The sequence below is a fragment of the Lathyrus oleraceus genome, chromosome 5 (genome assembly GCF_024323335.1).
Source record: "Lathyrus oleraceus cultivar Zhongwan6 chromosome 5, CAAS_Psat_ZW6_1.0, whole genome shotgun sequence".
NCBI classification, from domain to species: domain Eukaryota; kingdom Viridiplantae; phylum Streptophyta; class Magnoliopsida; order Fabales; family Fabaceae; genus Lathyrus; species Lathyrus oleraceus.
In genome coordinates, this window is record NC_066583.1 from 431,480,995 (window position 1) to 431,553,083 (window position 72,089).

Below are 72,089 nucleotides of genomic sequence, written 5' to 3' on the forward strand. Positions count from 1 at the left end.
GAACCCTTGTGCAGAAGCATTCATGGCGGTTGCATTTTCGTTTTCTCTCTCTCTCTCTCTCTCTATCTCTCTCTGTCACTCACTCAAAGCCTTCATTCATAGCAGCTAGCACTGAGATTGAAGGAAATCGTTCGTATGGACTGAGTAGAGGCGTTGTCGTCGTTCAACGTTCGTGATCGCTCCGTAGATCTACATCAAAGGTTTCAATCGTCACAAGAGGTAAATATTCTATCACTGATCATTCCCATTCGTAAGGATCACTAAAAGAGAAAATTTTAATTTCCGTTGCGTTTTGGATCGCCAATCTCCTTCATGCACTCCCTAGCAACAACACCAAAATTTGTTGCTTGAAAACGTGTTACATGCGAGTATACATGTTTGTTATAAAGTAGCAAGTGATAAAAATTAAGGATATTTTATCCACAGGGAGTGGAAGTAACTTAGGTTGGTTTTTCAAGTAACTACCTTTCGAAATTAAGCATGAGCAATATTGAAAAGAATAGTTGATTGTCACAAGTTCAACTTTATTTAAATCAATATCTTAATAGTGCAAAGAGAGTATTATGAATTTATCAAGAGAGTGTAAGCTGAGCTATCATCCATTAATATGTATGAAGTAATTATGTGTATATGATATGAAGTTTCATGATAGGAAAGTTCAATGAGTGATCTAAGAGTGTATTTCTACAACATCAAAAACATGCATAATAGGGAAAGGGAATAAATCTCTAAGTATCACTTATAACCCTAAGATAGGTATGTTTATCTCTTGAAATTACTTTATAGTTGTAGTTTATTATATCTAAGCAAACTAAATGAGTGAATATCTCTATCCTACTCATTCAACTACTTTTATTATGAAATTAACTTGTTGTTGGATCTCCCACAACAACAAGCTTTTATCCTCTTCTAAGTTGATAATTCAAAAAATTAGATTTAAACATGTTAATACATAATAAAACAAGGCACTATGATCACACCATTTTAACATAAAAACTACATAAAATTAATTTCTCATTTCTCAACAAACAAATGGTTTAGCTTATAATGAGCTAAATACAACTTACAAAGTTTGTTTTAAAAGTAAACATTCTTAAATAAAAGATGAAAAAGAAATAGCAACCAAAGAGTAACATGAAGCCTCCTTGTAATGGATAATCAATAAATGGTGACTTTAGTCGTGCTAGGCTTGAGTAGTTAGCACTATAAATGGTGAGAAAAGAATCTCTATTTTCTCCCCACTCTTCCTTGCACTATTATTTTCTATGATTTTCTCTAAGGTGCTAAATTTGTTTCTCAATCTTCAACAAGGTCTATGTACAAGCCTTTAGCTAGGGTTTCTTTTCCTTTGTCTTAGATCATTGGCCCTTTAAGAATATCATCAAGCTCAATATCAATTTCAGCAAATTCTCTTCTTTCCTTCAGTTTTGTTTGCAAGAAATCAGGCACATGGACAATTATGGGGAACAAGTGTAGTGTAATAATCTACAGTGGCAGGGGTGCAGGCGGCGTTGTACTTTTCTACATGGTGTGCTCCTCAATGTATATAGTATTGTACATTATTTTGTCTTTTAGCGCCATGGGTCTTATCCATTTAGCTCAAGGAAATTCCACTAACACACAAACAAATATTCATTTCCAATATATCTACTTTTCAATGCATGCCCTATGGATCCAGATGATTGCTTCATTTCATTCCTTAGTTGAGTTCAGATTTGTTCCACCTTGAACTCCTAGGTTTTGTTCCCGACTGTCTTCCAACTCACCGTCTCTTTTGGGCGTTTGACCCATGCATCAAAGGTTTTGCATTCTGCAAACCTATTATTAAAATTGGTGGAAAATGGTTATACGGAAAATACAAGGGTACTTTGCTTATGGCGGTTGCACAAGATGGCAAAACAATGTCTTTCCCATTGCCATTGCTCTGGTTGAAGGTGAAACTGCTGGTGGTTAGGGTTTCTTTCTTCAACATCTCAGAACACATGTGGCTCCATAAGCCAATCTCTGTTTGATTTCTGATAGACATGCTGCCATTGAGACTGCTTACAATAACCATGACAACGGATGACATGATCCTCCTTCTACCCATGTCTATTGCATTAGACATATCACACAAAACTTCATGTGTGCAATAAAAGATAAGAACCTTCACAAGAAAGTGGTGAATGTTGGGTATGCTCTAACTCAGCCATCATTTCAATATTACCGTGATGAAATTAGATTGTCTAATGAAGATGCAGGAAGATGGCTGAATAACATACCAGTAGAGCAGTGGACAAGGGCATTTGACAGAGATTGTTAATGGGGCCACATGACAACAGACTTTGTGGAATGCATGACCGACGTATTCAAAGGCATTATAAATCTGTCAATAACCGCCTTGGTCAGATCAACCTATTATAGGTTGGCTTCTACCTTCGCAACGAGAGGTGAAAGATGGAGTGCGGTGTTAATGTTTGGGCAAATATTCAGTGACTATTGCATTAAAGTGATGAAAGAGGAAAGCATCAAAGCTAGCACACACGCGGTAACAGTCTTTGACCGTCATAGACAAAATTTCAGCGTGCAGGAAATAATGGACCATAATGAGGGGAGACCAAATTTAGCCTATGATGTCAAACTAAACAGAAGTTGGTGCGACTGTGGAAAATTTCAGGCCTTCCGCATTCCTTGCTCCCATGTCATTGCAGCATGCGCACATACTCACCAGGATGCTTACAACCATCTATCTGATGTTTACAAGGCCATCACTGTCATGAATGTCTATAACAAAAGCTTCTCGGTGCTACGAATGGAGGAATACTGACCTCCATATGAAGGTGACATAGTTTGGCACAATGACGAGATGCGTAGAAAGAAAAAAGGACGGCCAAACACCACACGTATCAGGACAAAAATGGATACCACAGATAAAATGATAAGACTATGTAGTATCTATCGTAAACCAGGACACAATAAGAACAACTGTCCTAATCGAGGAGCATCATCTGAGTCATAATCTTTTTGTAACATTGTATTTTTGTAGCCTTCAATTTTTATATATCATTAAGTTTTTATTACAACGAGGTTCACAACAAACATCACTATAATATAAGCAAACTGAAAGCAGAATATTTCTAACTGATTACAACAATCAAAGTGATGTCATCTTGTCCAAACATCATTTCCCTAGCATCATTATCAATTTTCGTTTGCACCCAACCAAAGATATTGTCGAGTCTCTCAATACTTCTAATTTTTCCCCCTTCTGGTATTTCCCCATCTAAGCAATGAACCAGCTCCCTCTTCAGTTGATCGAAAGTAGTGATGTTCCAGAAGAGCATTAACATCGGAGGTTTGTATCTCGAATAAATCACCTTTCCATAACGGCGAAGAACACCAAACATGTTTGCAAAATGATGAAATGAGATGTGGAAAAATTATTCACACAACACCTCTATTTATAATAAAATAAATTGCACTTTGCACTGAGGCGCCAGACCAATTGGCGCTTCCTCTCAAAATTAACACATGGGTTCCAATTAAATTGGCTTCACCAGGTGCCCTAGCCAATCCAATTGGCGGCTCCTCTCTAATTTTAAGAGGAGGCGCCAATTGGATCGGCACCTCCTCCTAAAAGTGGGGTTGTTTGAGATTTTTTTTGAAATCAGGGTTATTTTGGGATTTTATTTTAAAATCAGGGGTATATGGGTAAAAAATTCACTTTTAGTAGGTTAAAATCTCAAACCCTCTTAAAAAAGAAAAAATGAAGTTTATAGCTAACTTCCAACTAAACAACAAACTATGGAGTGAAGCGGTGAGTCTTCCTTTCAAACGGTGGATATAAGCGGTTAGTCTCCTTTCCACAAGAATCTTGGAGTGGTTAGTCTTCAAGCTTCAAACAAACTTTGGGAGATTTTAATACCAGGATGAGCTCTCAAACCTAAACCTTCGTTTTATACCGGGCTAACCAATAACCTATGAGATTTTACCACCGGGCTGATCTCGAACCGAAACAAGATTTTAATATTGGGATAAGTTTTAACCTAATCATGGTTTTATCACGAGCTAACCAATAACCTATGAGATTTTATCGTGGGCTAATCTCGAACCTAAACAAGAGACTTGATCACACAAATCTCAAACCTAAGCTTTTTTACAGGTTTAGCTTAAAACCCAAGCAAACAATCTCTCAATGAACATAATGTTCAACCAAGGTATAAACAAAAGTTCCTTGGTGAAATTACAAATCTACCCTTCTAGAATTACAACTTTATCACTTGCAAAAAGACTTTCTCGATAATCACTTTGGCTAAATTCTTAGTGAGCGAAAGTAAACAAAAGAAAAGTTTAGAGACAAAGATAGTGAGTGAGAAGTGTGAAATGAAATGCAATTATGAATGATTAGAAATGAGGAAAGGGACCTCTATTTATAGGCTAAATTTAGGTTGGCTAAAAAAATAAATTATTTTAAGGCCAATTTATGACTTGCCAATCGATTGACAACACATACCAATCTATTGGTTGCCTCCAAATTAATTGATTGCCAAGTTAAAAATGGAAATAAAAGATATTTAGTCACTATACTCCATTAAGATGATGTCCTAATCTCTTAGGACACATTTTTGAACTGAACCAATTATTGGTTCAATGTGCCAATCGATTGGCAAAGACAAAAATTTGCCTAGAGCTTTTCAGATAGCTTCGAACACATCTGGCACGACTTCAAGACATTTTTGAAAATGTTCTCTAGAGAAAAATTAGTTTAAAAAATATTTTTCGTGTGCACTAATGTACTTGTCAAGAAGTACAAGAGTGCATGGTATCCCTACGCGAGTAGGGGATAATCAGAGGTTTTTGTAGTTAAGGGTGGTTAGGGCTTGCTCATGATGGTGATAGACCATGTTTTATGCTGTCTGTTAGAGGGTCATCTCACGTGAGGTGAGAGGATATGTTCTAGCATGCTTAGTGAGGGTGTAATGACTTGTCCTATCTTCTTGTAAGGAAGAGATATTTATATAGGCCATTGGGCCTAGGGTTCAGGAAACCTTAAAGGCTCGTAACCGCTCTCCCCAAGATTATGGGAGATTGTTGATTGCCTATGTTTCAGGGAGTCGTGGTATGACCTTGTCCACATGGTTAATTCTTAAATAAAGGTATTGTACATGTTTACTCTGAGGGAAAATCCCAATAACATGAATTTCCCTCCTGGGAGATACCTCATTGGGCGAGGATCCATAGGTAGGCCTTATATACGGCCCTCACAAATATATCACTGCAAAATTCAATTTCAAACTTTTTTTTTTTCTTAATTAGTCTAAAGAAAACCAATTTTATATACTACTTCACCAGTAATGTAGTGAGTAGGGATAACATAACCATTGATTATTGTTTCCTATAATTCAAAATTAAAACTTTGAATTAATATTTTAAATCTAGCTTTCCATAATTCAAATCTATCACCATTAAATGGTGGAGGTGTAATTAGGAAACTCATCTTGTTAAAAGCAATGTTCAAAGTCTTCTTCCTCTTTAGACTACCAGTCTTTAAACATGAGTTAGTCTCTGAAACCACTTGTTGGAGACATGACTCCATACACAAAATTGGAGGGGGGTGGGGGTGAGTTGCGGAGGTTTGAAAATGGTCGACTTAAAACAAAGTCACTTTCGAAATCAGACTTTGAAAACATTTTATAAAAAATATTTGAATAAGTATGCAACGAAAATTCAAAGTAAAGAAATTAAGTAGGAAATAAAATAGATAAGAGAAAAGAGATGGCATCATATATTTATAGAGTTTTAGTCTAAAGAAATTGCATAATCCTCTCCCTAAGCATTGATCTTGAGAGTATCCACTATTAATCCCACAAAACCCCCTATATAAGAAAATGAATGTTTTTAGGATAACTTCTAACCAAACAACAAACAAAGCTTGAAGTAGTTAGTCCTGAAACCAAACAATGGACATGCTTGAAGGGATTAGTCTTCACACCAAACAAATATTTTCAACAGGTTGATCTCAAACCAATATGAAGTTTTTGAGTTGGCTATTCTCTAAATTCAATCAAGGTTTTATACGAGTTAAGCATGAATGGAAATGGGTTTTTTTTTATCGAGATGATCTCGAACCTACTGAGTTATTACACCAGGTTGAGTGTAATAATTGTTGTGGATATTTTCACAGGTTGATTTCCACAAACCAAAAGAGAGTTTTTCCAATGGTGAAGCTCACATACCAAACGAAGACTTAAACTGATCCTAAAAAATTAATAATATATTTTTAAGTGGTTTAGCTACCAACCAAAATAATCATTTCCTAAGGAAGAATAATTGACTCAAGAGAAAAAAATTTACTCTTGGTAAATTTAGAGTTATACAATTACCCTGAATAATATCCTCGTTGAGACTCAATAACATTTACAAAGCCCCATGGCTAAAATATGTGGAGAAAAACAAGAATGGCTTAGAGAGGTGATGAGAGAAATGAAAAGTAAGGTTTTCACGTTTTTTAGATATTTTAAAATGATAGAGAAACTCTCTATTTATAGGCCACAAAATGGTGTAAAATTAGCAATAATGAATGGGCCAAATAAATAACCTAATCAATTATGTAATGCAAATAAACAATTATGGTTGTCTAGAATGGAAGGTTTAAATATATACCCATTATCAATCATTAAGATATGATCATAATATAATAGATACTATATTATGCATTATTTAACCGGTTACTCTATAAATCTAATTGATTAGATAATTTAAAAAAGGTTTTCCTAATCAAGAAGACATTCCTATAATCAACTGACTAGACTCTAAAAATAATTTTTTGGTTATTTTAATAATAAAGTGAGAGGCTTCTCGATGTTTTAAGTATGTGCGTGTGTGTGTATGTCATTTAACCATAATACTTCCTAAAATTCTCTTGTGTCTTAACCAGACACTAATCACTCAAACAAAATGATCATGACACTGCCTCTCTTTCACACTCTTAAGCTTCAAGTCTTGGCATCATTATCTTTGACTTTAGCATAACATAAGAGACTTGAGTCTTCTTGATGAGGCTTGAGATATTTCCATATTAGTTACAATCATCTGAGATATTGAAAGTTTAAACCACCTTATGATCATAAACCCTAAGTATTCAATTGAGAATCGTTGGACTACAGTATTGGCTTTAAACAAATGTCCTTATCTTGATTAAGGATGATAGATTCATCAACCACCTTATGCATATTTAATTGCTTGAGCTAACTTCAATAATTGCTTGGCTTTAAGTGTTATCATCATTAAAACCATCTCATCATCAAAACTAAGTAGTTACTTATTGACTTGTATCTTGCTATCCATGAGCTTCATCTTCTTCGATCACTTCTTGATTATACCTGCAAGCTCATAGATCTTGTCGATTTACCTTATGATCATATAAGATCTTATGGTAGGAGATTCTTATTATCACAATGTTTTATTCTTGATCTCCTCAATTGTAGTAATCGAAATCAGACGCTGGATCGAGAGGTTTTGAGGAAGAATTCCATGACACGAGGTTAAGGATGAATTTCACCTTCCTATTATTATTCCATTGTGGTGTGTCTTTGGATCAAATGAGATTTGACTGAGGAATTTTATAGGAATTAGGAGCCTGTTCTTATAGATGGCTCCATTATTCTGTATTTGAACCATAATTGTGTTTGATCAATGATGACGGACTCCTGATGTGGTGATGTTGATCTTCGATATGGTGCGGGAGTGGACTTGTAAGGTTAGCACTCCAACGCATAAGTTGGTTACAAAGTCCAAGATGTGTAAAATGAAATTATTAGATTATAAAAGTGTACCTTAAGTCTCACGCATGTCCATTATATAAAATGGATAATATTGTTTGTACTTTGGATCATTGGGCTTGATACCTGGATCTTGCTTGTATGGGGCCTTTGGCCATCGCATAACAATTATAAATCAATAATTTTTTTTAAAAGTATACTTAGATTAGTTTAAATTGATTAATAAATATACACAATGAAACACCCTTTATTTCACGATTCAATAGAATTTTTAATTAATAATTCTACATGACCAGTATATTTTAACAATTTATATTTAAATGTTGTTTTAGTTTTTTTAGTAAATTAAATTGCACTTGCAATTTATGATAAATATTCGTATCAAGTTAGAAATATATGTTAGAGTATAAATATAAATATTCATTTCTTTGAATAGTAGGTCAACCATAATCAATCATAAAAAGTGAATTAATTTATTATTAAATCAATTGTTATTTTAGTATTTTAACATGATGAAAAAATAACTTAAGTTCACCATAATATACTTCACATTAATCTTACTCACTATTAATCGCATATCTCCAAAGGGTTAGCATCAATAAAATTTACTGTCTCATAAGTGTGGTAAAATGGGTCCGACCCGCAAGACAAAACTATTTTACCCGCACTTTTCTACGGGGCGAACCAAGATTTTAAGCTCGCACCCTCTAGTGGTTTGGTAAAGTGATCGGATGGTATGATTTGAAACCAGAGGTAAGGGTATATTGGAATCCGTACGAGGAATGAGATTTGTATCATAGAGGGAAACATGACTATTGGCCAAAAAAGAAAGAATAAGATGTTTGTGTATGAGACAAACAACTCTAGGTACAAATATGGACTGTCGCCATATCGTTCTAAAAGGGTATATATGGAATTCCAAAAAAATACTATATTTGGTTTCAAAGAAACAGTATGTCATAGGGGTGATTGGTTCGTTGATTGAAGATAGGTAATGAATTATGAAAGACATGGATGGTTCCCTATGGCGGAAGAAATAATTAGGAATATGCTCGCCAAGGATTCGCATCCTCGTGCCTACGTATTCTCATCATGCAATTAGAAAGTCAGAGCATTCGTAGTTTGTGGAACCACAAGAACAAAGAGAGAGAGATGTGATGAAAAGTATAACTTGCACCAACTGAATGGTAACATGGGAACCCACATAGGAGAATGAACTTTGAACCGAAGAGTAAACATACCTCTTGGCCAAAAAAGAAGGAATAAAGTGTTTGTGTATGAGACAAACAACTCTTGGTTCACAAGGTGGACTTCCGTTATATCGTCCTAAAAGGGTATGTACGGGGCCCACAAGAAAGTGTTGTTTGGTACAAGGAATAACATATCAATGTAGGGTACAAACAATTGAAATCAAAGAAGAATGGTATATTGGATCCATGAAGGAATAAACGATGAACCAAAGAGTAAACAGGGGTCTTAGCTAAAAAAGAAGGAATAAAGTGTTTGTGTATGAGAGAAACAAATATTGGTTCACAAGGTGGATTGCCGCTATATCATCCTAAAAGAATGTGCATGGAATCCAAGGAAAATGTATTTAATCTCAAAAATATGGTATTGATTGAAGAATGAAGAAATGAGGTAGAGATAAATAAGATAGAAATTAATAAGATAGCTCGCAGAGAATTTAAATCCTCGTGCCTACGTATTCTCACCGTGCAATAACAAAGTTAGAGCTTTCGTAGTTCAGCTTACTATGAAACAAAGGAAAGATAGATTGATGAAGAATTACGAATCACTGAATAAGGTAGAAATAAATAAGATAGCTCATGGAGAATATGAATCCTTTTGCCTATGTATTCTCACCGTGCAATGAGAAAGTTATAGCTTTTGTAGTTCAGCCTACTAGGCTGAAAGCAAGAGATTAAGGCAAGAGAAATGATATGATAATGGAAGATGAAGAAGACTTGGCAGTCATTTGATATGAATCACATTAAAGTCTATGAATGAAGGCGAATGCTTTGAATAGCTAGGGCATACGCCCCATACGCAAAGTCACTCTAGACAAGGGTAGGAGAAACTCCATCTCATCATTCTTCATTACTTAAGGCTCATGGCATGTGATTTCTATCATGATTGACAAGTTGTTGGAGAAGAATCCTTGTTGCTCCTTGGGTTGATGTTGCTTTAGTGAAGAAGACTTGGAAATTTAATTGATTCACGTTATATTAAATTCTATGAATGAAGACGAATGCTTTGAATAGCTAGGGCCTACGCCCCGTATGCAAAGTCACTCTAAACAAGGGTATGAGAAACTCTGTCTCATCATTCCTCACTACTTAAGGCTCGTGGCATACAATTTGAACCATGGTTGCCAAGTGTCGACCTTTGTTGAATATAGTATAATCCACTGCTTGATTTACCTTGGATGCCTTGATCGAAAGTCTGGACTTGAGGCCTTGGGATCCACAACATTAGAAATAGTTTTATCAAGTGATCAAGGGACTTTTGATCACTTGAATAGACTGTGGGATTATACATGATCAAAGGACTTAGTTAATCAAAAATATTTTTGATCAACTTTAATCAAAGAGTTTGAATTAGATTGGAATCTATGGTCAACGAAATCTAAAGGTTAATATTATGTACAAGTTATTGTTAAGGGATCATGCAAAGGTTAAAGTCACATTAATCCAAAACCACGCGAAAATTAATTTGATTAAAATGGCTAATTATTCTAAGTTAAATTATAATCCAAAAGGATCATGAAATTCTAAGATTAAAATAAAACCTAAGGGTAAAAAAGTCAATTAACATGGATGTTCAATTAGGAACTTAATTCTAAAATTAAAGCTAATTAAAAACCAATTATCCTAGTTATTTAATTTCCTAACTAAAACACAATTAATTCTAACACATATCTAATTCTAATTATCCCTAAAATTCTAAACAGGCTAATTAAACTAATCCCTAATTAAAATTCTCTAATTGGCCTAATTAATCAAAAATTAAAAAAACAATCAAACAATTAACAAAGTGGGCTCAATGGGGGTGCATGCCATATACAGGGTGTTTCTAAGAAGCAACGCATCTGGGCCTAAATACCAAAGCCCGGCCCAAAATCACAGCATGTCCATGGGAGGTGTATGGAGCAAGTCAGGGTGATGGTAAGCAAAACCCGGTTGGCCCATTACCATGTTGGCCCAGAGTCAAAAACAAGGTCAATGCATGCTTGGACAATTGATCAACCAGAAAATTGAGCATGTGTGGAATAATTTCAACTTGAATTGAATTTAAGACGTGAAAACGCGCCATGCTTAAACCTCATCAGCTCAGGTCACACTCCGGTGCACCACCGCGCTAGAAATTGCCTCTGACGGCGGTTGCCACCAGAAAAAAAAATTGGACATACCAATCAAACCTACTCATTCTCCTCATCCCGAATATCGCACACAAAATTTTGGATCCTAAGCCTAACTCCTCAATCGATCCAAGTTAACCAAGAACCCTAGAACTAGGAACATCAATTAAACAGAAGGATGGAGGAATTGAAGCCCCTCCTCACGTTAGGGCGTTGCTTCCTCACGTCCTAAGCTACCTCGTGGTGTATGATTTTAAAGAGAAATAGTGAAGAAGACCAACCTGCCGGAGAAGACGCTGTCGATGATGAAGATCTCAAGTATTCTCGACTCTTGAAATCTTCCTTCCTTCTTCTACTCTACTTCAATCATCCTCCTTCTTCTTTTTGTATGATTCTTCTTCTCTAGTGATTGGTCCTTTCTACATCATGGTTATGCGTGATTAATGTGAACTAAGAGGAATCAGTTTGAGAGGTTTTGCTCGGTTGTTTAGAGTTTCAGACATTAAAACTCTAACAACAATGGAGATTCAGAGCTCTAGTGTTGGTGAGGGTAGGAGAGAGATATTGCAAAGATTCTGAGAGTGCAGTGAGAGAGAAAAATAGTTGTGATTGAGTTCTGGGAATGCCCCTTGCCTCTGAGATTGGTGATTGCATATATAGGGCTTGATGATAACTGAATGGGACGGAGTTCAGGCAATGGTTGATAGGAATTTTTGGGCAGGGTTAATTTGTGAGTGAATTGAAAGAGGAAGTTGGTTAGAAATTCAGTTATAGATAGTTGTTAAAGGTAAGGTTAGTTAGAAAACAGTTAGGTTAGTTGGAGGTAGAATGGTTCAGTTACTGGGAAATGAGATTGGGAAATCGAGTTAGTGTTTTAACTGACTTGTAACTTTCGGTTAAATGTCATGTTCAGTGGTGGTTAGTGTTGTTGGGGTAATGAATTGTTAAGTTGAATGACGAAATTCTTTTGAGCTATGTTAATTGGTCTAACTGGTGATAACCTAGAACTGCCATTATGAGATTGCTTGAACCATGTTGATATAATGCCTTGCCTTATTGAAAAATACAGGATGGAACCTTCAGTTGTTTTCTGCTATGAATTTTCCATTTTCCATGCTTATTAATTGGGATTGGTGTTATTGAGGATGACAGTTCTAAAACTAGATCAATGATTCTCCTACTGAATTTCTTGTTAGCATACTCTTGAAATCATCTAGAACCTATTGGTTTATTGTTCATGCATCTGTAAGTTGGTGTGTTGCATGAAATACTATGGGTTGGAAGGATACTTATAAGCTCAATCAGATGTCAGTATGGTTACATCTCAGTGTTTATCATTGCATACCAATCTGGAAATGGACTGCTTCTGCACTGAACTCGGGTGGACAATTCCCTTCATTGCATACTCCCTTCAACGGACCCTCATTCCAAATCTAGGATCAACTCATGTGAAGACATGTGCAGCCTTGTGAGTCATATTTGGTCATTCTGCATGAAGTGGGCAAAGTCTCCCATGGCTAGGTTGGAGACATTCTGCAGATTCTGTGGTTTCCCATAAGCAAAATAATGGGGATGCGACTCGGCTTCACTTCCACTTGGGATCACTTGGATCATGTTTCAACTTCAATGTGCTTGTGGTGATTTGATGAGAGGATGATCCTCTAAGCTTATTGTAACCCCAATGAACATAAATGAACACAACTGAACTCTCATTTAGGCCATCCTCATGTAATAAACCCATAATGTAATTGATTTTTCCAATTGTGAGTCCAAGTTTTAGCATGTAATTGTTTTGTTGTTGTGAAGTATCTATGTGAAATATGTATGACAGGAAATCAAAATTTATGCTTAGAAATGGAAATTTTTATTTTGTTGATTTTGGTCAACTGGTTGACCAAAAAGTCAATAGTTAACCAAAAGTCAACTTATGTAAAAGATGTATTTTTTTTATATTTCCTTTTGTGTAAATAATGTAAATGGTATTTGAATGGATCTTTTATGGTTCTAAGAACAAAGCCTTGTTTCTCAAGTTATGACTTGGCCTTCCACAAATTCATGTTTGAATCAATCTCTAAAATGAAACTTGGAATTGATTAATGGAAAACCAACATTCGTAACAAAGTACTATGAATACATAATGGCATACGAACCAATGGACTAGGACAATGCTCCTTGAATTAAAGATTAATGGCCCAATGATGCATAATGAAATTAATGGACTAGGAGATCACGAACAAAAGAACTTAAGAAACATGGATTCATGGACTTGACTGCACTATAGATCTAGGATGCACATGACATGGATGCAAGCTTGAGTAAGACTTGAATGACATTGCTTTGGATCAACATGAACCATCAAGCTAAACCCAATGATCAATTTGTTGAATAATTCCCAAGACCAAGATAATTTTTGATGATTGATGATAAATGCCATAATGGTCAAGTACAATCCTATAATGAACTAGGGTTTGAAACAATCACAACATGAAAAGTCAAGCCAATCAGGCACACTAGAACCAGGGCTCTTGATTAGGGTTTCCATGAGTCTTTGAATCAAACAAGATGCTTCACAAGCAAATCTCCCATGCATGAACCCTCAACTAGGGTTTAGAAGTCAGGATAAGGCCCAAATAACATCCATGAGGTCTTAGAACCAAATCATCAAGAAATTAGGGTTTGAAACCCCTGAGTAGTACCATGATGGAATCTTGTTGAGTTCATGTTCCTAAGATCAAGCAATTAGGGTTTCACATCCCTCATGAACATATGAATAACCAAGTCATACCTTTGAGGTTTGATCCACTTACTAACCCTAGCTTTGCAAGCCAAGAGCTTTGAATCTATAATGACCAACTAATGTTTGGATGATTCTCAAGTCAAGGGTTAAGTGAAAAGATGAAAAGAGGAGGGCATATTTTGGGGTAAGACACTTGTCCGGCCCAAATTTTTAAGGAGCGGACATTAACATATATTTTTGCATTTATAGGCTTAAAAGATGCAACTCCCACCCCTCCTTCCCTAAATTTTTGGTGGGGAAGACCAAGGTTTTAAGCGCACACCATCAACTATGTCAAAACTATTTTTTGAGGAATTTTGCAAGGTTGTCTAAACGGAGAGGGCATACTCGTTTGTCACTCCTACTACCTCATTATAGATTTAAGAATCTTTTTTAATAAGAATTGTAGATGAAAATACATCAATTATTTAATTAACATCATTTTTTTAAACCAAGAAAGCATTGTTTTCAACCAAGAAAGAAGTAACAAAATCTTGTCCAAAACTACTTTCTATTCTTTGCCTTTTACTTCTTCCAGATTCATTAACTTGTTCATTTGTAATTGAGGAAGTAACGTGAAATTTTAAAGAGACTAATGAAGTATTAGAAGAACCAATCACATTATTAACATATTTCTTTAAAGGTAATACACACATGTTTATTTTACTATATCAAACAAAGATAAGAAAACCACACTAAAAATAGACTTAAATGCAGTTCAAGTCCCTTATTTTTGTAGTTTAAATAATTTTTTTTAATATTTTAAAAAATTAGTTATTTAATCCCTCTATTTTAATATTTTAAAATTTTTAGTCCTCCACCATTTCTGTGTCATTTTTGTTAATGTGACATTCTAACTGGTGGCATGGTTGTATTAGTCTAGTTTTATGAAAATTTTACATCATTTAAGGTTATTATTGATTGGTTTAGTAACTTTTTGGTAATCTATGTTAACTTTGAGGTTCATTTTTTTCAATTAACTTTAAAAAAAAGTTCATATTGATCTTTTAACTCTTTAAAACATACTATGTTAATCATTTTTTTGTCTAAATAACGACAAATTTAACGGATCAATTAGACAAAAATACTAGCATGGTACATTTTGAAGAGTTAAGGGATTAATACGAACCCTTTTTAAGTTAAGGGACAAAAACAAATTCTGATGTTAACATACGAGACAAAAATATAAAATTAAGCCTTATTTATTTTAATAATAATACAAATTATTATATTTAAAATACGAATGTTGATTTAAATTAACCTAAATCAATTATTTATTTTATAAATAAATAAAAACGCAAAAAGCAAAAAGAAAAACAAAAAAGGTTCATCTTCTCATTAACTCACTTCATCTTCTTTAAAAATCTAATTTTTTTCTTCAATATAAATAGAAAACAAAACTCAATATTAAATGTTAGGGTTAAATATTTTTTTTCCGTATAAATAACCCATAATTCAATTTTAGCTTCTATAAAAAGTTCCTTTGAATAATAATCCTCCTAAAAATTTTCGTACACAATTTTGGTCTATGTCCTCTACTTCTTTTGACGAAAGCTGACGTGACACGCTACTTAAATTCAACATAATACTTGACTACAAAAAAACGCATTAGACAATGTAAGTCAAAACTTGCAGTGGATCAAGTTCTGCAAAGAAGAAGGGCACTACACCTAAACCATTTGTTATTGCCATTGCTAATGTAAATAACGCAATCGTCAAAACTAAACAGTATTTCTTCCACCCTTCTTATTACCCACCGTTGAAACTAAATATTCTAGTTCCAGATAATTCTACAAGTAATTATATGGAAACCAATAAATTTTCTCTTCAAAATAAAATGGTCTTTCCTTTCTTTCTTATATGAAACATCAACCTCCTAATAAGTTAGTCGTTGTTTTTAACTACCTAGGTATAAGTTAAGTGATTATGTTATACACTCTTGATTAAGTTGTTACACAAATAGAATGCACAACTTTGGTTAGACTGTACATTGTTATGATTTTTATTCAAAAAATTAAAAATATCTTCACCTTAGGGAAATTCTCCTACTAATTATGGTACTGTACATTGCCATAGAAGCTTCATCCATGTTAGGACTTATTTTCACTAAACTACAACATAACGTAACAAGCAAGTTTCAATTGTTTAATATAAAAGCTTCAAGTGTATAATTAGATAGTGAAAACAAAAGAGTATAAGACACAAAAGATCCCTTAATTACATTGATCGGTAAATAAAATAAGTATAAGGGATAAATATTGAGCTTAATATAATTTTACATACATACCATGGAAGAATAAGTGTGGTATTACACCATTCTTTTTTGTTATATGTGGTATTGCCGTTTGGTTCATTGAAAATGGTGTAAATGTGATTCATGGCTTATGTATGGTATTGGTGTTTGGACTATCAATTTTTCAAGTTTCAGATTTGTTGTGTAGTGATTGAAATTCAATGACTAATACTCCTTTGGTTGCATATTTAGTAAGAGTGTGATTTTCGTTGGGGATTTTCTTCGAATAAGTCATGGGTGTTATGGTAGAAATGGATGAAGACCACAAACATGTTTTCTATAGTCATGCATGATTTTGACTTTAAGTGACCTGACATGCAACATGGCGTGCCACGTTAACTTCCGTTATAGGAAATAGACATAGATGGCAAAGACCAAAATAATGGATGAAAAACTTTAGGAGGACCATTATTTGAAGGAATTTTTCACAGGGACTAACAATGAAATTTGAGATATTTAGGGTGACCAAAAACATATGTAACACTAAATCTTAACGATTAATCATTGATTAGCGATTGATTTTTAAAATGTAAATAAAAAATCGTAAAAAATTAAAACTACATTTTAACTTTAAAAATAAAGACAACAAAATGGACCAAGATAAACAAAGAAGACAAAAAGAACCTATGGAAAACAAATAAAGGAGTAAATATTTAGTGTTATATAATAAAACTTTATACTAGATATAAAATCAAGAGTTATTGGCTAATTTTATATCACATATAAAATCAAGAGATAATGGCATAGAGGAAATCATAATAATATGAATGGTGAAATAAAATTTACAATACAAAGGGAAAGGAAAGAGTTTAAGAACTTGTTTCAATGCATCAATACAACGGAGGTCATAAAGTTTTTAAAATAAAATAATGAAATTAATTTTTTTTATTTAATGTATAAATATTTTGTGATTAGAATTTAAAGATGTATAAGTGGTATCCGAGCTCATGCTCTTGTATCGGATGTCCCTGCACACTATCAACTAAGTTGATTTGACGGAAGATTAAACTATTTTAGTTTATTTTTAAAAAGAATTAAAAGAAGAAATATTTTTGGACTAAACGGATCTCTCAAATTTTCTCAACCCTAAAAATGATATTTTCTCATTATATACAAATAAATATAATACAGATAGATTACAAAGTTTGAGTTACTCTTTTTCTTTTAACCTAGTAGCGCTGTCATACCTCAAAAAATGAGAACACGACCTAGCAAAGCGTAATCGCACGCTCGCGGGATGGATTTTACTGAGTCACCATCGAACTTTATTTGTTCCCAGAAAGGGGAAGGGAAAATATCAATAAAACCCCTAAAAGAAAGGATAAGATATGGTCATCGCAACCAATATCAGAGTTTGGGATTCAGTTATGCAAGGGAAAGCTTTTAGTACCCCTCATGTCCGTTGTACTCAACACGAACCGTTTAGTTAGTTTTGATTTGAATATTAGCTTATGTTAATTTGCGTTCTTTTTCTTATTTGGGATAGAAAAAAGAGAGAGAAGAGAACTTTTTTGAACTTTTATTAATGAGAAAGGACCTATAAAGGTTTTTATTATTAGGGGGCCTGACAAGAATTCACAATTCTGCTTCTACGTATCTCCGGGTGCAATAGAGAATTTAAGGCTTACGTAATTCTGGGTAGCAAATGTTTGTTTGTTGGTCGATTTTAGCGAAATATGTCTTGTATTAATCGACAAAAAACATTGTTTTACCTAAAATAGGTGAGGAGCAGACGTTTGCATCATATTGAATGGATTTACAAATTAACATTCACAGGAAAACGTCACTTAACTCAACGATTATGGATGAAGCATTGTTTTGCATCATCTTAAGACAAAATGTCCTTAGTTTGTGACATATGTTTGATGAGAACGAGACTTAAGCCTCGAGATCAATCACTCGGGATTTCACCTGAATGCTAGATTCCAACGGTCCTTTTTCATTCAAGATTAATCGAGAAAATTGTTTGATGGATAATGAACACTTGATAAGAATCAATTGTTCAAAGTGTTACGCCAGAATGATTGATCCCAACGCCCCTTATTTTGTCCAAGTTGTTTTAAGCATTTTAAGAACGAAAGAAAAGAATGAACGGTTAACCCAAAACGCGAGGCTCGGGACCGATCATTCGAGGGTTCCCACCAGAATTCTAGATTCTAAAGGTCCTCTTCTTTCATATTTGTTTTGAAAAAGTTTTGATATAAACTTAAATGATCAGGATAAAAACAAATTAATCAGATTAAAATGTACAACTTAGGACAGGATCAAAGTTTAAGAAATTAGTCCTAATTTATTTTACTCTATCATCATCATTGCTAGATATTTATTTAATTATTTATTTGTAATATTCTAACAATAATAAATAAAACTACAAAGAAATCAACTTTATTTGAAAATAAAAATTCTATACTTATTCAAACATTTAGAGAAAATAGCTAGAAATTAAGTTCGAGAAAAATAAAATCATATTCTTTTTATGTCTAGTAAAATGAAATGAGAAAATAAGACCAACTTAATATTAGTCATATGCATATTCTTTTACTAAAAAAAATTGATGATAAAATAATTAAATATTGTTTTTGTTCTTTTTTTAAAACTTAATTAAAATAAAAAATAACAAAAGAAAATAAACTAAACCTAAAATGATTTAAAATTAGTAATGAAAATAACAAAGTTAACCCCCTTTTATATTTTTATAACATAATCTAAAATAATAATATGTTAAACTTAACTTTTTTTTATAACTCAATTTTTAAAATAAAATAAAATAAAATAAAATGAAATAGTAACAAATGGTCCAAGGAAAAGAGAGAAAGCCCAAGGTGGAGGGGTTAAATGCGGGTCAGGAGGTCCAGACTGGGCCTCAACTGACCCGATTCAGTTTCCTCATCACACATGGAAACCCTAATTTGTTACAACTGCTCCCTTCCTCTTTGTTGGTTACACGTGTAACCTCTTCGTGGGAAATCCAAAAAAAATGAATACCAACAACCAACATTAACGACATGTGGAGAATCAAAATAAAATAAACGTTGATCTATCCAATTAACAACCACATTAAAGCAGATCCAATTATGATGACATTTAAAGAAAAAAAAGAAAGAGATAGGAATACAATCAGTTAAAACAAAACTTCCTCACTCTGCTTTCTTTCATCCTCTCTTCACCCTCATTGATCGCCTCTGACGAAGAAGGGAGGCCAACGGCGGTGCCGCCTTCTTTGGTAGCTCCCCACCTCAAAACCCTAACTCCCTAACATAAACCTCTCTTGTTTTTTCGTGTTGATTCTAAATTTGAGCTTTGCTTTTACTTTAACCTAATGAAACATAGGGATCGGACCTAAACAAATCCTATTCTCACAAACAAACAAACACAACCTCCAACCATCTGAAACACAACTCTAACAAGTGATTAAACTAAAGGTTGAGAAAAACAAGAAAGGGGGGGGGGGTTGAATTGTTTTGGAAATAAAAGCTTTTTCAGAATTCAAAACACACAAAATTTTATACTGGTTCGCTTGAAAATCAAAGCTACTCCAGTCTACCTGGCCAAGGTGATTTCGCCTTCAAAAAGGACTTAATCCACTAATCTTTAAAGATTACACAACCAATCGTCCAAGAGAATAATCTCTTAGCCCTCTCAAGTATACAGACTGCGCTGAGTCACTTGAGGAAATAGTTTAAGCAAAAAATAAGTTGTAATTTAAGGTGCTTCTAACAACAAGCAAGTATTACAGAAAAATATGAGAGCAAAAGCTTTTCACGTGAGAGCAGCAGCTCGTGAAAATAAGAGAGTGTGAATGATATTTCTGTGTGTCTCAGGTGTATCTCTCTAGAGAAGTAATCCGTCCTTTATATAGTAGTTGTGAAGGACCGTTTGAGTGATGATAGAATCTTGGCAATTGAAGAATAATTAATGTCATTACTTCTTTTGTTTCTTTCTAAAACCGTTTTGTCCGCCTCTTTACTCCTTTCTTTAAATACTTCCTTTCCATAATGAGATTCCTTTCTGTTACACGTTTTGGACTTGTGAATCTACATCAGAGTCTTGATGTACCAGAGTTAGTCTTCAGAGGATGATTACGTATGACTTCCTCAGAGCTTCTCAGTGCTCTAGTCTTCTTAAGTATCAGAGTCTAAATCAAGTAGTCTTGTTGGAGTTTTTGACTTCTTGATGTGTCTCTTTGATCAGAATCAGAACCTTCTGGACATATTTCTTTCTGAGTGGCGTCTGATCATCTAATACTTTATATCTGACATAGGTTTGTATTTGATATATGGTCAGAATCCTGCGTAAATGTTCAGAGTCCTGTACACTAAGAAAAAATCTCGTTAGGGTGCCAGTTTGGGTTTCATCCTTTGTTATCACCAAAATCTTAGAGATATATTGTAGAACCAACTTTGTTCTTACAATCTCCCCCCTTTTTGATGATAACAAAACAATTCAGATTAAAGATGAAACATTTAAAGAAACTCTCAGATCAGATACTAATGTGAGCTCCCCCTGAGTTAGATCTTGGATAGTTCAGAAGTTCTTACCGGACCTTCCATGATTTGGTGCTATTAGCTACTTTCCTGCATATCTTAAGTCATTTTTAGAGGAAATGTTTGCAGTGTTTGAACGGAGTTAGATATGTTTTCATCAGAGCTATTTTAGTTCTCCCCCTTTTTGTCAGAATAAAAAAGACTTAGCAAACAAACTTAGCAAAAAGTTGATATTAATAGATAAGCCTATACATAAGCCAAAAAAAGCAGAAAGCAAGAAACAGACATTGAAACACAGAAGGCAACAAGCAAAGCAGAGAAAGCAACAAGCAAATCAGAAAGTAACAAGCACAAAATATCCTAGGTGCCTAAGGGTTTGGAGGTGGAGGCATCCTCTGGAGCAGTTGGGACATCATGTTCTGAATGTTTACATTGATAGAGTCCTGTTGATCCAGTCTGGCTCGAACTACCTGTTGTTCTTTCTAAAGCTCTTCAAGGGTCTTCAGGACCAGAGGGACGAATCCAGAGTTGGAGGACTCCCCCTGAGTCAGTGCATCATTTCCGGCTTTGGCAGCAGACTCTTCAGCAAGGTGCGCTACTTCTTCAGCGTCAGCTTTTCCTTTTGCCTCAGCTTCAGCAGCAGTAGCATCAGCAAGAGCTTTGGCTTCAACTTCTCTAATTCTCTGAAGTTCTTCTTGTCTTGCTTTCTCTTCAGCTTCCTGTCTTGTCCGCTCCTCAGCTTCTCTGTCTAGACGCTCTTGGAGTCTGATCTCAGCGTCTCTGATGAATTCATTGCGGACTTGTTCAGAGAGGCCTTTCATCTTGAAGGCTTCAGAGGTTATCCAACTTATCACTCTGTTCCAGTGAGTCCTTATAGCGGAGGGATCATCACTGATGCCAAAGTTGATGGTCAGAGACTTGACCTTTTCAACTGAAGACTCTGCAAAAACCGTAATTGCTTCTTCAAGGGTCAGAAGGGAGGTTTCTTGTTCGTTGGCAGAGGCTTGGAAGGGTGAGGTGGGGGCACTTAGGTTAAGTGTGGGAGTTGTTGGGTCAACGGAGGGAATGGGTTGGGGTATTTCAGAGTGTGGTGGTTCAGATGGTTGTGAGTCAGAATGGATTGGTTTTGATGGTAGAGGTTTAGAGGTGGTTGTTTTGGGGTTTTCTGGAAGTGGGGAAGTGACTTCAGGTTCAGGGTTAGAGTGTGATGGATTTTGAGAGGCCAGAGCACGGTCTTGGATCTGAGCAAGAGTTGGGGAGTGAGGGTGAGAAGGTTCAGGGTTAGATGAGAGGTTATAGTAAGGTGGGGATTGTGGAGATGGTGATGAAGATGGTGAAGTGGTTTCATTTAGCATTTTTGCTTCTGAAACAGGTAGAGTTGTGGTGGCAAGGTTGAATTTTTGGGATGGTAGGTTAGAGGGTCTGGTGGTTGAGGGAGGAGTATCAGTAGTTGTGTATATAGGGTTTGATTGAGGAAGTGAAGAAGCAACATGTTTAATTTTTACAGAGGGAGGGAGAGATACAGACTTACCAAGAGATCCAACCAGAGGCACTAGGGGTCTTGATCCAGATGTTTCTCCCAACTTCGCTCTCTTCGCCTGCTTGGTCTTCTCAGAGGGCTCTCGTGTCCTCTTCTGGAAGTCTGGTGGAAACTCAGGCAGCCAGGGCACTTGGAATTCTGTGATATCCACTCCTTGTTTGTGCAGATCCTCTAGATAGTATGCGATTACCTCTATAGGGTTGGTCTTGGAGAAAAGGTAAAGTCCATTTGGAATCTCCCTCTGATCTTTAAGTGCTTTCAGGAGGTGTCCAGTGTTGGTTTGACCCTCACTTGATCAATGATTCCCATGCTCTTCAGATTGCGAGCGTTCAGAGGTCTGCCAGTATCTATCATAATGTCTTCCATGAGTCTGAGCTGAATCAGATGGTCCACAAGGCCACTTTCAATCAGCACATCAGATATAAGTCTCCCCAGAGGGATGTAGTTTCTTGTCTTCATATTGTTTCTGGTATCTTTCACAGGGTCTCTGAGATACTTGAAGAGAAGTGCAGGAAAGCAGAGCTTCACACCCTTGTGAATGCAGTAGAGGATGCATTTCTGGTATGTGTTGATGTAGACTGAGGAGTTAGAGAGGCTGGACGGTGATGGATGCTGCCTAGGATAATCTTCAGCCATACCCGGAGGTTCTGATGCAGTTCATTGTTCTTGGAATGCTTGCCTTCAGCATTCTGTTGGAAAATTGTAGGGTTTATCTCTTGGGACAGATACTTTGCCCTAGGGTTGATGTTATATATGCGTCTTCCTCCAGTCTTCTGCATGTTCAGAAGAGTAGCAATCGATTTCTCTGGGATAACTATCTTGACTCCCAAAATGTAGGAGACAATGTAGTGATCATCAGAGTCAGCGAAACGCCAGAACTCCTTCACTAGATTCGTGTATACTAGGCCATAGAGGCGTTGAAATTAGTTTTCCCACCGTTGCTTCTTCAGTTCATTAGTGAGGTCGATGCCATTTCTTTTCATGTTGTCAAAGTCCACCAAGGTTTCACACAAAACTTCCAGTTTCTCAAACGGAGTTGCAAGATGAATGTGAGGCTCACGATCAAGAATGTGAGGTTCTTTGTAGATGGGAGTGGAAACGATGCCGGTGACTGCAGGGTTTTGTTGACTGGAGCTTGGGGCTTGCTCAGTTGAATTCATCTGTTGAGAGAAGTTGTACACCGACTGTTGCTGAGAATCCATGAAAAATGTTGAAGTTGAGATGAATGTTGAAGAACTTGAGTAAGAACTACAGAAAGGCCTTTGAGAGAGGAGAGAACTGAGAGAGAGGGTTAGGTGAGTTCGTGAGTGAAAAAGTATGCAATTGTGAAATGTGAAAAGTATATATACCCAAATTAGGGTGCATGCAAAATGACACATAAGTGGGAGTTTAACAGATAGCACATAAACAAAGTACGCACGCTAGAGAGGAGAATGATTACAGCTCATAAATGATGTCTAATCCCAAAATCAGCACACTGCTCGAGGAGATATCAAGAGTTTGTTTCTTGATTACTACTAGACAGTTGTCTAGAAGTTCCAAGGTCAGACGCATGATGTTCCACGTGTTACTTTATCTGATCTTCAGGAATACCAAAGGGTAGGTTCTTGGAGATTTCTAACTCAGGTGACTTCTAACTGGTAGTAGCATCAGAGTCAGATACAGAATCCAGCTGTTTACTTCAGAGTCTTATTTTTCTATCTCAGAGGCACATTTCATTCAGGACAATTTTGAATGTTTAGATTTTTTAAGATAAAAGAGAATCTATCTTCAGCAAGGGGTTTGGTAAAAATGTCAGCCCATTGATGGTCTGTATCAATAAATTTTAATGTTACTACCCCTTTCTGAACATAGTCTTTAATGAAATGATGTTTTATTTCTATGTGCTTAACTCTGGAGTGCAAAATATGATTCTTACTTAAACAGATGGCAGCAGTATTACCACAGAAGATAGGAATGTTACTCTCAAAGATTTGAAGATCTTCTAGTTGATTCTTCATCCAGAGCATCTGAGTAGTGCATAGTGATGTTGAAATATATTCTGCTTCTGCAGTGGACAGGGCTATGGTTGATTTCCTTTTGCTGGCCAAGGATATCAGATTCTTTCCCAAGAGCTGACAATTCCCAGATGTACTTTTACGTTCCATTTTGTCCCCGGCGTAATCTGCATCACAGAAACCAGAAAGTCTATACTCTGATGTTTTCTCATACATCAGACCCATGTTAGGAGTTCCTTTCAGATACCTTAGTATTCTTTTAACAGCTGTTAAATAAGATTCTCTAGGATCTGATTGGAATCTGGCACAGAGACATACACTAAACAGAATATTAGGACATATAGCGGCCAGATAAAGAAGAGAGCCTATCATACCATGTTAGAGCTTCTGATAAACCTTCTGGCTAACTTCTTCTTTTTCCAGAATGCAAGTTGGATGCATAGGTGTCTTAGCAGGTTTGCATTCCGCCATTTCGAATTTCTTCAGAATGTATTTAATGTATTTACTTTGATGAACATAGGTGGTTTCTGAACCTTGATTGATTTGAATTCCTAGAAAGAACTTTAATTCTTGCATTAAACTCATTTCAAATTCTGCCTGCATTAGCTCAGAGAATTCTTGACATACAAAAGGGTTAGCTGAACCAAAAATAATGTCATCAACATATATCTGGAATATCATGAGGTCATTATTAATGTTTTTACAGAAGAGTGTAGAGTCAACTTTTCCTCTAATAAAGTCATGTTCTAGAAGAAAATTGCTTAGTCTTTCATACCAAGCTCTAGGAGCTTGTTTTAAGCCGTATAAAGATTTCTTAAGTTTAAAAACATGCTCTGGACAATTTGAGTTTTCAAAACCTGGAGGTTGATTGACATACACTTCTTCTGATATATAGCCATTAAGAAATGCACTCTTGACATCCATTTGATATAGTTTGATTGAATGATTTACAACGAATGAAACAAGTAAGCGAATAGATTCTAACCTGGCGACTGGGGCAAAGGTTTCATTGTAGTCAATGCCTTCTTGTTGACTATACCCTTGTGCCACCAGTCGAGCTTTATTTCTGACAACTTCGCCTTTTTCATTTAGCTTGTTTCTGAACACCCATCTGGTTCCAATAATGTGAGCGCCTTTGGGCTTAGGAACAAGATCCCAGACGTCATTCTTTGAGAATTGATCTAGCTCTTCTTGCATGGCTAGAACCCAGTCATCATCTTGAAGTTCCTCATCACAGGAAGTAGGCTCAATCAGAGATACTAGTCCTAGAGGAATTTCGTCAGGTACCTTGAATGTTGACCTAGTTCGGATAGGTTCATCCTTGTTTCCCAGAATCAACTCTTCAGAGATGTTGGGGTGATTTTTTGATTTCTTTTGGATCGCTGGGAATTTAGTTCCATCTGGACTTTGTTTATCAGATACTTCTGGTGCTTTGATCTTTTCGTCAGAACCTGCAAGAGTAATCTCCATATCTGCAAGTTTCTCAACTAGCTTTGACTTTTCAGGGTCAAGCCAATCATCAAATCTAACATGAATTGATTCTTCCACAATTTCGGTTTCTGTGTTGTATACTCTGTAGCCTTTAGAGCGTTCTGAGTATCCTAACATAATACCTTTTTGTGCTTTTGAATCAAACTTGTTCAGATGTTCTTTAGTATTCAGAATAAAGTAAGAGCATCCAAAAGGATGAAAGTAAGAAATGTTGGGTTTTCTTCCCTTACACAGTTCATAGGGGGTCTTCTCCAGAATAGGTCGTATAGAGATTCTATTCTGAATATAACACGTTGTATTTACTGCTTTAGCCCAAAAGTGCTTAGCCATATTTGTTTCATTGATCATGGTTCTGGCCATCTCTTGGAGTGTCATATTCTTCCTTTCTACAACTCCATTTTGTTGTGGAGTTCTAGGACAGGAGAAATGATGGGATATTCCATTAGAATCAAATAGTTCCTCAAAAAAATTATTTTCAAATTCTCCACCATGATCACTTCTGACTCTAATGATTTTAGATTCAAATTCGTTTTGCACTTTGGAACAGAAGCTAGTGAATACAGAATGAGACTCACTCTTGTGCTTTAAGAATTTTACCCATGTCCAGCGACTAAAATCATCAATAATAACTAGTCCATATTTCTTTCCATTAACTGATGTTGTTTTAACAGGACCAAACAGATTAATGTGAAGAAGTTCCAGAGGCTTAGAGATGGAAACAATATTTTTCTTTTTAAAAGATGATTTTGAAAATTTTCCTTTCTGACATGCTTCACACAGAGCATCTGAAGAAAACTTCAGCTTAGGTAGACCAGCTGAGATAGTTTTCTCATGCTAATGTGGCCCAAGCGTCTATGCCATACCCGTTGCTCTTCATGAACAGACATCAGACATTTTACATTTTGTTCTTTTAAGTTTGAAAGATTTATTTTGTAAATATTGTTTTTCCTCTTGCCAGTGAATATGACTATTCCATTGTTCTGATTAATTACTTTACATGTTTTTTGATTGAAGATTACATCATAGCCGTTATCACTTAATTGACTTATTGATAACAGATTATGCATTAATCCTTCTACATAGAGAACATCAGATATAGAGGAAAGAGTACCATTACCAATAGTTCAGGATCCTCTAATCCTTCCTTTCTGATTTCCTCCGAAACCTACGAAGCTAGCATCTTTAAGTTCCAGGCTTTGGAACATATACTTTTTTTCCCGTCATGTGTCGCGAGCATCCAGAGTCCAAGTACCATGACTGGTGTCTTAACTCTGCTGCATAAGATATCTACAACATAAACAATCTAATCCTTTGGTACCCAGAATCTTTTAGGTCCTTTGTGATTAGTTTTCCCAAAGTTTCTTAAAACTTTGGGTTTTCTGGCATTATCAAAATGTGGTGCTTGTGTATGTGCGTAGTGATAAGAAAATGGAGATTTAGGTTTGTCATTAGTGGAAGATTTATCTTCACTAGGGTCATACCCAATTCCTCTTCTATTGTTCTGACTAACCCCATAAATCATGGATGTCATTTTGCTTCTTTCTATCCCATTCTTCAGAAACCTTTGAAAAGATTTTTCATATTCATAAATTACTATGTTTGAAGTTTGTGGAGCTTGAGATAACGCTTCTTCAAGTTTTAAACATTATTTATTTGTGGAATCTCTTTCTAATGTCAAAATTCAATTTTCATCTTTTAGATCTGAAACTGTTATCTCAAGTTTACCACATTCTTCGAGGGTTTCTTCAAGAACCTCTTTTACAGCTTTAAATTTTTGTTTAAGTTTATGATATGAGTTAAGAGTTTCAGAAAGGCATGATTCGAGGTCAGAGCGAGAAAGATCAGAAAATACCTTTTCGGATTCAGATTCTCCATCTGATGTATTCCTGGAGGTGGTAGCCATGAGTGCAACATTTTCCTGTTCATCAGAGTCTGATTCTGAGGAATCAGATCCACTATTATCCCAGGTAGCCATCAATCCCTTTTTGGTTCTGAAGGAACTTTTCTTGAAATTTTCTCTTCTAGAGCTTTCTTTCTTCAACTTGGGACATTCGTTTTTGTAATGACTTGTTTCCTTACATTCATAACATGTTATATCTTTGTTAGATTTACCTCTGGAAGTTGATTCTGATCGATCTCCCTTGGGTCTTGGTTTTCTGAAGTTATTATTCCTTTTTCTCCAGAGTTGTTTTACTCTTCTGGTTAAAAGGGATAATTCTTCTTCATCGTCAGAGTCTTCCTTTTCAGAGTCATCAATGTCTTCTTCTTCACCTTGGAAGGCTTTGTTTCTATCTGATTTGCGTCTTTCTGATCTGGATTTTAGTGCTACAGACTTGATCTTCTTTTGAGGTTCATCTTCTTCCAGCTCTATCTCGTGACTTATGAGTGAACTGACGAGTTCTTCAAGGCTGATATTGTTCAGATCTTTTGATAGTTTTAAGGCTGTGACCATAGGACTCCATTTCTTTGGCAAGCTTCTGACGATCTTTTTGACATGACCCGCAGTTGTATATCCTTTATCTAGCACTTTGAGTCTTGCAATTAAGGTTTGAAATCTAGAAAACGTTACCTCTACAGCTTCATCGTCCTCCATTTTGAAGGCTTCATATTTCTGGATTAGAGCCAGAGCCTTTGTTTCTTTGACTTGAGAATTTCCTTCGTGAGTCATCCTCAGGGAGTCAAGTATTTCTTTAGATGTTTCCCTATTGGTGATCTTTTAATATTCATTGTAGGAAATGGCATTGAGTAGTATCGTTCTGGCTTTGTGATGGTTCTTGAATTCACGCTTCTGATCATCTGACATTTTGCTTCTTGGAATAGAAACTCCAGCGTCTGTCACAGGTGGTGTGTAACCAATTGTGACAATATCCCAGAGATCAGCATCGTAGCCCAGAAAGAAACTTTCAATTCTGTCTTTCCAGTAATCAAATTTCTCTCCATCAAAGATTAGAGGTTTAGCGTTGTAACTATCTCTTTCATTGGTGTTGGCCATAGTTTTTCTCACGCTGGATCTCTCTACACTGTTAAGTGTTTGATTAGAAAATCAATAATAGAGCCGAAGCTTTGATACCAACTGAAGGTTAAGAAAAACAAGAAAGGGAGGGGGGTTGAATTGTTTTGGAAATAAAAGCTTTTTCAGAATTCAAAACACACAGAATTTTATACTGGTTTGCTTGAAAATCAAAGTTACTCCAGTCCACCCGGCCAAGGTGATTTCGCCTTCAAAAAGGACTTAATCCACTAATCTTGAAAGATTACACAACCAATCGTCCAAGAGAATAATCTCTTAGCCCTCTCAAGTATACAGACTGCGCAAAGTCACTTGAGGAAATTGTTTAAGCAAAAAATAAATTGTAATTTAAGGTGCTTCTAACAACAAGCAAGTATTACAGAAAAATATGAGAGCAAAAGCTTTTCACGTGAGAGCAGCAGCTCGTGAAAATAAGAGAGTGTGAATGATATTTCTGTGTGTCTCAGGTGTATCTCTCTAGAGAAGTAATCCGTCCTTTATATAGTGGTTGTGAAGGACCGTTGGAGTGATGACAGAATCTTGGTCATTGAAGAATAATTAATGTCATTACTTCTGTTGTTTCTTTCTAAAACCATTTTGTTCGCCTCTTTACTCCTTTCTTTAAATACTTCCTTTCCATAATGAGATTCCTTTCCGTTACGCATTCTGGACTTGTGAATCTACATCAGAGTCTTGATGTACCAGAGTTAGTCTTCAGAGAATGATTACGTCTGACTTCCTCAGAGCTTCTTAGTGCTCTAGTCTTCTTAAGTATCAGAGTCTAAATCAAGTAGTCTTGTTGGAGCTTATGACTTCTTAATGTCTCTCTTTGATCAGAATCAGAACCTTCTGGATGTATTCCTTTATGAGTGGCGTCTGATCATCTAATACTTTATATTTGACATAGGCTTGTATCTGATATATGGTCGGAATTCTGCGTAAATGTTCAGAGTCCTGTACACTAAGAAAAAATCTCGTTAGGGTTCCATTTTGGGTTTCATCCTTTGTTATCATCAAAATCTTAGAGATATATTGTAGAACCAACTTTGTTCTTACATAAACAACGAAAACAAAGTGAAACGGGTACGAATAACGCAAGTTATATCTCAAACGAGTGAAATCCAAAATGGTTCATACAAGGCAAAAAGTTATTCTGAGTTCATAATAGAGTATTTAAAGAGGAAGAAAGTCAACCTAAAAATTTCAGGTAAAAAAATGTTCCCTTGTCTTCGCTTTCGTCTCCTCTTCTTCTTTGTCGTTTTTATCTCCTCCTTAATAATTGATGCTTGCTATTTTGCTTGTTGTTGTTGTTGTTCTGTGTGAGGCTCAACTTGCATTACTAAAGGTTGTTTTTCCTTTTTAATGCGTGAGTTTTGTCCACAATATGCTAGAATTGGTATGAAACTTCTTGATTCATCCTAGGGTTTTTTGATGTGATATGCGTATGAAGATGACAATTTCTTTGCGGGGGGTCCTAATGTTCTAAGTTTATCAACATGATTTTCATGGATACTGGGATTATTGTTTGAATTGTGGCTTGGGTTTGTTACAGTAAAAAAATGCTTATAGTTATCTCAATGTCTCTTTTTTGCTGGGTTTTTTCGAATTCTCCCCCCTCTGGTGAAAACACCAATCCTCTATTTACACTAGATCCATCTCAATCATCAAATTAGGGTTTTGTATGGTGATTGATATAATATGATTTTGAATTGGTTTATTCTTTAAGGTCCTTATGCAAATTTTCTACTAAGTTGCTCAAATGGTGATAGTCAAAATTAACTTTCCTCTAATTTGATTTTTTGGTCTATGTTATTTCTCAAAAACATGCTAACTATGTTTTTGTACTCTGCTTATAAAGGACAAAACTCTGCCAAAAAAAATAGAAGGAGGAGAAAGATGCTTTCTTGGTCTATGCTTACAAGCAAGAAGAAAGTAAAAAAAAAAAGAACTCTACAAGCTTGAGGAGAAAGATGCTTTCTTGGTCTATGGCTCTGATACCACTGAAGGAGAAGAGTGATCCAAAACGCAGCGGAATTTAAAAAGATTCTCCTTTAGTGATAATTACGAATGGGCATGATCAGTGATAGAATCGTTACCTCTTGTGGCGATTGAAACCTTTGATGCAGATCTACGGAGCAATCACGAATATTGAACGGTGACAACGCCTCTACTCAGTTCACATGAACGGATTCCTTCAATCTCAGTGCTAGCTGCTACGAATGAAGGCTTTGAGTGAAAGAGAGAGAGAGAGAGAGAAACGAAATTACAACTACACCAATGCTTCTGCACAAGGATTCTATTTATAGAACCACTAGTATGGGCTGCAAGCTAAAAAGCCCACTTAAGTGTATGTGGCCTGTAACACCCCTTTTTCTACCCCCAAAATACTTAACATATAATCAGAGTAAAGAAGCACGCATATAAACAAAAGGGCGTCACATCGACATTTTAAAAAACTAAAAGCTTTCAAAAACCAACATCATTCATCATCATTATACAATACACCTGGTCATTTAAAAAACACATTTCACTTATCATGAATATTCAAGCATATGCGTTCGCAGCGGAAAATAATGAATACTCATGAATTTCATCAAATGATCCATGTCCCATACCATGATCATCTCTCAATAATCTCCTCAAGATCAAATAAAACCATATCTAAATAAGACATGTATTCAATACTACTAATCTACCCAGTGTTACATGACCAGAGCATTGACTCACTACTTAGTCTCTAAAACACAGCACCGAAGCTCTCCAGCTAACCTCGAGTGCTACCGTTCACTTACTTCAGCAATACTACTCCTGAGTAGCTGCACGATACCCATGTAAAGGTAACATTTAAACAGAAAGGGTGAGAATTCGAAATCATTATGAAGAAGTATAATAAGGCACAATGATTAAATCAACAATTAAAGGAATTCATCACACTTCATATAACCATGTAAATAATACTAACCAATATTTATTTCACATGTTTCAAACATCCATCAAAACTCAAGAAGTATAATATTCAAATCCAATACTATATTCTCAAATATACACATAACTACAATTATCACATAATCACATATTTTACCAAGTTATATGTCCAAATATCACCAAATTCAATTACCATATCTCACATGTTGATTCAAAGTGTTAGCAACAATTTTGGTAAAACAAAGCGTGTTCACAAGATGTTATGTGTGATGTCTTAACATGAGATATCCTATGTACCTGCTAGAGTTCAAGAACATGTTCATGCAGGATTGTTTCAGAATGCCACATATAATGCCATGGCTTTTGATATTGGATGTACCTGCTGGAGTTTAAATGAAAGACATGTTCATGCAGGATTGTTTCAGATGACATACACAAGGTCATGACATCTGATACGACTGTAACTGCTGGAAGTTATAAAAGGAATTATTGGATTATGCATGATTTTTCCAGGATGTCAGACCCGATGTCATGACATCCTGTACACAGAACATTCAGTATGAATGTATGGTGTTTTGTGATTGCACAATTAATGGCAATCTTTGGATGATTGAAGATATGATTAGCTGGCGCATTCAATCATGGATTACAACCAGATTTACTTATTTTCCGAGGAGATCTAAACATCTGTTATAAAAAGATTTGATTGGAAAATAGATTTAGGGTTTTCAAGATGTCCAAGCCCAGCTGGATGCTTCTATAAAAAGGGACTTAGAAAACCTGTTTGAATAAACAACCAAGACTGGGCGAAATATAGAGAGAGAGCCAGGGTTTGTGTTTGTTTAGTCGTAAGACTTGTAGGTCATTCAAGTCATCCATTGATGATTGAATTGGACTGATTTGTGGTTGTAATTTGTCACTCTAAAGCTGTTAAGCAAGAGTGTGTGTCTTCTTGATCAAAGTTGTGAAGCAAGATCAAGAATGTGTCTTCTTGATTGAAACTGTGAAGTAAAATCAAGAGTGTGTAATTGAAAAGTATTTTCTTTTCTCAAGGGATTGTTGTTTAAAATCATTGGTGTGTGATTGTAGGGAAGTGAGTGGGTTCTCATATCTAAGAGTGCTTAGGTAGAAATTGCACGGGTAGAGATTAGGTGAGAAAGACTGTAACTTGTTGAAGTGTACGGAGAGTCTTTGAACTAATTCTATTTTAGTGAATTTCCTTCCTGGCTTGGTAGCCCCCAGACGTAGGTGAGTTGCACCGAACTGGGTTAACAATTGCTTGTCTTATTTGCTTTACCATTCTATATTTTTTATTCATTGTGTGTTAACAGATATTAGTGTCGTAACATTACCTTCGACATCTTATATCTGATACCAGAATTTCAATTGGTATCAGAGCAGGCATCCTACTCTGGTTCTGGGTGAGATCTAGGGGCACTACTTTCTGGTACAATGGAGAGAGATGGAGGATCTGTTCATAGGCCACCAATTTTGGATGGTTCTAACTATGACTATTGGAAACCTCGAATAGTAGCATTTCTGAAATCCCTTGATAACAAGGCGTGGAAAGCTGTGTTAACAGGTTGGGTACATCCTGTCATTACTAAAGAAGGAGAAGCCACCACTAAGAAGCCTGAAGAACAATGGTCCAAGGAGGAGGATGATATTGCTCTTGGAAACTCTAAAGCCTTGAATGCAATATTCAATGGGGTAGAGAAGAATATTTTCAGGCTGGTAAACAACTGTGAAGTGGCCAAAGAGGCTTGGGACATTCTCAAGACCACTCATGAAGGCACCTCTAGGGTAAAGATGTCTAGACTTCAGCTGCTCACCTCCAAGTTTGAAAACTTAAGGATGAAAGAAGATGAAAACATTCATGAATTTCACATGAGTATCCTTGAAATTGATAATGCTTCAGGAGCCTTAGGAGAGAAGATGACAGATGAAAAACTGGTAAGGAAAATACTCAGGTCACTTCCTAAGAGATTTGCAATGAAGGTGACTGCCATAGAAGAGTCTCAAGATATTTCCAACATGAGGGTAGATGAGCTAATTGGTTCCCTCAAAACCTTTGAGATGGGATTGAATGATGGAACTGAAAAGAAAACCAAAAGCATTGCCTTCATATCTAACACAGAAGAGGAAAACAGTCAAGATGTGGATGAAGAGTGGGCCAATGAAGTTGCAATGTTGGGGAGACAGTTCAATAGATTGTTAAAGAAAATGGATGTAAGATCCAAGGCAAATGTCAAGAACATCTCATCTGACATCAGCAATGGAAGAAGAGTAAGGTCAAAGGAGAAGCCCAAAGAAGGGAAAGAAGTAAAGTGCTACGAATGTGATGGGTATGGACACATTAGAACAGAATGTGGAACCTACCTCAAGAAGCAGAAGATGAGTCTTGCTGCCACCTGGTCAGATGAGAGTGATACAGAGGAGGTTGCAAATCTTGTGACTGCTTTGACAGGAAGATGGGGATCTGATGAAGACTCAAGTGATGGTGAAGTAACCTTTGAGGAATTGGTCTCTACCTACAGGGAGCCGTGTCATAAAAGTGTAGAGCTGAGCAAGCAGTTTTTAAATCAGAAGAAAGAAATAACTCAACTTGAGAATGAGAAGGTAGAATACTTGGAAACCATCTCCAAATTGAAAACAGAAGTTGTGGCTCTGAAGGTCAAGCTAGATGAAAGTCAACAAGTTGAGAGCCAGAAGATAGCACAACTGGAGAATGAAAAGGCAGAACATGTGGAAACCATCTCCAAGCTAAAAACTGAAGTTATGCTCTTAAACTCAAAACTAGAAGAGACAACCAAGTATGTAAGGATGCTAAACAATGAATCTGACTCCTTAGACAAGATTCTCCAAACTGGACTAATCACAGGAGCCAAATCTGGAATAGGGTACCATAAATCTAAGGCTGAAAGCAGTTACACTGGCTGCAAACCTCAAGCTAAACCTAAATGCAGCAATAGTAAGAGCAGTCCTAAGATGTCACATCATATGTCACATCATCAGAAGAGAAAACAGCAGAAAGGCAAACACCAAAGATGGAGATGTGATTACTGTGGGAAATTTGGACACTCAAGGCCCTTCTGCTATAAGCTGTATGGTTACCCTACCCCTGTTTATCAACAGACTCACTATCAACCCAGACCCAAACAGCACAGACCTATCAACAAGAAGCAATGGGTTCCTAAGACTAATGTTACAAGTCTAATAGCTCACAAAGAAGAGTGGTACTTTGACAGTGGATGTTCTAGACACATGACTGGAAACTCAGACTTGATAACTAATCTTCACCCTCATGACATAAGCTATGTAACCTTTGGTGATGGAGAAAAAGGCGAAATAAAGGGGATAGGCAAGCTTGAGTGAACTAGAGCTCCTAAACTTGACAATGTTCTACTGGTCAAGGGCTTGACTTCAAATCTAATAAGCATTAGTTAGCTAGGGGATCAAGGTCTAAATATCATCTTCACTAAAACTGAATGTCTGATTGTTAACAAAGACAGTGAAGTAATTATGAAAGGAATCAGGACCAAAAACAACTGCTACATGTGGAGCTCTCAAATGGATGACCCCTCTAAGATGAGTACAGTTGCTATAAGAACCTTCAAGGGAAATGAAAAATGTCAAACAAGGATGTTACACCAGAAGCTAAGATCTAACCTTAAGGAAGAGAAGGTCATGATGGGCCAAACATCTGAAAAAAGGGAACATATGACTGGTGGTATGCAGTCTGAAGTTAGTGAGAGCTTTGCTGGAATTGAGTGTGCAAGGAAGATTGAGATAGAAAGTATATCAGATGAAAGCTACAGTTCTCAACCAGGTTGGATGAAACTACTAATAATTATATACAATGTCACACTCGATGTCATGACATTGTATTATGACAACCTATATGGTACACCTATGTCCAAAGATCATATTCAACACAGCTGGACCAAGTATATTATTTGTTGTCATCACTCATTTAGAAAATACGTGGAAAACAAACTCATAGGTCTACAACATGAAATGTAACTAACTAACAAGGCTGCAAGGGATTTGTATGATGTCCAACTAAAATATGAAAGGAGGAAATTAGGTGCTTGGTTTCTTGAGAAAATGTGGCAATTAATGTGGAGTGGAAAATGTAACAAAAATATTGTCTGTCCAATGAAAAGAAAAAACCACATTAATAATGAATCATCACCTAGTATTGGAAATAATATCTATTTCATTTACACGCTCTGCCTGAACACAATTCTTTCCATCTTCATCAAACTACTCAGAGAACCTCTGCTAGGGCAAAGAAATTTTCCTCAAAAGTTCAACAAAATGTCTCAACATCCATCATCATCTAGCTCAAAACCCCTTCATACAAGAACTCCCTCCATGGAGTTTCTAGATGAAGACTTGATGGACGTGACTCCTCTGCGTATGATACCAGGTGGCATCCCAGGCTCCTCTTCCATGGCTGGAGCTAAGCAAGGTAACACTCCTGAAAAATCTTCTGATAAAGAGGACATGCACTTTACTGATCGCACCATAAAAAACCATATTAATAATGAATCATCACCTAGTATTGGAAATAATATCTATTTCATTTACACGCTCTGCCTGAACACAATTCTTTCCATCTTTATCAAACTACTCAGAGAACCTCTGCTAGGGCAAAGAAATTTTCCTCAAAAGTTCAACAAAATGTCTCAACATCCATCATCATCTAGCTCAAAACCCCTTCATACAAGAACTCCCTCCATGGAGTTTCTAGATGAAGACTTGATGGACGTGACTCCTCTGCGTATGATACCAGGTGGCGTCCCAGGCTCCTCTTCCATGGCTGTAGCTAAGCAAGGTAACACTCCTGAAAAATCTTCTGATAAAGAGGACATGCACTTTACTGATCGCACCATAAGAAACCTAGTTACTAGGATACTGAATGAAGAACATGGAGTCAAGGATATGTTTACCCCTCTGTCCAGAAGGGATCCCTCTCATGTGTCGCGAAACCCAAGCTGAGAAATATGATGACTCATCTAAGACAGAAAAGGAAGTAGCTGTTGAGGGACTATGTTCTCTTGGAAAAAACATACCTAGCATGTCCCCTGATACTGCTCAGGATATTGAGGAAGAAAGGTCTAAGGAAGAAGATGACACTTTGGTCAATCTTGTGAAAACAAGTGTAGCTAATAAACTGAGAAAAAGGAAGAGTATGGCTGAGAAAAGGACAGCTAGGAGAGATAAAAAGGTTGCTGGTATAGGTCCCTCCAAGTCTTGGAGAAAAGTAGAGGTCAGGAAGACGAAAGAAAGTGAGAGTTCTGAATCTGATGAGGATGTCGAATATGATGTCCCAGACATCTCCCCTGTTAAAAGGAAGTCTGTAAAGAGATCTCCAAACAAAGTGGCTGCTGTTCATCTAGATAATATCTCTTTTCACGTAGAAGATGGTGCTGCCAAATGGAAGTTTGTCACTCAAAGAAGGGCAGCAGTTGAAAGAGAATTGGGAAAAGAGGCAAGTGAAGTAAAGGAAGTGATGGAGTTAATTAAGGCAGCTGGTCTTATGAAAACTGTGACTGCTCTGCCTCAGTGCTATGAGGGGTTGGTCAAAGAATTCATTGTGAACATCCCTGAGGAGATTTGTGAAAGAAGCAGCAGGGAGGTCTGCAAAGTTTTTGTAAGGGGTAAGTGTGTGAAACTTTCACCTACCATCATCAACAAGTTCCTAAGGAGAGGAACTGATGGAGGAGTAGATCTAGAGACCACAGACAATGAGGTCTGTAGAATTATTACAGCTGGCCAAGTTAAGGAATGGCCTAGTAGGAAACACCTATCAGCTAGTAAGCTCACTATTAAATATGCCATTCTGCACAAGATTGGTTCAGCAAATTGGGTACCTACTAATCATGTCTCTACCATCTCCATTGTTCTTGGAAGAATCATTCATGCAATTGGAACCAAGATAAACTATGATTTTGGCAAATTTATATTTGATCAAACCATCAGACATGCTTCTACAAATATTGTGAAGTTACCTATTGCCTTGCCTTCCCTTATTTGTGGCATTAACCTGAGCCAACAGCCAAGCATCCTGAGTACAAGTGACATTCCAAGCATGAGAAAGTCCCCTCTTTCCATTCATTATAAGCTTTTTGAGGGAAGTCATGCAAATGATGTTGTCATGACATCTGCCAGAAGAGAGCCTGCATCTCAAGGAAGCTTAATTGATCAACTGAAAGATACCTGCAAGGAACTGGATAATGGAATAAGAATAGCCAAGGCAAGAAAAGAAGCTTTGGAAGTCCTTATCTGCAGCATGGAAAAGAAAGAAATGGAGAAGGCTGCTAAAAATTCAGATGCAAAAGCCCAAACCAGTGGCAAATCTGAAAGTTCTGAAAGCTCTAAAGGTGAAAGTGAAGGTGAAGGTGATACATCTTCTTCTGATTAATGGTTCCTTCCTATGGTAAAGCATGGTATGATGGGATGAAGATGGTGTACAAGGTGCTGTGAAGTTGTTCTGTTGTTGCTGTATGGATGCTGAAATTTTTGTTTTGTTTTGAAAAATGTGTAATGTGTGGAAGTCCTCATTGATGCCTGTTTTGTAATATTTAGGGCTCTTAAAGAGTTCCTTGGATTTGTTCATTATCTCAGTTATCAGCTGTGTATAATGATGGTGCGTACTTCCTAAATATTTTGTTTTAACATGGTTAATGTTATAACATCTGATCTAACATTCTCTGCTAGGCTAATAGACATTTATTTTGTCTAATTGGTCACCTTTGGTCAATTTTGACTAAAAAGGGGGAGAAGTGTTGATATGGAAGCTGATGTGAAAGTGTGAGATGTATATAGCTAGAGGACAGCTATTATTAAAAGGAGTGCACAGGTGTTAAAACAGAATGTTGTTCTGTTTACAGATGTCAAAGAGGATGTCTGATATGGTGCACAGGTGTTGTTGATTGAAGCAGATGTCAGAATGACATTCTGGCTGGTACAGGTGTTGGAGTTACAATAGCTGTTATGTTCATGGAGACTGTTGTTGTATGCACAGATTTAGGGGGAGAAGAAGTACCCTTGTGCATTTGTGTGTCTTACTAGTTGCATCCATAACTAGTAATTCTGTTTCTGTTGCACAGATTTAGGGGGAGGAGAAGTACCCTTGTGCATGTGTGCATTACTAGTAGCCATAGCTAGTAATTGTTTTGCTTCTGCTGCTGATTAAACTACTGTTATATGGTTTAACTGCTGATAGTTTACCTTGTGAACAAAAAGGACAGATATATGTTTTAGCCAAAATTTGCCAAAGGGGGAGTTTGTTGATTCTAAGTGTTGGCAGCAATTTGGGTAAAACAAAGAGTGTTCACAAGATGTTATGTGTGATGTCTTAACATGAGATATCCTATGTACCTGCTGGAGTTCAAGAACATGTTCATGCAGGATTGTTTCAGAATGCCACATACAATGCCATGGCTTCTGATATTGGATGTACCTGGTGAAGTTTAAATGAAAGACATGTTCATGCAGGATTGTTTCAGATGACATACACAAGGTCATGACATCTGATATGGTTGTACCTGCTGGAAGTTATAAAAGGAATTATTGGATTATGCAGGATTTTTCCAGGATGTCAGACCCGATGTCATGACATCCTGTACACAGAACATTCAGTATAAATGTCTGGTGTTTTGTGATTGCACAATTAATGGCAATCTTTGGATGATTGAAGATATGATTAGCTGGCGCATTCAATCATGGATTACAACCAGATTTACTTATTTTCCGAGGAGATCTAAACAGCTGTTATAAAAAGATTTGATTGGAAAATAGATTTAGGGTTTTCAAGATGTCCAATCCCAGCTGGATGCTTCTATAAAAACGGACTTAGAAAACCTGTTTGAATACACAACCAAGACTGAGCGAAATATAGAGAGAGAGCTAGGGTTTGTGTCTATTTAGTCGTAAGACTTGTAGGTCATTCAAGTCATCTATTGATGATTGAATTGGACTGATTTGTGGTTGTAATTTGTCAATCTAAAGATGTTAAGCAAGAGTGTGTGTCTTCTTGATCAAAGCTGTGAAGCAAGATCAAGAGTGTGTCTTCTTGATTAAAACTGTGAAGTAAAATCAAGAGTGTGTAATTGAAAAGTATTTTCTTTTCTCAAGGGATTATTGTTTAAAATCACTGGTGTGTGATTGTAGGGAAGTGAGTGGGTTCTCATATCTAAGAGTGCTTAGGTAGAAATTGAACGGGTAGAGATTAGGTGAGAAAGACTGTAACTTGTTGAAGTGTACGGAGAGTATTTGAACTAATTCTATCTTAGTGAATTTCCTTCCTGGCTTGGTAGCCCCCAGACGTAGGTGAGTTGCACCGAACTGGGATAACAATTGCTTGTGTTATTTGCTTTACCATTCTGTATTTTTTATTCATTATGTGTTAACAGATATTAGTGTCGTAACATTACCTTCGACATCTTATATCTGATACCAAAATTTCACCACACACACATCACAATCACAACAATGCATACACGCGATGATCACAAAACTCTAATCTGACTCAATGCAAGACATGTGACTCTATACATGTGGTACCAATGTGAACCCAACGTTTCACTACTTTCCGATTCAATATCTAGAATCCAAGCCACTACGTCTATTTCCAATTAAGGATCAACGTTTGCTACGCCTATTTCCAATTAAGGATCAACGTCTAATACCACGTCTATTTCCAACTAAGGATCAACGTCTGCTACGCCTATTTCCAATTAAGGATCAACGTCTAATACCACGTCTATTTCCAATTAAGGATCAACGTCTGCTACGCCTATTTCCAATTAAGGATCAATGTCTAATACCACGTCTATTTCCAATTAAGGATCAACGTCTACTACGCCTATTTCCAATTACGGATCAACGTCTAATACCACGTCTATTTCCAATTAAGGATCAACGTCTGCTACGCCTATTTCCAATTAAGGATCAACGTCTGTACAACGTCTATTTCCAATTAAGGATCAACGTCTGCTACACCTATTTCCAATTAAGGATCAACGTCTAATACCACGTCTATTTCCAATTAAGGATCAACGTCTGCTACGCCTATTTCCAATTAAGGATCAACGTCTAATACCACGTCTATTTCCAATTAAGGATCAACGTCTAATACCACGTCTATTTCCAATTAAGGATCAACGTCTGCTACGCCTATTTCCAATTAAGGATCAACGTCTAATACCACGTCTATTTCCAATTAAGGATCAACGTCTGCTACACCTATTTCCAATTAAGGATCAACGTCTGCTACGCCTATTTCCAATTAAGGATCAACGTCTAATACCATGTGAACCCACAGTTTCACCGCTTCCACTATGAAGCCGACCATGCCATGAATGAATGTACAAATACCAACACATATGCAATTAAGATCATCTCTACCATTTTAACATTCCACATATCACCATAATTCGACTCTATGAATTATCCACCAATGGTACATATACACATTCATAACAAATACACCATTCACATAATATGCAATTAAGATCATCTCTACCATCTTAACATTCATAACAAATACACCATTCACATAATATGCAATTAAGATCATCTCTACCATCTTAACATTCATAACAAATACACCATTCACATAATATGCAATTAAGATCATCCCTACCATCTTAACATTCATAACAAATACACCATTCACATAATATGCAATTAAGATAATCTCTACCATCTCAACATTCATAACAAATACACCATTCACATAATATGCAATTAAGATCATCTTTTCTAATGCTTTAAACCCCAACCCAAAATGATTCACAAGTAGAAAGTTATGAATAAAACCGTGCACGAACGCATTACTAAAAAGTTGTTGTTTATTAAATTTTCCAACATAATTTTCATCTTCTTCAACCCCAAAAACGTCCATGAAATAATCTCCAAAATTATTTTATTCCTGAAACAAAGTTATAGCCCTCTGTTTCAGCTATCCAACGCTTCAAACGGCACTCAATTTGGACTTACGAATCGAAAGTTATGACCAAAACGATTTCGACAATAAAACATAAAAAAAGGCTGCGATTGTGACGGACAGAATGCAGAATTTTCTGCGTTTTTCATCGTTGGAGGACTTTCGGACCTCCGATTTCGATTCCGTAAAAAGCTACACACGTTCAGAAAATTAACACGCACACCATACTCTAAATATATAACGTTAAGTTGCAATTTTAACACAATCAATCACCACAATCAAGCATACTCATCAAAATCTAACAATTCCAACAATCATATAAAATTAGGGATTCTAACCTAAACATACTTCTAACCATTAACTCAATCATACTAACCCATAATAATAAGGATTCCCCCCTTACCTCTTCAATTTTCTGGAAACCCTAGCTCTTCTCTTTACTTTTCCTCTCCTCTTTCTCTATTGCCTTCAAATGATTAAATGAATCCTAATTCTCACTCTCCCCCCCTTTATATATAGTATTCTATTTGGGCTTAAACCATAATACTTCTAATATAATTAATAGGCCCAATAAGACCTAATATTTAAATATCACTAATTAGTTCAATTAAATTAAACTAACTCAATATACCCACTAAGTTAATTAATTCAATTATATCTCATATCAACTAAATAATTAATTAACACACCAAATTAATTAATATAATCGATTATTATACTACCTAACAACCAATTAATTAATTAACACTCCAAATAAATAAAATAAAATATAGTAATAATAGTATAATAAATAAATACTAAAATTGGGTTGTTACAACTCTCCCCCACTTGAAAGATTTTCGTCCTCGAAAATACCTCAAACGAACAACTCCAGATACGATTCCTTCGTCTTATCCCCGAGTTCCCAAGTAATATTGCCATTGGCGACTCCGCCCCATGTCACTTTCACCAACGCAATTTCCTTACCACGAATCTTCTTCACTTCTCGATCTTCTCCAATCTCGTCAAGAATGCCACACGTAAGCTTCAACATACCCAACTTAACACACGAAGACAACGCCTCACAAACCAAACTCAAATCTCTAAATTGCTCCAACAATTCAAACTCCCGAATCATCAACATAGACATGTGCAATGACTTCCTACTCAATGCATCGGCTACAACATTCGCCTTTCCAGGATGATAATTCATACCAAAATCATAATCTTTCAAGAATTCCAACCATCTCCTTTGCCTCATATTCAATTATTTCTGATCGAACAAGTACTTCAAACTCTTGTGATCACTAAACACATCAAATCTCGATCCAAACAAATAATGTCTCCAAAGCTTCAACACGAACACAGCCTTCAAATGCTCGGAATGATCGTCTTTACTCTTGGAATAAATCAATATATCATCGATGAACACAACAACAAACTTATCCAGATAATCATGAAAAATTCTATTCATATACTCCATAAATACACCAGGTGCATTAGTCACACCAAAAGGCATCACGGAGTACTCGTAGTGACCATACCTTGTCCGAAAAGCAGTCTTTTGACTATCCTCAGCCTTTACACGAATCTGATGATACCCAGACCTCAAATCAATCTTGCTAAACACACAAGCTCCAACCAGCTGATCCATCAGATCGTCAATCCTCGGAAGTGGATACTTGTTCTTAATCGTCACTTTGTTCAGTTGTCTATAATCAACACATAATCTCATAGAACCTTCTTTCTTCTTGACCAACAGAACAGGTGCACCCCACGGCGACACACTAGGACGAATAAACCTCTTCTCGAGCAAGTCTTCAAGTTGACTCTTTAACTCTTTCAACTCAGAAGTAGACATTCTATAGGGAGCCATCGATACAGGACTAGTTCCAGGAACTAAATCAATCGAAAACTCAACCTCACGTTCCGGCGGTAAATCACTTATATCTTCCGGAAATACCTCCGCAAACTCACAAACTATTGGCAATTCTTCAATCGTCCTCTCCTCACGAATATCCAAAGTTGCCAACAACATAAACAACTCGGCACCGCCTTGCACCGATTCATCCACTTGCTTAGCAGACACAAACCAATCTTCTTTAGCACCAACCTCAGGAAAAATAACCGTCTTCTCAAACCAGTTGATATACACCTGATTAACTTCTAACCAACGCCATCCTCAAATCCGACCTCTCTTCGGGTTCAGGAAAAGCACAACATTCTCAAAACAGGTTAATTAGCCAGCACTGCACTCTTGCATGCAACAACATAGTGTCCAAGCTCGATACAATTGGAACATCCAAGATAAGCAGACGCTCCTCCCCCACTTATTTCATTCCTAACCTGACAATGAAAAATAAAACAAGCATCGACAGTGTTCTCACACACATGTCGCATACTAGGGAGCAAACATAATTAAACAACCTGGCCGGACGGGCCGACCTGCTCTGATACCACTAATGTATCAGACAAACAGTATAGATCGTGTCAGATACACGAATCAAATACAACGGGATGGAAAACCCTAACGACTATTGACCAACTGGTCGACCATGTTCTGATACCACTAATATAACACCCCTTTTTCTACCCCCAAAATACTTAACATATAATCAGAGTAAATAAGCACGCATATAAACAAAAGGGTGTCACATCGATATTTTCAAAAACTAAAAGCTTTCAAAAACCAACATCATTCATCATCATTATATAATACACCTGGTCATTTAAAATAACACATTTCACTTATCATGAATATTCAAGCATATGCGTTCACAGTGGAAAATAATGAATACTCATCCATTTCATCAAATGATCCATGTCCCATACCATGATCATCTCTCAATAATCTCCTCAAGATCAAATAAAACCATATCTAAATAAGACATGTATTCAATACCACTAATCTACCCAGTGTTACATGACCAGAGCATTGACTCACTACTTAGTCTCTAAAACACAACACCGAAGCTCTCCAGCTAACCTCGAGTGCTACCGTTCACTTACTTCAGCAATACTACTCCTGAGTAGCTGCACGATACCCATGTAAAGGTAACATTCAAACAGAAAGGGTGAGAATTCCAAATCATTATGAAGAAGTATAATAAGGCACAATGATTAAATCAACAATTAAAGGAATTCATCACACTTCATATAACCATGTAAATAATACTAACCAATATTTATTTCACATGTTTCAAACATCCATCAAAACTCAAGAAGTATAATATTCAAATCCAATACTATATTCTCAAATATACACATAACTACAATTATCACATAATCACATAATTTACCAAGTTATGTATCCAAACATCACCGAATTCAATTACCATATCTCATACACACATCACAATCACAACAATGCATACACGCGATGATCACAAAACTCTAATGTGACTCAATGCAAGACATGTGACTCTATACATGTAGTACCAATGTGAACCCAATATTTACCCGCTTTCTGATTTAATATCTAGAATCCAAGCCACTACGTCTATTTCCAATTAAGGATCAACGTCTCCTACGCCTATTTCCAATTAAGGATCAACGTCTAATACCACGTCTATTTCCAATTAAGGATCAACGTCTGCTACGCCTATTTCCAATTAAGGATCAACGTCTAATACCACGTCTATTTCCAATTAAGCATCAACGTCTGTTACGCCTATTTCCAATTAAGGATCAATGTCTAATACCATGTCTATTTCCAATTAAGGATCAACGTCTGCTACGCCTATTCCCAATTAAGGATCAACGTCTAATACCATGTCTATTTCCAATTAAGGATCAACGTCTGCTACGCCTATTTCCAATTAAGGATCAACGTCTTATACCACGTCTATTTCCAATTAAGGATCAACGTCTGCTACACCTATTTCCAATTAAGGATCAACGTCTAATACCACATCTATTTCCAATTAAGGATCAACGTCTGCTACGCCTATTTCTAATTAAGGATCAACGTCTAATACCACGTCTATTTCCAATTAAGGATCAACGTCTGCTACGCCTATTTCCAATTAAGGATCAACGTCTAATACCATGTGAACCCACAGTTTCACCACTTCCACTATGAAGCCGACCATGCCATGAATGAGTGTACAAATACCCACACATATGCAATTAAGATCATCTCTACCATCTTAACATTCCACATATCACCATAATTCAACTCTACGAATTATCCACCTATGGTACATATACACATTCATAACAAATACACTATTCACATAATATGCAATTAAGATCATCTCTACCATCTTAACATTCATAACAAATACACCATTCACATAATATGCAATTAAGATCATCTCTACCATCTTAACATTCATAACAAATACACCATTCACATAATATGCAATTAAGATCATCTCTACCATCTCAACATTCATAACAAATACACCATTCACATAATATGCAATTAAGATCATCTTTCTAATTCTTTAAACCCCAACCCAAAATGATTCGCGAGTTGAAAGTTATGAATAAAACCGTGCACGAAGGCATTACTAAAAAGTTGTTGTTTATTAAATTTTCCAACATAATTTTCACCTTCTTCAACCCCCAAAACATCCATGAAGCAATCTCCAAAATTATTTTATTTCTGAAACAAAGTTATATCCCTCTGTTTCAGCTATCCAACACTTCAAACAGCATTCAATTTGGACTTACGGATCGAAAGTTATGACCAAAACGATTTCGACAATAAAACATAAAAAAGGCCGTGATTGTGACGGACAACATGCAAAATTTTCTGCGTTTTTCATCGTTGGAGGACTTTCGAACCTCCGATTTCGATTCCGTAAAAAGCTACACGTTCAGAAAATTATCACGCACACCATACTCTAAATATATAACTTTAATTTGCAGTTTTAACACAGTCAATCACCACAATCAAGCATACTCATCAAAATCTAACAATTCCAACAATCATATAAAATTAGGGATTTTAACCTAAACATGCTTCTACCCATTGACCCAATCATGCTAACCCATAATAATAAGGATTCCCCCCTTACCTCTTCAATTTTCTGGAAACCCTAGCTCTTCTCTTTACTTTTCCTCTCCTCTTTCTCTATTGCCTTCAAATGATTAAATGAATCCTAATTCTCACTCTCCTCCCCTTTATATATAGTATTCTATTTGGGCTTAAACCATAATACTTCTAATTTAATTAACAGGCCCAATAAGACCTAATATTTAAATGTCACTAATTAGTTCAATTAAATTAAACTAACTCAATATACCCACTAAGTTAATTAATTCAATTATATCTCATATCAACTAAATAATTAATTAACACACCAAATTAATTAATATAATCGATTATTATACTACCTAACAACCAATTAATTAATTAACACTCCAAATAAATAAAATAAAATATAGTAATAATAGTATAATAAATAAATACTAAAATTGGGTTGTTACATGGCCCATATCTTATAATATGCCAAAATCACTTAAGCCCATGGTACCTTACCATATTTCGTATTCTACTTAAGTACACCATACCTTACGATGTTCTACAATTCACTTAAGTGCACCGTACCTTACGGTGTTCCTTAGTTACTCTATCTCTCATCAATCCTACCTTTTGTGTGTGACCCTGTAGGTTTTCGCGACATTGGCAATTATATTAAATCACGTATTTAACATAATAAACAGTGTGCGGTATCTATTAACACATCACTACTACCCAAGACACGAAAATTTCATGTGATCTGACAAATCCTTTTGTGATAATACTTATGTGTACAATTACCCTTTTGCCCTTATGTCTATATTGAACACAAGGCATAAATTGTGTCATCCTTGTCTAGTTCAATATTGGGCCTATAGACATTCATCCTGTTACGCAGGATGGGAAAATTCCATCTAGGTCACTCATGTCCCTCAACATGCTTCGTGGAGTACCCATCAACTGTCTTTATGGTCATCCAGTTACGGACAACATTTGATCAGCAATAAGGCACTCGACTCTACATCTAGGGTCCATAGTGGTTTCAGGTCGAAGGGTGGTATACACCACTATCACCATGAGAATAACTTATGACACTTTGCATAACTCTATATAGTATTCTCATAGAGGGTCAATCCAGTATAAATATTACTCTTAGTATCCATACCCATGTTTAAGACTTGATAACTCCTTATCCATGATCCATGATATGTGATCATCAGTCTGTATACATAATAGTCTTAATGCTTTAATGTTATTCCATTTCACAATAAACCTCGACTACGGATACTTTAAGAATAGTGTCCTTATGTTTAATATGATCTCATGATTAAGTCACACTTGATACATTAAACGTACTTGCTATTCTAGGGACTTTATTAAACAAACATAATAAAGAAAAAGTCTTTTATTATTAATAAATAATTCGATACAAGTACCAAAAGTATTGGCCTCTAGGGCTTACACCAACATAGAGATCAGAGAAAATACCAAGTTAAGCTTGACGCCTGCTGCTTTTCCTCACAAATTGATCCTCTTTTTTCTTCTTCCTTGCTTCTTTCTTTTACTCAGGGTCATGCAACACTGGTTTCTTTACAACCTTGGATACCTTAGGAATAACTTTTGTCCTGACAGTTGTGGGAACTTTCTTCTATTTTGCGGGGCTTTCCTTGGTAGGTGACTTGGGCTTTGCAAGAGTCATTTCCTTCTAGAATGACTTGCTAGCACAGGGGAGCATTCCTTCATAGATGATTTCATTTTTTCTAGAGTGACAACTGGTATCACTTTAGTGCTTACCTTTTTCTGAAATTCCACATTAGACTCATATTTGTATGAGTCCCTTTCAGAATCCTCAGTTTCATCAACAAAATTCTCTTCCTACTTGTCTTCCTGTTCAATATCTGCCTCCTTTTCCAGATCCTTACTTTCATCTTTACTTGGTTGATCCTCTTCAACATTCTTATTTTTGTTTTTGGAAGCTTGCTTCATCAACTCATGAAAAGTTCTCTCATATTCATCAAAATTCTCCTCTTTAGCTGGTGCATTCATGTCCAATTTTTTTCCAAAAATTATCCTCCATAGGTACTTCAGCAGATTTCACCTTTTTAGGCTTCTTGTCTTTTCTTGCCTTCTTTTTGGGCTTTTCAGTGTTGTCTCCTTTGGGCACACCAGAAGTGGATGATGCATGTGGGCTAGATTGCATAGTCTTCTTTTTCTTCTTTACACTTTTCTTTCCCTCTCCAACCTTGTTTTCTTTCTCATCTTCTTTCTCTAATTCCCCCAAAATGTGATCCTGGAAGATTGGTACTTCCATATCCTTACCATAGCTCCAATCATTGATTCTCTTCTACCACTGAAACAAGTCTTTTGAAAACATATAAAAATCCCTTTGGTCATTATGCATTTGTAACAATACTCTTTGGCCGCCTCTTTCTTCCTTTTGGCTCCATCAAGGTTTAAATGACTTCCTTGTCAAAAGCAGCCTAAGGATGACAAACCTCATCAGTATCTTTTTGAGGCACACTATGCCTCTTGCACAGGGATGAAATCAAATAGGGGAAGTACATAATCCTTTCCTTCTTTGGGGAACAAACTTGGGTCTTCTACACAATTATCTTTGCTATATTTATTTCACTGAATGAAGTAATGCAGTGGAGTAACACTAACCTAGCTTTGTTCACAGTTTCATTGTATGCAGTAGGGCGTAGAGAGTACTTAACAAATTGATACCAAACCTTGGACTCAGGGCACAAATCCATTCTTCTCCTTGTCTTTTCACCACCAGCCTCAATCCATTTTGTGTCAGGATTACACATGGATTCCAAGTAAACGTTGTAATCTTGATCATCAGAAGTTTCTATCAGATTTTGGTAAGTGTCCTGAACACTAAACCAAACACCATATTTATTGTTGCTTTAGAATAAGACACATTTACTCCTCTTACCTTCACTTCATCCTTCTTGCAAGTGGTGTCTATCATATTAGCATATAACTTCTTCACAAATTGGACATTGTAGGGTAGTGGCTGTTTGCAAAATTTTGTCCACTTCAAGGCTTTGATGATGCGTCCTATATATCCTGGAAAACCCAAGTTTTCATCTTCCATATCAAACATAAAACCCCTCTCAGAATGCACACTCATACCAAAATAATAATCAGTAAATCATTGATGGGCATCACCATTGATAAAGATTTCTACATCAGAGTCTTTATCATCAGAGAAGGTGACTACTGGTGTGGCATTCTAGGAGCACATGTTTTGTATCGTCCTCCAGCATATGATGGTTCCGTTGGTGAAATTGGGGTTAGGGTTATAAGGACAATATGAGTTTTTATGAGAAAAAGATGAAAAAAAAGTTTGAGGGAAGAAGTTATTTGGGACAGTTTTGGAAGAGATAAAGATTATGACTATTGAAAGTGTAGGGAATAATGAGGGAGTTGGTGAGGTTATGTGCTTTAAAGGAGAGACAGAGAGGGAGAGAGAGAGAGAGAGAGAGAGAGAGAGAGAGAGAGAGTGTGTGTGTGTGAAAGGTAATTTTTTAAAACTGCCAAGAGAGAGGGAGAGACAACGGTTTAGGGTTTCTGTAATGGGTGGCTACTTGCATCAGTAGTCATAATCATGAGGAGTGGTAGAAAATCCGTTAAATGACTTTTCCACAAGATGACATCATGCACAAGGCTGGAAACATTGTATGCGCGCGTGGCAGATTCTCTCTCATGCATTCCATTTTTTTTACTATTTGCACGTTTTTGTTATGCTGGCAGTTTCTCTTTCTCCATTATTTTGTGTAACAACAAATGCTTTCCTCTACATGCATGATTCTCAGATTGCATGCGTGACATCACTTGACAATGACTCTACCAAACTTCCTCAACTTATCAACATCATCTGAAAATACAATAAACTAAAAAGAAATAAAACTTAAGTTGGGCTACCTCCCGTTAGTGCTATTTTATAGTTTTGTAGCCTAACCTTAACACAATCATGATAAATCATTTAAATCCAAGGTGACCCTTGTGTTGTGAAAAGGTTCACCAAAATAAGACTTCACTCTTTGACCATTCACTTTATATTCTTCGCATGTTCTTTCATTCAACAAGTCCAATGCCCCATGAGGATAAATCTTTACTAATTTAAAGGGACCAAACCATCTAGACTTGAGTTTTCCTGGAAGAAGCTTAAGTCTAGAATTGAACAAAAGAACCTTTTGACTTTCTACTAACTCTCTTCTCTAGAACTTCTTGTCGTGCCACCTTTTTGTTTTCTCGTTGTATAATTTATCATTTTCATAGGAGAACATCCTATACTCCTCAAGCTCACTGATTTGAAGCATTCTGGCTTGGCCAACAATAGACAAATTAAAGTTCAAAATTTTTATGGCTCAAAATGCTTTATTTCCAACTCAATTGGCAAGTGGTATGTCTTTCCGTAAACAAGTCTATAGGGAGACGTGCCTATAGGAGTTTTGTAGGCAGTCCTGTAAGCCCACAAGGTATCATCCAAGTGTTTTGACTAATCCTTCCTTGATGAGTTTACCAGTTTCTTCAATATCCTTTTTATCTCTCTATTTTACACATCGGCTTGGCCATTGCTCTGTGGATGATAATAGGCTATAGAAACTTTATGTTTGACTCCATATTTTTCCATCAAATTTTCAAACAATTTATTGAAAAAATGAGTTCCCTCATCAGTACCGCCTCTATCCACTTAGAGACATAATAAACTGCAACTACTATGTATAAATTTCCAAAATATTAAGGGAATGGGCCCATAAAGTCTATACCCCATACATCAAATAACTATATTTCAAGGATGTTGGTTAGGGGAATATCTTGCCTCATGGAGATAACCTAATTGAAGAACCTTGGTAGCAACTCTGATCCCTCCAAAATGTCCTCCATAGGGAGCATAATGACAGGAAGACAAGATTTGTCATGCCTCTGATTAATTAACACACCTCCTAAGAAGTTGTTCATCACGTCTATTGTAAAGAAATTGTTCATCCCGAAAGTAAATTTTAGTCATATGGTAGAACCTCTCTCTTTGTTGAGAGTTGAAATCAAGTGGGATATATCTGTTGACCAGGTAGTTCACAATGTCAGCATACCATGGTGTCACACCAGAAGTAATCAGCAGAAGTCACTCATCAGGAAAACTTTCTTAAATTAAATCTCATGGAAACCTTGAGAGATGATCAACAACTAAGTTCTCCACTTATTTCCTGTCTCTTATTTCCAAGTCAAATTCTTGAAGTAATAACACCCATCTTATCAACTCAGGCTTAGCATCCTTCTTGGAAATGAGATACTTAATTGCAGCATGATCTGTACAAACAATCACCTTTGTTCCTACTAGGTAGGATCTTAACTTATCAAAAGCAAACACAAATCCCAACAAGTCCTTCTTAGTGCTGGTATAGTTAATTTACGCTTCAATCAAAGTCCTACTAGCATAGTAGATGGTGTGGAACACTTTGTTATGCCTTTGACCCATCACAACTCCAATCGAAAAATCACTGGCATCACACATCAGTTCAAAGGGTTTCGTCCAGTCAGGAGCCTTAACTATAGGTGCAGAGATTAAAGCTTTCTTGAGTAATTTAAAAGCATGCACTCATTCTTAGCTAAAGATATATGGCACATCATGTTGCAATAGTTGACATAGTGGTTTAGTTATCTTGGAAAAATCCTTGATAAACCTCCTGTAGAATCCAGCATGACCTTGAAAGCTCATAATTCCCTTGATATTCACAGGTGGTGGCACCTTTTTTTTATCACTTTCACTTTGGCTTTATCCACTTCCAACCCTTTCTTTGAAATCTTATAGCCTAGCACAATCCCTTCCTTGACCATAAAGTGGCCCTTTTCCCAATTCATAACAAGATTATTTTCTTCACATCTAGTCAACACCAGATCTAAATTGCCAAGGCATTTCTTAAATGATTCTCCAAAAACAGAAAAATCATCCATGAAAACTTTCATAGAATTCTCAATAATATCTAAAAAAATGTCCATCATGTAACATTGAAATCTGGCTGAAGCATTGCACAGTCCATAGGGCATCCTTCTAAAACCAAAAGTACCATTAGGACATATGAATATGGTCTTTTCTTGTTCTTCGGGCGCAATAGATATTTCAAGGAAGCAATATAATTCCTTACCATCCAATCTATCCAACATCTGGTCAATAAAAGGCACGGGGAAATGATATTTTCTTGTGGCATTATTCAACTTCCTGTAATCCATGTAAATCCTCCAACCAATTACAGTTCTTGTGGGAATTAACTCATCTTTCTCATTGGCTATGATTGTCATGCCACCTTTCTTCAGCATACATTATATAGGACTCACCCACACTATCAAAAATAGGGTAAATGATTCCAGCATCCAGCCATTTGATAATTTCCTTCATCACCACTTCTTTTGTGATTGGATTCAACCTTCTTTGACTTTCAATGTTATTCTTGGAATTTTCCTCTAATAGAATTCTATGCATGCCCTGTTAGAAATATGCCAAGAAATTTATTTATTTTATGTTTCTTCAAAAGTGACAGCAGTTGACATTTCTACTCCTTAAATAATTCAGTAGCCACAATCACTGGAAACTTTTCTCATGCCTCTAGGTAAGCATACTGCAAGTGAGCAGGCAACTGCTTAAGTTCCAATTCAAAAGGTATGACCACTGAAGGCAAGATGTGCTTCTTCATATATGGAGATAATTCCAAAACTTCCATAGCCTTTCTACTTGGTTTACATAGAGTTCCACTTATAATAACATCATGTTGGTTGTCATCTTCATCTAACTTCCCAACCTTTTGCTCTAGGACATTATTGCTTTTAAGCATATTTTTATGGATGATAATTCCCCAACTTGAGATCATTGAACAATCAGCTACTTCTACATCTGGATATTGCAAATCATTCAATATATTGAAAAAACTTGTTGCACATTTACCCTCATTGTGATTTCTCCTCTTTCCACATCAATCAAAGTTATTCTCGTGGCAAGGAAGGGTTTTCCCAACAAAATGGGAGTTTCCTCATAAGCATTTAAATCCATGATAATAAAGTTAGCAGGGAATACAAACTTGTCCATCCTTACTAGCACATATTCAATGTTTCCTTGAGGATAAGATATGCTTCTGTCTGCAAGTTCAAGAGTTATTCTTGTTGGTATGGCATCTCCAATTCCCAATTTCTTGAATATAGACAATGACATAAGATTAATACTTGATCCAAGGTTACATCGTACCCTTCCACATTATGACTCTCCAACGTTACATGGAATAGTGAAACTTCCAGGGTCCTTCAATTTGGGAGGAAGTGTTCCTAACATAAGTTGGATGTGTAGTGGTAAATTCATGACCATTAAGCTATGGATAAACTTAATGTCAATAAAACCAGAGTCGCAACCGCGCTTTTATTGTTTCCAAGGGAAAAATGGGAAAGCACAAACAAAACCCAAAGATAAGAAGTTTTCAAATCAAAACTAATAAAGTGCCAGAGATTGGAGGTAAGGGGCTTGGTTACACAGAGGGAAGGTGTTAGCACCCAAAGTGTCCTAGGTACTCCTAGGGAGCCCTTTTTTGTGTGTACATGTGTTTTGGTATAAAATGATGTTTGCAATAAATAGAGTGTAGGGATGAGAAAAGAATTCATTAATTATATTTTTGTGTTTGACAAGACCTTCAGACTTGTGCCTACGTACCAACATAAAAATGAGGGATCAAAACCTCGTAGTTCGTGGTAACAATTTCAAAGTGAATGAGTTGCATTTAACAAAATTTTAAGTTTGAGAGAGGCACAAAAGACCCAAAAGAGTTTGAACAAGTGTTAGTTCCTTTTATGTCTTTTGAAAATTAAAGTCAAGTATAGTTAAGTTTGTTTACAAGTTTGATTAAGAAAAAGAAGTTTGAAAATGCAATGGCATAAGGCCAAAGTTTCTAATTTGCAATAATGCCTAAGTTTGAAAACACAAGAAAAGAATTTTTTTGAAAAAGGGGGAGATATTTTGAAATTTAAGAAGTGGAAGAAGATGAAGAGGCTGTCCTAAGCAAAAATTTATAAGTTAAGAGTTGAAAAGATCTGACCAATGGGATGCAATCCAATAGACAAGAATGTCATATAGAAACCCAAATTTCCCTTGGACTTTAGAATCAAGCAATATCAATACACAAATAGCAAGGTGAAGAGCAAGGCATCAAATAAAGATAGCCACATCCAAGCTAGCAACTTTGTAGTCTTCTTCTTAAGCTTCCATGCATCATATGACATACTCCTTAAATGGCTCAGAATAAGGCATTAAACACAGGTTCAAAATAACAATTGCCTCAAGACCATGTTGTAGATGAACTCAAAAGGGATCTCAATACTTATTTCAGATGAAAGTTCAATTCACAATGGCTGGCTTCAGAAAAGTTGGCATTGGCTAAGTCCTTTTTGCATAGGGAATGTTGCCTAATTCTAAGTCTAATGTCTCAGATCAAATCCAACATTCCACACAAATCTTTTTTTGGGTTTTTTGTTGTTATTATGTACATTAAGGTCAAAAGACCACAAACACAAGCAAAATACACAAACAAGTATATAGAAGATATGGCTCAAGTGATCTAAATGAAAATGGCATTAAAATAAACAAGTTAAATGGTATGAATAATGGCAAATGATAAAGACTTGAATTTAAAGTGCATAAAGTAAATGACTTGAAATTAAAAGTTAGTCAAATGTTAGTTGATTAGAAGTTAGTATTTTCTTTTGCTTTTCAATTATTTAAGTCATTCTTTGGAGAACACTCAACCCTCTATTCACAAGCATGGATCCTTGAACCAAGACATCTTCCAAAAGAAGGAAAAAAAAGACCAAGTTTCCATACAATACCATGAAAGGGGGGAGACTTACAATCTCACTTACTAAAATGTTATGCTTTTGGGTCAAAATTTAGCGCTATGTTAAGCAATCATAATTTGACTTATGTAGAAGTCACAACTATTTGAGGTCGGGAAATAGAAATTTTAGTGTTAATGCATGTTAGAGATATGGTATTATGAACCATAATTCTAAAATATACCACACTTAAAAGAAAATGGCAAAAGGGTGGACCTAATCTCATCCATACTTATATTGGTTTATGAACCAATTAGCCTTAAGATATAGAGATATCATAGGTCAATGGAATGGATGGGATAGAAAGGGATTGAAGATGAAGAGGGGGGGGGGGGGGAATGAAATAAACTCAAATTGGTCATGGGAGGACTTTTATCAAATTAAAATCATTCATTCATTTTGGGAGATGAAATGTAAATTTCGTCAATCCCCTAAATCTAATGATTTTAATCGCATAAAGTCAAATTAACCTTAACCAAGGCCCAACAACAATAGTCAAACTCAACAAGTCAACAAAAATAGCTCAACACAATTTATTTATAATTAAACAATTAAAAATCAATTAAAGATGCATTAAATTAAAGTATGGTTTATGAAAAGCCTAAAACCTCTTCAAAATCCCAAATAAATGACCAAGAGATTTATCGTAGGTCAAACAAGGTCAAAGGACCTTGGAGGAAAAAATTCATAACTTTTGGAAACTTAAAAGTATTTTTAAACAATTAAAAATATGCATAAAAATAATTAAATCATGAAAAATATTAATATTGATCCAAAAAATAATTTTAATTCATAAAATGAAAGAGAAAAATATTTGAGAATTTTTGGTGAGTGTCCCATATTTTTCGGATCAATATTAAAATTAACATGAATTAATGAAAATAAGTCAATTAAAATGAAAATAAAAAATTACAAAAAAAAATATGGACAACTTGATCTCCCTCATTAATTGAGGTGGCAGATCAAGTGGATCTGAGCGCGCGTTCCACCATACTCCAAGTCAAATGTTCCACGCGCGTGGCAATCACTTTGGACACCCCAGATTAAAACAAAATAGAAGGATCATGTGGTTCAGAAGTGTGCCACCACACCTCCAGAGCCAGAGCTCCGATCTTCTTCTTCGGTGGACCTCACCGGACTGGTCCACCTTCAACCATCACCAAAATAAAAAAGGAGGACATGAATTTAAAGGAAAAATGCTCAGGAGCTCTCTGGCCTCAATTTCACCTAACTCCATGTATATAGAAAGATACAGGGAGTTGAATTTTGAAGATCATGGTCTGAGTTGCTTCAATTTGACCTCTAAGCAACTCAATCTTGTTGCCTACATTGGTAGGACTTCAGACAATCAAAAATCAACAAGAATAGTGGAGAATTGAGTGAGAATCAAAGAGATGAAAAATTCAGAAATTCACCTTCTCTGCAGGTTCAGATTGGCACGACCTTGCTCTCAATTGTGCTTGGCCTTGCTTCAAGTGCTTCATGGAGTGGAAATGGATCAAGAAAAGTGATGGACTCTTGGAGTTTCAATCTCAAAACAATTGAGAGATTCAAACTACATTTTCAATGAAAATCACCAAGCTTATCCTTTGAATGTGAGGGTTTAGGGTTACTGATTCAAAGCTTGCGCGCCAGGGTCCCTAATTCTGAGTAAGAGGGGCTCTATTTATAGGCCAAGTGATTGATAATTGCACACTTCTTTCAAAATTCCAAAAATAGCAATATTCTTTCCATGGATGCATGGGCGTGTGATAAGCCCATGTAATGATGCATTTAGGTCCAAAAATGAGTGTAAGCAATGCTGAAGTCATGTGGAAAGGCCAAGCATTCGTGTATGGGAAGTGGAACTTCAAATCTTCCAAATGGTTCTTCAACTTTAATCCATGCGTAAGTCATTCATTCATTGTCCAAATGGGATGAATTTAGACTTTTTGGAAAGGTTATATCACGAGGAACAACTTTAATGTTGAACACTTTTTCATTTGAAGCTTTAATTATGATGAATTTTGAGGTGGAAGTTTGGGAAATCAAACATATCAAAAAAAAAATCTAAGTACCAAGCCATATGTTCACTTCTTCCATCTTGAATAACTTTTTCTATGGACTTCAAATGAGAAACGTTCATTCATCAAAATTGTAGCTCTCTCAATGTTTTCAAAATTGGTCACAAATTTTACCTCATTTGGATTTACCATGAAGGAGTTATGAGTTTTAGAAGTTGAGGAAAATCACTTGTTCAATGGTATTGGCCCAAAATGGCCTATAATGTTTCCTCATATCACATGCATTTAAAAGTTGAATTTTCACTTCCTCCAAACATCAAAGTTGAATTAGACATCTTGAATTTTTTCATAAAACTTTAATAGCTTTCATCTCACAAAAATTGAGGAAGTTATGGTCTTGGGAAGTTGACCTCCAAATTAGGGTTTAGACAAAATGACCTATAATCTTTCACCATAAAAGATGACTTTCCAAGCAAAACTAGCTCTTGACCTTAACTTGAAAGTTGTTTGGAATGTCATTTAGAGTAACGTTTATCTTGGAATCATTTTCATATGACAAAAATTGTAGGAGATAGGGTCTAGGGAACCCCAGTTTTGACCAGTTGAATTCCTCTAGTCAACCACCATGAACCAACTTGCTAGCTTGATATTATGTTGACTTTTTGGAACCATGGAGGATCATATATGCATAAGATGATGTAATGCGAAGTATCCCTCAAAATATTTGATCAATTGTTGAAGAAACTTGTTGAAGAAGTTACATAAGATACCCAGATGAATTAAGGTTTCCAAGGAAAACCAATTCCAAACTCTTGATGATTTCTTGATCAAAATAACATGTGAAGATCATGGGGATTCATATATGATACTTATAGACATAGTAAACCAATTCTTGATTGAGCTCCTTGCAATGAGGGTCTTATACCCTAGATGTATGCTTGATAGAGCATACATGAGCATGTGCACTACCTATAAAAGAGTTAAGCTATACAATGACATATTTTTGGTATTTTGGTTAGTAAATAAAGAAAAATGAAGTATGATACAATCAAATGCTGCTTGGTGATCTCTCCCAATGCAAACCGAATGAATGAGGGGTAAGGAGGATGCCAAGGTGTGATCCTAATGCTAATGCATATGATAAGAATAGCATGAGGGATCTTAGGGTCAAAATTGGGGTCTTACAGCTGCCCCAATTTAAGGACGTTCTAGCTGAGGAGATGAAGGTTAAAATCTTCGTGTCGACTCAGTAGAAAGGACTTAAATAATAACATATAGAAACAAATTTTGGTCCCTAAGAGACCTCATGATGCATATGATATGAATGCAAAAATAATCTCTGTGGGGGAAATGTTGCCACAAAAGAAAAGAATCTGAGGAGACTGAAAGTCCGCAGGAGTGTAATGCATTCCATAAGGAAAACTCACTGGGGAGACAGAGACTCTAAGGGATAAAAATTTATGCGTAGGCCAGGCTACGACTTAAAACTGTTGGGGGACACGAGGGACTCCATGAGAATAAATCAATGGAAAGACCCAGCCGAAGAATAAAAAGATTATCTGCTGGGGAAACAAGTAGATCAAAATAAAACTAAAATACTCGACCTACGCAAGAAACAACGATTTCACTGAGGAAATACGCACTGAAACTCTACTGGGGAAGATATGAACTTCAACACATAAATATATTATCCATTACCAGTTACTGGATAAGGAGATAACATAATCTGGCAGAGAGGACATCCGTTACCGGTTAGGGTAAGCATATCAAGGATGACTCGCCGAGGGAAACCAGGAGGTGTATTCATTACCAGTTACTGGGTAAAGAATAACTTGCTAGGGAAAAACCAAATAGGATTTACAACTACCGGTTACTGGGCAGAAGATCGCAAAGGAAGAGAATATCCGTCACTGATTAAAGTGAACATATCAAGGATAGACTCAAAGGGGAAGAATATTCGTCATCGATTAAGATGAACATATCAAGGATAGACTCACCTGAGGACATTAGGAAGGATATCTGTCACTGGTTAAGATGAATATATCAAGGATAAACTGCCTGAAAAAGTAGGAATTATATCTATCAGATACTGGATAGAATACCAAAAAAAAGAATATCCATCACCGGTTAAGATGAGCATATCAAGGATAAATTCCAAGGGGAAACAAGATTTACAACTATCGGTTACTGGGCAAAAGACCGCAAAGATGAGGAAACCCGTCATTGGTTAGGATGAACGTATCAAGGATTAACTCTCAGGGGAAAGAAAATAGGGATTACACCTACCTTTTTACTGGGTAGAATACCAAAAACAGAATATCCATCACCAGTTAGGATGAACATATCAAGGATAAACTCAAAGTAGGGAAGAAAATATCTGTCACCAGTTAGGATGAACATATCAGGGATAGACTTCCTGGGGAAACGTGAGAAATAAATCCGCTGGGGAGAAAAGGGGTACTTTTTCCCGGTATTGGGAAAAAAAGTGAAATACTTGCAAATTGAGAAGAATATTACCAGTTACTGGGTAGTAAACTCTCAGGGGACCAAAAGCATTTATCTAGGTAAGATCTAGAAAGAAACGGTCAATCAAAGACTCAACCCAATGAGAATATAACTCAAGGGGAGTGGTTCCATCCAAACTATCAACTGGGGAGGAAGCTGAAATAATAATCATCCACGAGGAAGTAACTCAGTGGGGAATGAGAAAGGTTAAATTCTTTCTGCTTAGTGGACTGACACTCTACCATTGAAAGAGGACAGACAAACCAAATATGCGTGGGTAAAAAGTATACCACTGTAGCAGAGGATCAGAGAAACAATGAATCTCAAAGTGTATTATTAATGGAATAATGAAACGAATTTATATGTATATGTATATGATGATTATGCTGAAAAAATGATCACAAAGGATACAAATGTCACTGGACTGCATCATCAATACAATACTCCATCAATCCTCACAGGTGGGAAACAACTGCCAGAGAGAATCGGCCACCTCAAAGGCTCAACCCTGGTTGGGGAAAAGAGGAGCGGGTCTGCTAAGGAAACTGCATTATCAATTCTGCGGGGATTTTTAGGTCAACACCATATCAAATAGGAGACAACCTTGCAAAGGGTCAAAAATACTGCTCAAGATTTAGGGACAACTCTGATGGCGACTTGCGGGGGAACAAAATTTGTTGAATCTATGCAAACTGCTGCGATGACGCGCCTACAACTCGAGGGAGGCAATCACAAACTCAGTTGGGGAAACCAACGAAACCCGGTTGGAGATGCTTAAATGTTGTTGGGGAATAAATAGAGATCATGCCAACTGCCTGGGAAAACCCAACAATGCTTCGCATTTAGGGCTTACCGTTTTCAAACCGTTGTTGATATTCCTTTAATTGATTTTTAAAAGTAATTGCTTTTATTATTTAAGAAGACATGCTTTTTATTTTAAAATGATCATAATAAAATTTAATTCTATTTGGCTGAATAAATAAGAGTGGAAATAATTGGATAAAAAGCTCAACTTTATTTAATAGAATGGTAGTCTGTAAATGACAAGACTCCATAGATCTTTACAAAAGTTGAAAAATGGTAATTTACATGGAAAAGGGCTACATTAAATACAATGATCACTAATCCTTATACCTCCTTTAATATCCACTATGCTCTTGGCTTTGGCTGAAGATGAATTAGAACCAAACATTGTGCTCAAGAAAGTCTTCAAGACTGAAGATCAACATGATGCAGTTACTTGCCATGATCCCTAATTTTTGCATAAATTTCCCCAAGGTGGGGTACTCAATTTATCGGGATAAGTTTTCTATTTTATGTCTCTAAATTTTTCCTGGATCGCCCTTTCAGGTTTTCAATCCACCGAGACGCTCATTTTTGCCTAAGCCGCCCTTTCGGGTCTTCAACTTAGCGAGTTGTTCTTTTCTTTTTAGGCGAAGTATTTCTTGACTGCATCAACATTCACAGGACGAGTGAACTCTTCACCATCCACAGTTGCAAGAATCAAAGCACCGCCTGAAAATGCTCGCTTAACAACATATGGGGCTTCATAATTAGGAGTCTATTTGCCCCTAGAATTTGGTTTAAAAGATAGAATTTTCTTGAGCACAAGATCACCTTTTCTGAATGTACGAGGTCTGACCTTCTTATAAAAATCCTTCTTCATTCTCTGCTGATATAACTGACCATGATACATGGCAGTTAACCTCTTCTCTTTGATCAAATTCAGTTGATCATACCTGGTCTGGCACCATTCAGCTTCAGTCAACTCGGCTTCCATCAAGACACACAATGATGGGATCTCAACCTCTACTGGGAGCATAACTTCCATGCCATAAACAAGTGAGAAAGGGGTTGCCCCTGTTGAAGTACGGATGGATGTACGATACCCATGCAAAGCAAATTGGAGCATCTCATGCCAATCCTTGTATGTCACAACCATTTTCTGAATGATCTTCTTGATGTTCTTATTCGTAACTTCAACAGCCCCATTCATCTTGGGTCTGTAAGGAGAAGAATTATGATGCGCAATCTTGAAGCCTTTGTAAAGAGCTTCCACCATATTGTTGTTCAAGTTCGATCCATTGTCATTAATGATCTTACTTGGCACACCATAACGACATATAATATGATTCTTGATAAACCTCAACACAACTTGCTTGGTTACATTCGCATACGATGCCGCTTCAACCCACTTTGTGAAGTAGTCAATAGCCACCAAAATGAAACGATGTCCGTTAGAAGTTTTGGGCTCAATCACGCCAATCATGTCAATTCCCCACATGGAGAAGGGCCATAGGGAGGAAATAACGTTCAAAAATGTCGGAGGAACATGAATCTTATCTGCATATATTTGACACTTATGGCATTTCTTCACAAACTTGCAACAGTTAGATTCCATTGTCAGCCAATACTAACCTGCTCTCAACATCTTCTTAGCCATAGCATGCCCATTGGAATGAGTACCAAAGGAACCTTCATGGACTTCAGTCATCAATAAGTCTGCTTCGTGTCTATCCACGCATTTGAGCAGAACCATATCGAAGTTTCTCTTGTAAAGTACACCACCATTCAGGTAAAAATTGCCGGCTAATCTCCTTAAAGTCTTCTTATCTTTCAAAGATGCCTCATGCGGGTAAATCTGACTTTAGAGAAAACATTTGATATCAAAGTACCATGGTTTCTCATCTTTGATATCTTCAATAGCAAATACATGAGTTGGCCTATCAAGACGCATCACAGTCAGATTGGGAACCTCATTCTAATACTCACCATAATCATTAAAGTCAACATTGTAAGAGCATCTGCCATCCAGTTTTCATCTCGAGGGATATGATGAAACTCAACCTTTGTAAAGAAAATTGAAATCCATAGACGTCAATAATCTATATATGGTATCAAACCGGGTTGATTCGTCTCCCATTCACCTTTGATTTGATTCACAACCAAAGCTTAATCTCCATAGACGTCTAAATATTTAATTCTGAGATCAATGGCCTCTTCAAGCCCCATAATGCAAGCTTCATACTCAGCCATATTATTCGTACACTTGAAAGTCAATCTAGCTGTAAACGGAAAATGAGTGCCTTGAGGAGTAATAATCACTGCTCCAATGCCTTTATCATATTGATTAACAACTCCATCAAATACCATGCCCCAACGGGAACCAGGTTATGGCCCTTCTTCAAGTATTTGCTATTGAAGATATAAGATCTCTTCATCAGGAAAGTCATATTGCACTGACTGGTAATCTTCAATCGGTTTGTGAGCCAAATGGTCAGCCAAGATACTACCTTTGATTGCTTTTTGAAATCGGTATTCAATATCATACTCGGATAACAACATCTGCCAACGGGAAATCCTCCCAGTTAAAGTAGGCTTCTCAAAAATATACTTGATTGGATCCATTTTTGATATCAACCAAGTGGTATGATTTAACATATAATGACACAGATTCTTAGTAGCCCAAGCCAATGCGCAACAAGTTTTCTCTTGCATAGAATATTGAGTCTCACAGTCGGTGAACTTCTTACTGAGGTGGTAAATAGCATATTCTTTCTTTCCAGTTTCATCTTGATGACCTAGAACACAGCTCATACTTTCTTCAAGCACAGTCAAATACATGATCAACGGTCTTCCTTCAACAGGCGGAGACAGAATCGGAGGCTCAAGCAGATACTCTTTGATACTGTCAAAAGCTTTATGGAAATCCTCAGTCCAATCACAAAACTGATCTTTCCGAAGAAGGTTGAATATAGGCGCACATGTGGTAGTCATATGTGAAATGAATCTTGAGTTAGAATTCAAGCGACCGAGAAAACCTCTGACTTGCTTCTCAGTTTTGGGCGCATGCATCTCTTGTATGGCTTTGACCTTGGCAAGATCAACTTCAATACCTTTCTCGCTGACAATAAAGCTCAACAACTTACCAGAACGAACACCAAACGTACACTTATTGGGATTCAAGAGGAGCTTATACTTCCTCAAACGCTGGAATAACTTCAACAAATGCTCAACATGTTCTTATTCATTACTGGATTTAGAAATCATATCATTGTAGCGGGGTATTCGTTACCTTTAGATTTATTGACTAAATCAAAAGTAAATCATACAATTCGAGTCGCCACCGCACTTCTATTTATCCAAAGGAAAGGTTATAAAGCGAACAAAAACCGAGAAGTTTTATCAAATCAAAAACTAATAAAATTGTCAGAGATCTGGGTAAGGGGGTTGGTTATGCAATGGGAAGGTTTTAAGCACCCAAAACATCCTTAGTACTCTAAGGGAGCCCTTTTTGCAAAGTTGTATGGTATGTTGGTGTTTGTGAAAATGTTTGTGCAAACATGATTGGAGAGATGAGAAAAGAATATACAAATTATTTATAATTTTGTGTTTGAATTGATGAACCCATTGCCTACGTACCATCACAAAGGTAGGATCAAAACCTCGTAGTTCGGGGTAAAAATCTCCAAATAATTGGTGAATTGATTTACCAAAAGCCTTAAGGTCTTTTGTTATCAAAGGGAGAAAACTAAACCTAAACCAACAATCCACCATGTGAGGAGAGCTTCAACATACTAGTGAGCGATCCATCCTATAATAAGTATGGAAGACTTATAGTCCAATCACTAAGGATAAGGTGAGGTTTACATCAACCACTATGATTACTCAAACCTATGGCTAATGTTTATGAAAAAAGGTTTTAACAAAGGTGGTCATTGGAACCACAAAATCAAACTTGAATGAGTTGTATTTACAAATTAGAAGCATTCACAAAATGAAGTCAAAGTTGACTTAAGGTTCATTTAACATGAGTATTAATGAAAAGAGTTTGAAAAATAAAAGGCATAAAGCCTAGGTTTCTAGTTTTGAAAACAATGTCAATGTTTGCACAAAATGAGCTTGGCTTGGGTTAGAGTGGGGAGAAGAAGAGAAGGGCTAGTCCTAAGCATGCAAAGATGAGGAAAGAGATAAAACCCTTGGAGTTCCTTTCTTGAGATCATAAAGATGATTCAAGATGCTCCTTTCCTTTAGACATAGCAATTAACTCAAGCAATCGAACAAATATTCAATCAAACTCCTAGGATCTCCATTTGGCTTGTCTTTCTCTTAACTTGGATGCTTGTGAAAATGGTTCTTCTAACTATCTCAAGTTTGGAATCCTTATCACACAAGAACAAACAATCAAAAGGTTCCCAATGCAATAAGAGGAATGGACAAGAGAGAGTTTAGATTAGGGGTCCTTTCAAGTCATGTTCAAGATTTAAGCATTCTAAAGGCATGAGGCCTAGTTGCTCTTCAACAAGTTTAGCATTCTAAAGGCATGAGGCATAGTTGCTATTTTAACTCCATTAAGCATAGGTGAGGTCCTAATTCTAAGTCATTTCTCCTTTTTGCATTGGGTTCACACAAACAAAGACAAAACAAGCACAAAGCCACAATATATTTACACAATAATGTGCTCAAGTAAGCAAAAGGCAAATGGCATAAACATAAACATGAACTCAAATGAGCAAAAGGAAAAGACAATATGAATAAATGAGTAAGAAATTAAATTGCATTAAAGTAAATTGCAAGAATTAAATGCTTGAATTAACGTTAGTAATTAGAAGTTAGTGTTAGTCTGCCATAAAGCAATTTAGCGCTATGTTAAGCAATCGTAAGTGGACTAATGTAGTAGTCACACCTATCTGAGGCCGGTCAATAAAACTATAGGCAAATAAACACAAGTTAGAGATCATGACTAGAAAGCCAAGCTCCTACAACTTGCCATGCCAAAAGAAAAGAAGAATGACCTTGTGTGGATTTTAGGTTTTTTGCTTGACCAAGAAGCAACCTATCTTGGACACAAAGCAATTCACTTGATCTTTGATCAAGTTGAATTTGATTTGGATCAAAGAAGGTTAAGCCTCTCATATGTCAAGGCTAACCACAAATCATTAACTCATTGGTCAAAAGAAAAAGAAGAAGATGAGAGATGAAGATGGAATGTACAAAATGGAAATTCAAATGACATAACCAAAACACAATGATCAAATGTAAATGGAATCAACATCAATCAATGGTAAATAGGAGTGAAATGAAGATTAGAAGTAAAGAAAGGTCAAACATATTTTTGGTATTTTTTGGAATTAAAATAATACATAAAATGAAATGAACAATGTAAGGTCAAACTTCAAATCCAATTCAAATCAACTTGGATAAGTCCAATTGGATCATCATAAATCTAACATGATCAAATAAGGTTTGACAAATTTTCTCAACATTTTTTGAAAACAGAAACTATTTTAAAATCAATTAAAAGCATAAAAATATAACACAAATGAATTAAAATCTCAAATAAATCTCAAATCAATTAAGAAATTGATGAGAATACTTTCATAGGCTTATCATGATTCAAAGGTGTTAAGAAAATATTTTTGGAATTTTTGAATATCTAAAAGTAATTAAAATGAATTAAAAACTATTAAAAACAAAACAATTCACAAAAAATATTAAATGGAATCACAAAAATAATTAAAAATCAGATTATGAAACTAGATGTTAAAAGAAAATTTTTTCAATTGGTCCCATATTTTTGTGATTCCAAATAAATGAGTTAGGAATTTTTGAAAATAAAAGGAATTAAAGAAAATAAAACAGAAATTAATAAAAACTGGAAAATCCACAGCGCTTGGATCAACATTCATTAATTGACGCGGATGATCCTAAGGCTCTCAGGCGCGCGCTCATTGTGTTCCACAGTCAAACACGAAGCAAACACATTTAAAAAATGTCAAATGAAATAAAGGCTCAGATTAGATCATGACAATTGGATCCAACAGCCAAAGAGAGTTCCACGTGGGGACCTTGGTGGAAACCACCGTCTTCTCCGGCGAACAAACAGAAACCGGCCACCAGTTGCAGGTTTTGCAACCTCAACCAAACCAAATGTGCCTTATACCAAATTAAAGTCGGGGTGATGTACATCACCCCTGTAACCCTGGATTGTTCTCTAGATATCTATGGAAGGAGAAATATGAGATGGAAAATCCAGGTGTTCAATCTGAAATGCATGAATTCATGAAATTAAAGCCACCATTGACTTGCCTCTCACGCGAGGACTTCAAAAACCAAACAAACACAAGCAAAACACAATATATGATGAGATTCGAATCAAAACAGTTGAGATATAAACCTTTGAAGTGCAGCTTTGATGAGGACGATCCAACCAAACTCTTGCTTGCAGCTTGATCTTGAGGTATGGTATGAGTGCAAGGCTTAGGAATTAGTATTGAAGATCCACTGGTTTTGTTGGAGAGAAGAAGAGAAGGGCTAGTCCTAAGCATGCAAATATGAGGGAAGTGATAAAACCCTTGGAGTTCCTTTCTTGAGATCATAAATATGATTCAAGATGCTCCTTTCCTTTGGACTTACAATTAACTCAAGCAATCGAACAAATATTTAATCAAGCTCCTAGGATCTCCATTTGGCTTGTCTTTCTCTTAACTTGGATGCTTGTGACAATGGTTCTTCTAACTCTCTCAAGTTTGGAATCCCTATCACACAAGAACAAACAATCAAAAGGTTCACAATGCAATAAGAGGAATGGACAAGAGAGAGTTTAGATTAGGGGTCCTTTCAAGTCATGTTCAAGATTTAAGCATTCTAAAGGCATGAGGCCTAGTCGCTCTTCAACAAGTTTAGCATTCTAAAGGCATGCGACATAGTTGATCTTTGAACTCCATTAAGCATAGGTGAGGTCTTAATTCTAAGTCATTTCTCCTTTTTGCATTGGGTTCACACAAACAAAGACTAAACAAGCACAAAGCCACAATATATTTACACAATAATGTGCTCAAGTGAGCAAAAGGCAAATGGCATAAATATAAACATGAACTCAAATGAGCAAAAGGAAAAGACAATATGAATAAATGAGCAAGAAATTAAATTGCATTACAGTAAATTGCAAGATATAAATGCTTGAATTAAAGTTAGTAATTAGTAGTTAGTGTTAGTGTGCCATAAGGCAATTTAGCGCTATGTTAAGCAATCGTAAGTGGACTAATGTAGTAATCACCCCTATCTGAGGCCGGTCAATAAAACTATAGGCAAATAAACACAAGTTAGAGATCACGACTAGAAAGCCAAGCTCCTACAACTTGCCATGCCAAAAGAAAAGAAGAATGACCTTGTGTGGATTTTAGGTTTTTTGCTTGACCAAGAAGCAACCTATCTTGGACAAAAGCAATTCACTTGATCTTTGATCAAGTTGAATTTGATTTGGATCAAAGATGGTTAAGCCTCTCATATGTCAAGGCTAACCACAAATCATTAACTCATTTGTCAAAAGAAAAAGAAAAAGATGAGAGATGAAGATGGAATGTACAAAATGGAAATTCAAATGACATAACCAAAACACAATGATCAAATGTAAATGGAATCAACATCAATCAATGGTAAACAGAAGTGAAATGAAGATTAGAAGTCAAGAAAGCTCAAACATATTTTTGGTATTTTTTGGAATTAAAATAATACATAAAATGAAATGAACAATGTAAGGTCAAACTTCAAATCCAATTCAAATCAACTTGGATAAGTCCAATTGGATCATCATAAGTCTAACATGATCACACAAGGTTTGACAAATTTTCTCAACATTTTTTCGAAACAGAAACTATTTAAAATCAATTAAAAGCATAAAAATATAACACAAATGAATTAAAATCTCAAATAAATCTCAAATCAATTAAGAAATTGAATAAAATACTTTCATAGACATATCATGATTCAAAGGTGTTAAGAAAATATTTTTGAAATTTTTGAATATCTAAAAGTAATTAAAATGAATTAAAAACTATTAAAAACAAAACAATTCACAAAAAATATTAAATGGAATCACAAAAATAATTAAAAATCAGATTATGAAACTTGATTTTAAAAGAAAATTTTTGCAATTGGTCCCATATTTTTGTGATTCCAAATAAATGAGTTATGAATTTTTAAAAATAAAAGGAATTAAAGAAAATAAAACAGAAATTAATAAAAACTGGAAAATCCACAGCGCTTGGATCAGCATTCATTAATTGACGCGGATGATCCTAAGGCTCTCAGGCGCGCGCTCATTGTGTTCCACAGTCAAACACGAAGCAAACACATTTAAAAAATGTCAAATGAATTAAAGGCTTAGATTAGATCATGGCAATTGGATCCAACGGCCAAAGAGAGTTCCACGTGGGGACGGTGGTGGAAACCACCGTCTTCTCCGGCGAACAAATAGAAACCGGCCACCAGTTGCAGGTTTTGCAACCTCAACCAAACCAAACGTGCCTTATACCAAATTAAAGCTGGGGTGATGTACATCACCCCTGTAACCCTGGATTGTTCTCTAGATCTCTATGAAGGATAAATCTGAGATGGAAAATCCAGGTGTTCAATCTGAAATGCATGAATTCATGAAATTAAAGCCACCATTGGTTTGCCTCTCACACGGGGACTTCAGAAAACGAAACAAACACAAGGAAAGCACAATATATGATGAGATACGAATCAAAACAGTTAAGATGTAAACCTTTGAAGTGCAGCTTTGATGAGCACGATCCAACCAAACTCTTGCTCGCAGCTTGATCTTGAGGTATGGTATGAGTTCAAGGCTTAGGAATTAGTATTGAAGATCAACTGATTTTGTTGGAGAGAAGAAGAGAAGGGTGTAGGAGAATTGCCATCCAAGGCGCAGCGGAATTTAAAAATTTCTCCATTTAGTGATCCTTACGAATGGGCATGATCAGTGATAGAATCGTTACCTCTTGTGGCGATTCAAACCTTTGGTGCAGATCTCTTGAAACGACCAAAACCTTGGATACAAATCCACGAGGTGATCACGAACGTTGAACGATGACAACGTCTCTACTCAGTCCACACGAACGGATTCCTTCAATCGCAGTGCTAGCTGTTATGAATGAAGGCTTTGAGTGAGAGAGAGATACGAAATTCCAACTCTTCAGTTGTATTGTATTCCCATACAAAACTTCTGCACAAGAGCTCTATTTATAGAACCACTTGTGTGGGCTTCAAGCCAAAAAGCCCACATAAGTGCATTTTGGCCTATATCTCATAATATGCCAAAATCACTTAAGTATTTGGTACCTTACCATATTTCGTATTCTGCTTAAGTACACCGTACCTTATGATGTTCCTTAATTATTCTATCTCTCATCAATTCGTCCTTTGTGTGTGACCCTATAGGTTTTCGCCACGTTGGCAATTATATTAAATCACGCATTTAACATAATAAACAGTGAGCGGTATCTAGCAACACATCACTGCTACCCAAGTCACGAAAATGTCATGTGATTTGACAAAACCTCCTGTGATAATAATTATGTGTATAATTACCCCTTTTCCCTTATGTCTATATTGAACACAAGGTATAGACCGTGTCACCCTTGTCCAGTTCAATATTGGGCCCATAGACATTTATCCTATTACGCAGGATTGGCAAATTCCATCTAGGATACTCATGTCCCTCAGCATGCTTTGTTGAGTACTCATCAACTGTCTTTATGGTCATCCAGTTACGGATAACGTTGGATCAGTAATAAGGCACTCAACTCTACATCTAGGATCCATAGTGGTTTCAGGTCGAAGAGTGGTATACACTATTATCACCATGAGAATAACTTATGACACTTTGCATAACTTTCTATATAGTATTCTCATAGCGGGTCAATCCGGTATAAATATTACTCCTAATATTCATACCTATGTTTAAGACTTGATAACTCTTTATCCATGATCCATGAGAGGTGATCATCAGTCTACAAACATAATAGTCTTAATGCTTTAATGTTATCCCACTTCACATTAAAGCTCGACTACGGATACTTTAAGAACAGTGCCCTTATGTTTAATGTGTTCTCATGATTAAGTCACACTTAATACATTAAACAGACTATCTATTCTAGGGACTTTATTAATCAACCATAATAAAGAAAATGCCTTTTATTATTAATATATAATTCGATACAAGTACCAAAAGTATTGGCCTCTAGGGCTTACACCAACAAAGGGCTAGTCCTAAGCATGCAAAGATGAGGGAAGAGATAAAACCCTTGGAGTTCCATTCTTGAGATCATAAAGATGATTAAAGATGCTCATTTCCTTTGGACTTAGCAATTAACTCAAGCAATCGAACAAATATTCAATCAAGCTCCTAGGATATCCATTTGGCTTGTCTTTCTCTTAACTTGGATGCTTGTGACAATGGTTCTTCTAACTCTCTCAAATTTGGAATCCCTATCACACAAGAACAAACAATCAAAAGGTTCACAATGCAATAAGAGGAATGGACAAGAGAGAGTTTAGATTAGGGGTCCTTTCAAATCATGTTCAAGATTTAAGCATTCTAAAGGCATGAGGCCTAGTTGCTCTTCAACAAGTTTAGCATTCTAAAGGCATGCGGCATAGTTGCACTTTGAACTCCATTAAGCCTAGGTGAGGTCCTAATTCTAAGTCATTTCTCCTTTTTGCATTGGGTTCACACAAACCAAGACAAAACAAGCACAAAGCCACAATATATTTACACAATAATGTGCTCAAGTGAGCAAAAGGCAAATGGCATAAACATAAACATGAACTCAAATGAGCAAAAGGAAAAGACAATATGAATAAATGAGCAAGAAATTAAATTGCATTAAAGTAAATTGCAAGAATTAAATGCTTGAATTAAAGTTAGTAATTAGTAGTTAGTGTTAGTGTGACATAAGGCAATTTAGCGCTATGTTAAGCAATCGTAAGTGGACTAATGTAGTAGTCACACCTATCTGAGGCCGGTCAATAAAACTATAAGCAAATAAACACAAGTTAGAGATCATGACTAGTAAGCCAAGCTCCTACAACTTGCCATGCCAAAAGAAAAGAAGAATGACCTTGTATGGATTTTAGGTTTTTTGCTTGACCAAGAATCAACCTATCTTGGACACAAAGCAATTCACATGATCTTTGATCAAGTTGAATTTGATTTGGATCAAAGAAGGTTATGCCTCTCATATGTCAAGGCTAACCACAAATCATAAACTCATTGGTCAAAAGAAAAAGAAGAAGATGAGAGATGAAGATGGAATGTACAAAATGGAAATTCAAATGACATAACCAAACCACAATGATCAAATGTAAATGGAATC

General features: G+C 36.2%; 2 protein-coding genes across 2 annotated transcripts; both read right to left on the reverse strand.

Moving 5' to 3' along the window:
* Positions 1-21,153: 21,153 nt before the first annotated feature.
* LOC127081175 (eukaryotic translation initiation factor 4 gamma-like) lies at positions 21,154-48,851 on the reverse strand. Its single transcript, XM_051021457.1, has 3 exons — positions 48,624-48,851; positions 48,420-48,520; positions 21,154-21,451 (listed from the first exon to the last, which is right to left on the reverse strand). Exons 1-3 carry the CDS (start codon positions 48,849-48,851, stop codon positions 21,154-21,156), a joined length of 627 nt encoding a protein of 208 aa, XP_050877414.1.
* A 289-nt stretch (positions 48,852-49,140) lies between these two features.
* Positions 49,141-53,382, reverse strand: LOC127081176 (uncharacterized). Its single transcript, XM_051021458.1, has 5 exons — positions 53,155-53,382; positions 52,953-53,036; positions 52,316-52,861; positions 51,967-52,127; positions 49,141-49,423 (listed from the first exon to the last, which is right to left on the reverse strand). The coding sequence occupies exons 1-5, from the start codon at positions 53,380-53,382 to the stop codon at positions 49,141-49,143; spliced, it is 1,302 nt and encodes a 433-aa protein (XP_050877415.1).
* Positions 53,383-72,089: the final 18,707 nt, after the last annotated feature.

Bases quoted from the DNA above. Each gene is read 5' to 3' on its own strand.
- LOC127081175 (XM_051021457.1), bottom strand. From the start codon at position 48,851: ATGGAAGTACCAATCTTCCAGGATCACATTTTGGGGGAATTAGAGAAA. The intron at 48,521-48,623 runs GTACCTATGGAG...GAGTTGATGAAG, and splicing joins AAAAGGTGAAATCTGCTGAA to CAAGCTTCCAAAAACAAAAA. The intron at 21,452-48,419 runs GTAGGAAGAGAA...TGAATTCATCAG, and splicing joins GATATTGAACAGGAAGACAA to AGACGCTGAGATCAGACTCC.
- LOC127081176 (XM_051021458.1), bottom strand. From the start codon at position 53,382: ATGCTTAAAAGCAATAATGTCCTAGAGCAAAAGGTTGGGAAGTTAGAT. The intron at 53,037-53,154 runs GCATGAGAAAAG...TATTTCTAACAG, and splicing joins TGCAGTATGCTTACCTAGAG to GGCATGCATAGAATTCTATT. The intron at 52,862-52,952 runs GTGATGAAGGAA...TGTATGCTGAAG, and splicing joins ATCCAATCACAAAAGAAGTG to AAAGGTGGCATGACAATCAT.